Genomic DNA, 72,089 nt, shown 5'->3' with positions numbered 1-72,089 from the left:
TTGAGAATTTGTTTAATAAAAAGATCTTTTGATCTAATAGGGGTGGTGTAATGACCGCTTTAATAATTTAGATTAGTAAGGGCAATTAGCACCAATTTTTATTATTTTATTATTATATGTGAATTAATTTAATTGTGGACCCCAATATTTAGAAATAAATATTAGAGTTATAATTTCTCAATTCCGGAGATTTTATTAAACTCTAGGGGTATTATTTAGCTTATATGAGAAATATGTTATTTTTGTAATTTTTGCTCAGCGACAACGGAAAATGCGATGGATTACTAGATTGATCACATGGGTAAGTTTAGAACCTTATTTCATAGTGGGAAATATTTTAGAGAAAATAAAGTATCGGGATTGAGCGGGGTTATGGATTTTGACCATTTTATACCTAGCTTTAGAAATACCCAAGTTATAACTTAAAGGGCAAAATAGTAATTTTAAATATGGGATTGGGTGGCTGCCTAGGTGTGTGACACTTGGCATTTTAATTTTTCAGCCAAGCTTAGGTTGAGAAATTCCTTTTCTCATTTTTAGAAAAATAAGGAAAAGTCAAAAAATTAGAAGTTCAAGCTTTTCACTCTTTCTTGCTTTCGGCTGGGACAAACCAAGGAGATTTGCTGTTGATTATTGAGTTTCAGCAAGGATTTCAAAAGGGAAAATCAACCTAAGGTAAGTTTCAATGAAACCCTTCTTAGTTTTCAAGCTTTAAGTTAGGTTGAAATGGTGATTTTGAGATTGAAGGGCTGTTAGGTTTAGTTAGGTTTAGGGTTTGAATTTTAGGGTTTCTTTGAGTTAATTTTAGCACTTTGCAGCTGGTTTTGAGATTGAATGTAAGTTTTATGCAACTTTGAACATTGAGTTCAAAGCTTTGAGCTTTAATGGCAATTTGAGATTTGTTGGTTTGTTCTGTGAATTGGTGGCTGGATTATATTGTTTATGCATTGTTTAGGAGCTCTAGAAAGTTTCATTGCATTTGGAGAAGAATTGAGCAAGAAATGAAGGTTTTGGGAAACCTGGTGCAAACTGGCTAGCCAGTTTGTAGTGCCACAAAAACCGGCTAGCCGGTTTTGGCAGGGTTCCCAGGGCCTTTCATTTTCTCAATTTTTGCCATTTCGATGCCTCGGTTGGGTGTTTCCCCATTTCCAGAGTTAGAATAACCCATTAGGAGTATAGCAGAACCTAGGGTTTTGGTTTTGAGTTTCCCGGGATTAGGGTTTTAATCGTGTGACTTACCCGGTTTCAAAATGTGATTAGGGCATCCATCTAGAACGGGAATTCCGTTCAGGTTGGCCAGCACACTTGAATTCGGAAAACAGGTAAGAACTGAATATAATATGTGATGTGATTATCTGAATGTGTGTATATGTGTTTATATATGCATGCTTAAATTATGGTTTGCACTACCAACACTTGTATGAATATGTTACAAAGTGCATTGGTATAGTGATTATTGTTATTGTAAGTACGATACAGTGATACCAACATGGGCACGAGAAAGTGCTAAGGTGTGTGGTATATCACTCAGTGGTACTCAGGGTACGGAATAAACCCTACCAACACTCGTACAGTGAGGTACGATGTGTATGTGGTATAGTGGTTGTACCCTAGTGTTGAACGTTCATACTCATCTGTTAAGCTCTGTAAATAGGTGTATGGGCGCCTATTTACAGGTCGGAAATTATATGATATGTTATATGCATTTCTTACTGGGTCTTTCGACTCACAGTTCTGCTTCCATGTGTAGGTAAAGGAAAGGCTAAAGCTGAACAGGAATGAACCTGAGCTGAGATGGGATTGTACATGTCAAGCAGCGTGACCTGGAGTGTTCGGTCTCGGGACATCTGGGAGTTGTATTTTGAAAGTCGTTGTGCGACCAGTAAATTTGTGTATTTTGGAATGTATATATTTGAAAGTAAATTTTACAAAGTTTTAAAACGGGATCCCGGCATTTGTAAATATTTTATTATATTACAAAGTTTAATATTTAATGCAAAAGTTTTAATTTGACACGTTTTTCGAGAAACTTCTTTGATTAGCAAAGATTGCACAATAATTGAAAAAGCACTGTAGCGTGCCTTAGCATTAGGGCATTACAATTTTAGTATCAGAGTCGCCAGGTTTGTCTACCGAAGCTTGCCAAGACATGTACAATCTTTATCAGAGAAAGCTCGGTTCACGGTTCAGTAAGCCTGTACTTGCTTAGTACTTTAAATAAATGTGAATGTAAAAGCATGTTAGGAAGCATATTAGATTTTAATTAATTATTTTTTTTTAAAAAAAAAAAAGTGTGTTGCCTTTAAGTTATTAAGAGCGGTGTTAAGTTTTGATCGCTGTCTAACCTGCCTGGCTTATGGATTCGCAGGCTAAGTCCTATTAAATGGACGCCCCGCGAAATACAACAAGTCGGGGTGATATGGTTGAGACCGAAGGCGGTCAGAGGAATACCCAAAATCCTTGTGGTCGCGGCCGTGGCCGTGGCAGAGCTCAGGGTGGTCGCCCTGTAAATCCACCTCAAGCTCCTCCTGACTGGGAGCAAAGGTTTGCTGAAATGCAAGATAGAATCCGCCAACAAGATGAATTCAAAGATTGAGGCAGCAGGGTCCTCCTGCCGTGCCTCCTCAAGTGGTTCAGGCCGTTGCAGTTCCTACGGTGCCAGCAGAATAACCTGTTGTTGGCAACCGTATGGAGCCGTTGTATGAAAGATTCTGGAAGCAAGCACCTCCAGTGTTTCTGGGAGGTCCTGATGTGATGAAGGCTGAGCAGTGGCTTTCAGTGATCGAACGTATCCTCAATTTTATGGGAGTGGTTGGTAATGATCGGGTGACATGCGCCACTTTCCAGTTTCAGGAAGACGCTCTCGTGTGGTGGGAGTTGATAACCCTCACTCGGGACGTCACAGTAATGACCTGGGAAGAATTCAAGGAGTTGTTTAACTCTAAATACTACAACGAAGCAGTCCACGGTGCAAAACGGAAAGAGTTCACTGAATTGGTTCAAATTGAGGGAATGTCGGTTACTGAGTATAGGACAAAGTTTGACCGTCTGGCCAAGCTGGCAGCGGGAATTGTGCCAACTGATTTCAGTAAGAAAGAAAAATATTTGCCGGGTTTGAGTGCGAAGATTAGACATGATCTGGTTATTACTACTTCTGAGGCAACCACATATGCGGAGATGGTTGAAAAGGCTTTGAGAGCCGAGGGAGCGGTGAAATTTCTTCAGGAGCCCCGGGTGACTCCGAGTGTTGGTGGAACCCCCACTGTTCCTACTCCTGTTTATGGTAGGGATGGTGGTGACTCCACCACTGATCAGGGTTACTCTTACCCTGAGTGTCCATGATGCAAGAAACATCATCCGGGAGAGTGTAACCGGAAGACATGCTTCCTGTGTGGCATGGTGGGGCATTTCAAGAAAGATTGCCCCCAGGCAAAGAAAGAGGAGCCGAAGGCTGAGGTGAAACCGGTTCCTGCTCGAGTGTTTGCCATCACCCAAGCTGATGCTGCAGCCAGTTCTTTTGTTGTGACAGGTCAGCTTCCCGTCAACAACTTATTGTTTACAGTATTATTTGACTCGGGAGCTACACGCTCATATGTAGCTACAAGAGTAATTGATCTTTTGGGTAGGCCTTGTGATATTTTAGAAAGAGGATTTGGAACCCTAATGCCTAGCGGGGAATTGGTTATCTCTAATAGGCGCATTAGGTCTATGCCAATTAGGATCGAAGATAGGGAATTGAGCACTGACCTCATAGAATTGAAATTAACTGAGTTTGACATTATACTGGGAATGGATTTTCTATCCAAGTATTCAGCCATTATAGATTGTAGGCGGAAAATGGTGATTTTCCAGCCATAAGGTGAAGATCCATTTGCTTATGTTGGATCAGTTCAGGGGTCCCGGATCCCGGTTATTTCTGTATTAAGGGCTAGGGATTTACTATGCAATGGTTGTGTAGGATTTCTAGCGGTGGTCTTTGACTCCAGCAGACCTGAAACATTTGGGCCTGAAGCAGTCAGGGTGGTGAAAGATTTTCTTGACGTGTTTCCCAAGGAGTTGTCGGGATTACCGCCACAGCGAGAGATTGATTTTGTAATTGATCTGGCACCTGGAGTCGAACCTGTTTCTAAAGCTCCATATAGGATGGCTTCAGCAGAACTTAAGGAGCTTAAGTTGCAACTTCAGGGGATGCTTGACATTGGGTTTATCTGACCCAGTGTATCGCCCTGGGAAGCTCCGGTTCTGTTTGTGAAAAAGAAGGATGGTTCCCTCAGAATGTGTATCGATTATCGAGAACTAAACAAGCTAACGATTAAGAATAAGTACCCGTTGCCCAGAATCGACGATCTGTTCGATCAGCTTCAGGGAAAGACAGTGTTTTCGAAGATTGATCTATGATCTGGTTATCATCAACTTAGAATTCGAGAGGAGGACATACCGAAGACTGCTTTTAGAACCAGATATGGGCATTATGAGTTTCTGGTAATGTCATTCAGATTGACTAATGCTCCTGCGGCCTTTATGGATCTCATGAATAGGGTATTCAAGGATTTCCTCGATAACTGGGTTACAGTATTTATCGATGACATTCTTGTATACTCTCAGTCAGAAGAGGAGCACGAGCATCATCTTCGACTTAGGGATCATAAGTTGTATGCAAAGTTCAAAAAGTGCGAATTCTGGTTGTTTGAGGTGTCCTTTCTGGGTCATATTGTTGGAAAGAATGGAATTATGGTTGATCCAAACAAGGTAGAATCAGTGAGGAACTGGCCGAGGCCCAAGTCGGTGACGGAAGTTCGAAGTTTTCTCGGGTTAGCAAGGTATTATCGGCGTTTCGTCGAAGGATTTTCTAAGCTTTCTATGCCCCTAACCGAATTGACCAAGAAAAATCAGAGATTTTTGTGGTCAGATAAGTGTGAAACAAGCTTTCAGGAGTTGAAGCAACGTTTGATAACAGCTCCGGTGTTAGCTTTGCCATCAGATCAAGAGAAATTTGTGGTGTACTGTGATACATATACAGACCCTGTCTGGATGAAGCAACGTTTGATAACAGCTCCGGTGTTAGCTTTGCCATCAGATCAAGAGAAATTTGTGGTGTACTGTGATACATCCAGACAGGGTCTGGAATGTGTTCTGATGCAAGCTGACAAGGTCATAGCCTATGCCTCTCGTCAACTGAAAGAATATGAGCAGCGCTATCCAACTCATGACTTAGAGCTCGCTGCTGTGGTTTTTGCTTTAAAGATATGGCGACATTATCTTTACGGTGAAAAGTGTGAGATTTATACTGATCATAAAAGTCTCAAATACTTTTTCACCCAGAAAGATTTAAATATGAGACAGAGAAGGTGGTTGGAGTTGGTTAAAGACTACGATTGTGAAATACTGTATCACCCCGGGAAAGCCAATGTTGTGGCCGATGCTTTAAGCAGAAAAGGTCCCGGGCAGGTTTGTACCACGATTTTGATAGCCCCCCAACTAGCTTTTGAAATGGTTAGTGCAGGGATTGAGTTCGTAGTTGGGAAATTGAATAATTTGACCCTCCAATCTGATCTGTTGGAGAGAATCAGAAAGGCGCAACTGGAAGATCCCGAGCTAGTTAAGGTTCGAGATGAAGTAATGGCTGGTCGGCCTAGAGGCTTTTTCAGTCTCGAACAGTGGAATGTTGTTATACAAAGCTCGAGTTTGTGTTCCTAATGTTGATAAGCTTAAGAGAGAGATACTAGATGAAGCTCATACCACGCCTTATTCATTGCATCCGGGAACCACCAAAATGTATCAGAATTTGAAACCCTACTTCTGGTGGTATGGGATGAAAAGAGATGTGGTGGACTACGTGTCCGAATGTTTAACCTGCCAGCAGATTAAAGCTGAACATCAGAGGCCGGCAGGGTTACTGCAACCTTTAGTCCTTCCAGAATGGAAGTGGGAGGACATTGCAATGGATTTCGTAACTGGTTTGCCTAGAACTACGGGGTATGATTCAGTATGGGTCATCGTGGACAGATTCACAAAATCAGCTCACTTTCTACCAGTGAAAGTTACATATTCAGTGGATCAGTACGCTGAATTGTATGTGAAGGAGATAGTTCGTCTCCATGGAGCCCCTAAATCTATTGTGTCAGATAGGGATCCAAAGTTTACATCGAAGTTTTGGCTGAGTCTTCAGAAGGCTATGGGTACCAAGTTAAAGTTTAGCACAGCCTTTCACCCTCAGACTGATGGTCAGTCAGAGAGAACTATTCAGATTTTGGAAGACTTACTGCGAGCCTGTGTCATGGACTTTGAGGGTTCATGGAGTAAGTACTTGCCTTTAATTGAATTCTCCTACAACAATAGCTACCAGAGTACAATAGGGATGGCTCCCTATGAGATGTTATATGGTAGAAAATGTCGTTCTCCTATCCATTGGGACGAAACAGGAGAAAGGAAGTACTTGGGTCCAGAATTAGTGAAGAGGACCAATGAAGCTGTTGATAAGATCAAGGCTCGGATGCTGGCAGCTCAAAGCAGACAGAAAAGTTATGCTGATCCGAAGCGCTGAGATGTTACATTTCAGGTAGGGGAACATGTTTTCCTGCGGGTTTCACCAATGAAGGGTATTAGGCGCTTCGAGAAGAAGGGTAAGTTAAGCCCTAGGTTCATTGGGCCATTTCAGATACTCGAGAAGGTCGGGCAGGTAGCATATCGGCTAGCCTTACCACCAGCATTATCGGTTGTTCATGACGTATTTCACATTTCCATGTTAAGGAAATACGTGTCACACCCGACTCATGTCTTGAGTTATAAAGCCCTTGAACTGCAACCAGACTTAACCTATGAAGAACAACCTGTACAAATTTTGGATAGAAAGGAAAAAGATCTTCGGAACAAGACTATTGCACTGGTTAAGGTGCTCTAGAGGAATAGTAAGGTGGAAGAAGCCACCTGGAATTGGAGTCGGATATGAGGACTCAACATCCAGAGCTATTCAGGTTAGATTTCGAGGACGAAATCCTTTTAACAGGGGGATAATTGTAATGCCAGCTTTAATAATTTAGATTAGTAAGGGCAATTAGCACCAATTTTTATTATTTTATTATTATATGTGAATTAATTTAATTGTGGACCCCAATATTTAGAAATAAATATTAGAGTTATAATTTCTCAATTCCGGAGATTTTATTAAACTCTAGGGGTATTATTTAGCTTATATGAGAAATATGTTATTTTTGTAATTTTTGCTCGGCGACAACAGAAAATGTGATGGATGACTAGATTGATCACATGGGTAAGCTTAGAACCTTATTTCATAGTGGGAAATATTTTAGAGAAAATAAAGTATCGGGATTGAGCGGGGTTATGGATTTTGACAATTTTACCCCTAGCTTTAGAAATACCCAAGTTATAACTTAAAGGGCAAAATAGTAATTTTAAATATGGGATTGGGTGGCTGCCTAGGTGTGTGACACTTGGCATTTTAATTTTTCAGCCAAGCTTAGGTTGAGAAATACCTTTTCTCATTTTTAGAAAAATAAGGAAAAGTCAAAAAATCAGAAGTTCAAGCTTTTCTCTCTTTCTTGCTTTCGGCTGGGACAAACCAAGGAGGTTTGTTGTTGATTATTGAGTTTCAGCAAGGATTTCAAAAGGGAAAATCAACCTAAGGTAAGTTTCAATGAAACCCTTCTTAGTTTTCAAGCTTTAAGTTAGGTTGAAATGGTGATTTTGAGATTGAAGGGCTGTTAGGTTTAGTTAGGTTTAGGGTTTGAATTTTAGGGTTTCTTTGAGTTAATTTTAGCACTTTGCAGCTGGTTTTGAGATTGAATGTAAGTTTTATGCAACTTTGAACATTGAGTTCAAAGCTTTGAGCTTTAATGGCAATTTGAGATTTGTTGGTTTGTTCTGTGAATTGGTGGCTGGATTATATTGTTTATGCATTGTTTAGGAGCTCTAGAAAGTTTCATTGCATTTGGAGAAGAATTGAGCAAGAAATGAAGGTTTTGGGAAACCTGGTGCAAACTGGCTAGCCAGTTTGTAGTGCCACAAAAACCGGCTAGCCGGTTTTGGCAGGGTTCCCCGGGCCTTTCATTTTCTCAATTTTTGCCATTTCGATGCCTCGGTTGGGTGTTTCCCCATTTCCAGAGTTAGAATAACCCATTAGGAGTATAGCAGAACCTAGGGTTTTGGTTTTGAGTTTCCCGGGATTAGGGTTTTAATCGTGTGACTTACCCGGTTTCAAAATGTGATTAGGGCATCCATCTAGAACGGGAATTCCGTTCAGGTTGGCCAGCACACTTGAATTCGGAAAACAGGTAAGAACTGAATATAATATGTGATGTGATTATCTGAATGTGTGTATATGTGTTTATATATGCATGCTTAAATTATGGTTTGCACTACCAACACTTGTATGAATATGTTACAGAGTGCATTGGTATAGTGATTATTGCTATTGTAAGTACGATACAGTGATACCAACACAGGCACGAGAAAGTGCTAAGGTGTGTGGTATATCACTCAGTGGTACTCAGGGTACGGAATAAACCCTACCAACACGCGTACAGTGAGGTACGATGTGTATGTGGTATAGTGGTTGTACCCTAGTGTTGAACGTTCATACTCATCTGTTAAGCTCTGTAAATAGGTGTATGGGCGCCTATTTACAGGTCGGAAATTATATGATATGTTATATGCATTTCTAACTGGGTCTTTCGACTCACAGTTCTGCTTCCATGTGTAGGTAAAGGAAAGGCTAAAGTTGAACAGGAATGAACCTGAGCTGAGATGGGATTGTACATGTCAAGCAGCGCGACCTGGAGTGTTCGGTCTCGGGACATCTGGGAGTTTTATTTTGAAAGTCGCTGTGCGACGAGTAAATTTGTGTATTTTGGAATGTATACATTTGAAAGTAAATTTTACAAAGTTTGAAAACGGGATCCCGACATTTGTAAATATTTTATTATATTACAAAGTTTAATATTTAATGCAAAAGTTTTAATTTGACACGTTTTTCGAGAAACTTCTTTGATTAGCAAAGATTGCATAATAATAGAAAAAAGCACTGTAGCGTGCCTTAGCATTAGGGTGTTACAGGTGGAGAAAAGTTAAGAATGATATGCAGTTTAACGATCTTTTATATCTAATGAACTCTGGATTATATTCAACTCCACATACTCTCTATCACACTTAGGGAATCATGATCTTTACAACCTTTAGGGTTGGATCATAATCTCTATATACTTAGGGGTGGACTTTATTCCACAGTACTCTTTGTGACACATGATTTTAAACATGGAAATAATATAATAAATTAGCTATTATCAGAATAAATCCTTGATCTTGATTATATGTTCCAGTTTAGATTTACTGTTGTAATAAATAATGATACCAATAAAGTTCTTTGATAATGTATCACATTACCTTAATTGAGTGGGAGAATATTAAAATTCTTTACCCATCTTCATTTGGTTGAAACCTGTGATAGAAACTTAAGAACACCTCTGGTAAAACAAATCGAACCATTCACATGGATAGATATAACTTATCAGAATTATGAGAATAAGATAGAAGAATTCTTGCATAGTCTATTCGAATGACTTGAGTCAAGATTTCTAATCCTCATAACATTTTATGGTATCTTGATCTCTAGCAAGTATTTTACACTTCAAATACTAGACTGCTATGTTGATGACCTAGTCTTAAAGAAACTTACAATTTCAGACTAAGATAATAAGTCACAACGAGATATCCCTCAAAACAATAGTAAGAGGTTAAAGTTATTATTTAACCAGACATCTATTATTGAGTGGGAGCTATCTGAGATGCAATTAAATAAGGAACATTAAGGGATAGTCAAGAAAGATTTATGAAAGTGACCTACATGTTAGATATTAAGGAACTATACTTTAATATTCCTAATATCCACACCAACTCATTAAAGAATTTGAGATGGTGGTTACTCTGGGGGTGGAGGAATTATTGTAAAAACCCATCTATGATAATTCAAGCTCCATCAGAGAAGATATAACTTTGTAAATTCGAAATTACCAGAAAGTTATTTTACTGAAGAAAATTCTACACTGCATTATCTCAATTCCAAATTTTAAAATTTGAGAGATATGTCTTCTGTTTGTTCAGATGTACTTAATAAGCAGTAAGGATTTCAGTATCCCTTGATGAGTAAAGCATATAGTTAAGGATGTTTCATAACTTTTATTAACCTGGTTCAAGAAATATGGGTGGATTTAAATATACTACACTTGATCAGAGGATCAAGACGAAAGATTGATTGTAATGCACAACTTGTTTTATGTTAGTGCAAGTGGGAGTTTGTTGGGTTTTGTGTCCTAAATAAAACTCATTACAATCTGATTAGTTATCAATTTAGAATTTTGAAGTGATTTATGCTTACATGTAATCTACATGTTTATGGTTTAATATACATATTTAATATATGCACAAAATCAGTTAAGTCCAGAACATATATTCATTCACAATTACAGTATTGTCAATACAGTGGAATGTGATTGTGATTATATGATTCAAAAGATTAAGTCCCTGTTCATCAGTGTTTTGGATTTACACTGATGTGATAATCAACGATGAAGTATACTTACACTTGGAGTAAGTGTTATGTTCTTTCCAGGACATTGGTAAAGTATACTAGTTTCGAATGTATGGAGTATACATTGGACTGGACCGATATTGAACTTGGTCAAAGATATTATAAACTTACCGTTGTATCTTTCCAAGTCAATATCAGAAGTTGATCTTAGATTAAAAGAATCTAAATCCTGATATGCTTAGGCTCAATCTCAGGAGTGCTATTCATGTTCTTTGATTTATTAGTTAAGCCTACTTTTGGATCAGGGTGATACGTATATTTTGGGAACATGATAGCATAACTGAGTGGGAGTGCTGAACATAAATATGGAATCTATAACTTCTACTGGTGTATAGAAGTCAAGTGATGATTCCCTTCGAGCTTCGTTAAATAGAAGTAAATGGATGAGCTCTTGTTTCAGTGACTATATATATTAGATCACTTAAACATCATTTACAGGTGACTAAGTGTTTTAAGGGGCAAAATACATTGAGGGGTGGAAACGGTAAATTTATCCCATCTCGATGTAAATCATCTATATAGAGGATCTTTTAATCACATTAAGAATATAACAATGGTTAAATGAGATAGCATATCTATATCGTGGAACATATAATATGCTCTGTATAAGTCTGAGAGTGCAATTCCAAGTTCTAAGAGTGGATTCAACAAGGAATTAATAAGTTAGGGATTTACTTGGTAAATTCGGTTCAACTTATTGGAAGCTCAGCAATATAGATCTATGGTCCCCATTATAGTTGAGAACATACTGTTTGTAAGACTCTATAATTGATTTATGATTAATCAATTATAATTCTAAAAGTTAGACTATGTCTAATTTGTGAATTCTCACAGTTTAAGGGTGAAATTATAAATAAAAGGGTTTCTAGGTTTAATTATTAATTGAGAGACTTTGTATGTCTAATTAATAATTATTTTAAAGGACAATATTATTTAATAATCTATTTTAGTTATTAAATAATTAGTTTTGGCATTTAAATGGTTAGAATTGGAAAAATGGCATATTTGGAGAAATAGAAATAAAATTGAGGAAACTGCAAAATCCAAGTGAGGCCCAAGTTACACCTATGGCCGACGCCCTCTTTGTGTGTTTCCCAATTATTATTTTCAATTTTAATTGCCAAGTAATTGCTAACCAAAACCTATCAATAATAGGAAAATGGTGGATCACACTAAATAAGGCAGTTAATCAGTTACACAGTAAAAGAGGAAACTGTTTATTTGGAAAATTGAGCTCTCCCTTTTCCCTATGTATAGCAGCCCTTGTTCTCTTCTCTTGCATGCATCATAACTCACGAATTCAAGAGAGAAAAGAGAGAGAAATTTCGAAATTCCTAGTGAGAGAGAAGTGCCCACACACAGCATACAGTACCTCAATCATAGATTAGAAGACTGTGAAGGATCACATCCAACTGAAGGATATTCGGGCTCAGATCTTGATTATACTCTGCTACAGACAGGAATCAAGGGTTAGAGATCTGAGTGGAAGGAGACACTTAATTCCGCTGCCATCACTGTAAGGTTTCTTAACTTTTATGTGTTTTCAGTTATCGTTTTAGAAGTTCATATTTAGGTTGTTAAATCAACATACTTGTGAGTAGATCTAAGATCCTGGTAAAATTAATTCCAACAGATATAATGGTGTAAATGAGTATTATTATAAATTGATAATGCCAACTAGAATTTAACATGTCATAATCCTTTTTCTAAAGTGTTTATGGTTTGATTATTTAATTAATTAACATATTCTTATGCACAATTAATTTGAAGAATACCAATTTAAGCACAGTTCTTTCAAGTCATATAAGAAAAATAGCATATTCATATGTTATTTACAAATCACACTTTTCTAGGGTAATATTCATGCATTATTCAAGTAATTCCACTAATCTTATTTTTTCTAAAACCAAGATTAACTTGTAACTTACTAATGGTGATCAAACAAAAGTAAGCAATTACACAATAAATACTCTTGAATGCACAAAACCAATTCACTAAACATAGTAACAAGAAAACCAAATCACAATTTTTAGTCACCAAAATAACTTTAGCGAAAAAAAAAAAGAAAAGAAAAGAAATTAACTCAATTTTACCCCAAATCAAACCAAACCTTCTAGAACACCTAATTAAGCCACAATAAGCATAATTCAAGCAATAAAAATAGTTATAGACCCTAGAATCCAAGACCTCCACTAAAGACCTAAGTTTGAGTTTAAAAACTCAAACATTGGTCTTTCTCAACCATAGTAACTAAAATTAGTTTTAAACATCATAATTAACTGAGATTTAACTCTAGGAAACATTTTTAAACCCTTTTTAACCAAACAACATCTGAAACTTAGAAAATTGCATGCTAACCTAAGCTAAAAATTAGAAAATTCAAATAGAAAGAAGGGAAACTGGCTTACCTTGGATCCTTACGAATTCCTAATAGAAACCCTCTAAACTTGGCTGGAAATTGAAGAAGAAAAACTGATTTTCTTGGTTCCAAGAGGTGGCCGAACCAATAGAGAGAAAGAAAGACTAGATTTTGATTTTCTATTTATTATTGATAACATAATGAGATATAGTAATGATTCAGCTTAGAATAATTAGATAACCATAGGATTTACTATATTATCCTCTTTCTTCACCAAGAAGAAAACTAAAAATCTAGGGGTAAAATAGTCCTAAACTATAATTCCAAACATTCTCGACATTCTAAATGTCTATCTATTTTGCTCGCTAAAACCAAGATCCTATACCTTTTCTAAGTGACTCTATAGACTAATCGTCGCATTCCACTATTACCGGGCATAAAAATATGAAAAACATAAAATTCATATACATCATGATTAATACACATAGAATTCAAATATATCCCCATAATCATAAAAATAATAATTAAAAGTCTATTTCTAAAATTAAGCTCTAATTATCTACTAATTCTCATATTAAAGTTAAGCAGCCATTACAATTATTCCCAAGTTAAAAGGATTTCATCCCCGAAATATAACCTAAATAATTCCAGATATTGAGCCCTCATATGAGACTCCAACTCCTAGGTGGCTTCCTCCACCTTAATATTTTTCCAGAGTACCTAGACCAATGCTATGGTCTTATTCCGAAGGACTTTATCTTTTCTATCAAGGATTTACACTGGTTGCTCCTCATATGACAAATCTGGTTGGAGATCTAGGTTTTCATAACTCAACACATGAGCAGGATCCGAGACGTACTTCCATAACATAGAAACATGAATACATTATGAACTGCTGATAGTGCTGGAGGCAAGGGTAAACGATATGAAAACAATCCAACCTTCTTAAGAATCTCAAAAGGCCCTATAAATCTAGGGCATAACTTGCCCTTTTTCTAGAAACATTTAATTCTCTTCACTGTAGACATTCGTAGGAATACATGATCTCCTACCTAAAATTTGTTGGGTTTTATGCCCTAAATAAAACTCTTTACAATCTGATTAGTTATCAATATAAGAAATTAGAAGTGATTGATGTTTGCATGAATTTTACATGCTAATGGTTTAATATGTTTAATATGTTTATTACATTCATACACACAAAATCAGTTAAATCCAGATCATATGTTTATTCACAATTACAGTATCGTCAACACAGTGGAATGTGATTGTGATCAGATGAATCAAAAGTTTTGGTCCCTGTTTCATCAGTGTTATTGGATTTACACTAATGTGATAATCAGCGATGATGTGTACTTACACTTGGAGTAAGTGTTATGTTCTTTCCAGGACATTAGTAAAGTATACTAGTTTCGAATGTATGGAGTATACATTGGACTGGACCGATATTGCAACTAAGTTAAGATATTACAAACTTACCGTTATACATATCTTTCCAAGTCAATATCAGTAGTTGATCTTAAGATTAAAAGAATCTAAATCCTGATATGCTTAGGCTCAACTCAGGAGTGCTATTCATGTTCTTAGATTTATTAGTTAAGCCTACTTTCGGGTCAGGGTGATACGTATATTTCGAGAACATGATAGTATGATTGAGTGGGAGTGCTGAACATAAATATGGAATCTATAGCTTCTACTGGTGTATAGAAGTCAAGTGATGATTCCCTTCGAGCTTAGAAAATAGAAGTAAATGGATGAGCTCTTGTTTAACTGACTAATTATTAGATCACTAAACACCATTTACAGGTAGTTAAGTGTTTTAAGGGGCAAAATACATTGAGGGGTGAGAACGGTAAAGAAATCCCATCTCGATGTAGATCATCTATATAGAGGATCTTTAAATCACAATAAGATTATAACAATGGTTAAATGAGATAGTATATTGATATCGTGAAACATACAATATGCTCTATATAAGTCTGAGAGTGCAATTCTAAGTTCTAAGAGTGGATTCAACGAAGAATTAATAAGTAGGAATTTACTTGGTAAATTTGGTTCACTTATTGGAAGCTCAGCATATAGATCCATGGTCCCCATTCTAGTTGAGAATATTCTGCTTGTAAGACTCATTAATTGATTCGTGATTGGTCAATTATAATTCTAAAGTTAGACTATGTCCAATTTTATGAATTTTCACTAAGCAGGGGTGAAATTGTAAAGAAAAGAGTTTCTAGGTTTATTTATTTATTAATGGACTTTATATGTCTAATTAATAATTAAATTAAATGACAATATTATTTAATAATCTATTTTAGTTATTAAATAATTAGTTTTGGCATTTAAAAGGTTAGAATTGGAAAATTGGCGTTTTTGAGAAAATAGAGATAAAATTTGATAAAACTGCAAAATCAAGTGAGGCCCATTAAACACCATATGGCCGGCCACTTAGATGAGTTTTTCAAATTAATATTTTCATTATTTTAATGCCAAATAATTCTAAACCTAGACCTAGTAGTTGCCTATAAATAGAAAGTGATGGCTCAGTCAAAATACAAGTTTTCAACAAGCCTTTCTGACAGAAATTTCTCTCTTCAGAAAAACTGAGCCTTCCCCACTTTCTATACTTAGGTCGAAATCCCTCTCTCTTTTCTCCTTCATCAATTTCGTGACCCTAGTGAAAGAGTAAGTGCCCACACACAGCAAGCAGTAACTCAATCATAGATTGGAAGACTGTGAAGGATCAAACTTGAAGAAGAAGGACATTCGGGCTCAGATCTTGATTATACTCTGCTACAGAAAGGAATCAAGGGTTAGAGATCTGAGTGGAAGGAGACATTAATTCCGCTGCATCAATGTAAGGTTTTCTTAACTTTATATGTGTTTAATTTATCGTTTTAGAAAGTTCATATTTAGGGTGTTTAAACAACATACTTGTGAGTAGATCTAAGATCCTGGTAAAATAATTTCCAACAACTGGCCTCAGAGCCATGGTAATTGATTTACTTACATGAAATTTGGACTTCAAAACGATTGTTTGTATGTTCTTTGGATGGTATCATGTTGTATTGAGTGTTATTTGATGATTGATTGATGTTTGTGAAATTTTCGTGAAAAATAATTGCGATTTCATCTCTGGAATTATTTTTATTGGATAGTATGGAAAAAATTAAGCAAGTTAGCCTTTTACAGAACTCAATTTGGATTTTATTTGAATTAGTTATGAATTTTTGAAGATTTGAAAAAATCGGGGCTCTACGGATATTTTCCTGCGATCGCAAATCTGTCCGTACAGATTCGAATTTTTTCGTTTTTCTTCGATTTTTCATGCTTTTTCATGGAATTAACTTCCGATTTTTTGTATGGTTTTGTATATATACTATTACTATTCCTAATTCAATTCTAATTATCATTTTGAATTAATTTAATATTTTTTAAATTTAATTCAAGATATTAGTGTAATTTGAATTTGAATAGAATTAGTATCTATCTTCTTGCTTAAAAAATCTATCTTATTTTTAAATTTGATTATATCTTATTTTTTTTAAAAAAATTTAAGGTCAGATTTTATAAGATATTTATAAAATCTTTTAAGATATTGTTAATTATATCTTATCTTTTAAGATTTTTTTTTAAAATTAAATCTTTTTAGATATTTTGACCTTATTTAAATTTAAAATAAGATATTTATAATCATGTAATTTTAAATAGATGTAAGATATTTTGCTAACTTTTAAATTTTGTTATTTTATTTATTTAAATTAAATTTAAAATCTGAAAAGATATTTCAATTATCTTTTCTAATTTTTATTTAATTTTTATTTTTAAAATAACATTTAATTTTTAAAAGTAGTTAGCAAATTTTTGAAATGATATTTAGGTTGGTTGAAACCTAATTTTTCAAAATAGTAGGTTTAATTTTTTTTTTAAAAAAATAATCTCGAAATTTAAATTTTTTTTATTTTCAAAATAAATATTTATTTTTTTATTTATTTATTTTTCCGAAAATTAAATTAATATTTTTTTTATTTAATTACTTATTTTTCGAAATTATTTATTTAAAATTAAATAAATCCTACTTCCAACTATCCAGCTAACCTTGTTGCAGGAATATGTGGTTTTAGCTTGTGTGTAAGTTTTCAAAACTTATTATTACTTGATTGCAAATAGCCATGGTTACTTTTTGCCAGATCTAGTGATCTGATGGCTCCATTGGTCAAGTTAATAATTTGTAACAGGTAAATTTTACAATCTTCTTTCATCTGTGTATGACCTAGCAACATGATAGGATCCATCCAAAGTGTGCCTGTGTGAGCCTATATGTTTATTTTGTTTTAATATAGATGCATATAGGTTGTTGCTAAATAAAATGTCACACCATGATAGATTTTATTTAGGTCCATCTAGTTATTGGACCTATTCAATTAATAACAGTTATTCATTTTAAGGTTAAATTCCTCTCTTTTGGGCCTTGTGTGAGAGTTGGGAGCCATAGAAGTGGGTACGACATACTGAACCCAACACCCCCTCACATGAACTACCCCAATTGTGAAGGCCCATTTGCCTGATTTGAATAACTGTACTAGGTTAATTATATTAGTTTGACCTAATAAAATTGAATTAGCAACATAATTAACTTTTAAAATATATGAAAATTTATTTTTCATTTTAATATTTTAAAGTTAATTTTAAGAAAAACACTTTTAGTTTAGATATTAATTCTAGACAAACTATTTGTATTTTTCTTGTATTTAATTAAATATAGAATTTTAACTAACTAAGATTCTTTCTGGAGCTTATTTAATTAAATATTCCTATTTAAGTTATAAATTAGTTGTATCAACTGATTTTTCTTATCTAACTTAAATTTGAATATTTGATTTAAATTTTAAATCAAGTTGAGGAATCCTAGGCATTAGTTATTAAAGATTCTTAAGATATTTTTTAATATCTTTTCAAATATTAACTTAAAATGGAATATTTTAGATATTTTTTGGTTAATATCTTTTCAAATATTAACTTTAAAAAGATATCTTCAAATTAAGTGGTTACAACTTAATTTTTGATATTTAATTAAATCTAAATTTAAAATTATTTAAGTTTTAGATTTTTTCTATCTAACTTAAATTAGATATTTTTCAAATTTTGAAAAGATACTTAGTCAAATAAGATATTTTCTAGATAGTAATTTCTAGACTACTTATTATTTCTAATATTTAAATAGGAAAATATTATACTTTGTGAAATTAATTATTTAAATAATTAATTTTTGTACAATTTTATTAAGTATATTTTTCCTAGTATTAAATAGAAATTAATAATTAAGCCTTCTCTACACTTAATTATTATTTCTTGAATTTAATACATTTAATTAACTTGAAGAATCTAAATATCTAAGTTGATTTTCATCATGATACTTAAATATTTATTGATTTTTCATGACACTTAATTAAATAGAAAATTATTTTTAGGTTGAAATTTAATTTTTCAACTTAAATTTAAATAATTTTCAAAATATATATATATTTCTTTATTTTATTAATCAATTTCGAAACTTGCATTTTAATTATGCAATATTTTCGAATTTTTCTTGAAAAATAGATTGAGTTGTAAATTAATTATTTATTTTAATTAATTCTTGGACCAACTCACGTCAATGATTTTTCCATTTAATTGATTAATTTAAAATAAATGAATTTAAAATATATATATATTATTAGAAATTGAATTAACTAGTCAAAAGAATATCTAGATAGGTGATATTTTTTGCTTGAAGTATTTCTTTTCTATTTTTATTATTTTCGAAAATTGTGTTTTTATATACTTTAAATTTTCGAACCCAATAAATATATTCTCAAAGGAAATTTTTAAGTTGCTAATTATTTTATTTAATTCAACTTAAATTAATTTCCTTAATATTTATATTTAAGATTATTACTAAGATGGAAATAATTAATTTTATTTCAATCACCATCTAAGTATAATTTTATAAATATTATATTAAATTCTTATTTTTGAATTTTAATTCTTAATTTTAGAATTTAATGAGATTTATTTATTAGAATAATAAAGAAAATACATTTTAAATAATGAGCTTTATTATTATTAAGATATCCGATCTCCATTGTGGGTTTTACACCGCGTTTGTTTTAGTGAGTAATCCTCCCTAATGGAGGAACGTTCATTAGCAATTTCGCACTGTTTAATCTCGCTTGATAAGTGGTTTGTAAGTGTTTTATATGGTATAGATCACCCTAATGGTGGCGACCATATTTGACTTGCAAATTGCGAAACAATGGTAGAAGCTCATAAGATAGAATAGCCTTGACTCTCGCCTAAACGGGACAACGCTGGATTCCAATCTTGATCGAATAAAAGGTTGCTAGAATGTTTAACATTTTAGATGAGCTGACAACTCTATTCAATGGATGGTAGCTTTGACTCTCGCCTAAACGGGACACTGATATCATTTTGTTGAAAACCTTGGAAATTATTTAGGATTGAATTTTTAAGTATTTTCTCATATCATTCCTACTTGCTATGTGCTTATAATTTCTGAATTGATTTTGTGTGTTAAACCATTATTTAATTTCTATTTTTTGATTTCTATTATTTTGTAGTATCCTGTATTGTCAAAATGAATCCCATGTTATCACTGTTGACTGAAAACAAGCTGAATAGATCTAACTTTAATAAATGGAATGAGAACATTAATATTGCTCTCATAGGAGAAAGTGCCTTGTTTGTTTTAACTAAGCCGTCACCTGAAGTGCCTGGGGATAATGCATCCAAAGCTGTGAAAGAAAAGTATGAGCGTTGGCAGAAAGCAAATGACAAAGCTCTATACTTTATGCTTTCTAGCATGGTTGACACCCTCAAAACTCAGTTTTCTAAAACTGAGAAGGCTGCTGAAGTAATGACGAAGTGAAATGAGCTATTCGGTAAGGCATCACTTCAGTCACGCTTTGACGCGACTAAGAAGTACATTAATGCACGGATGGAACCTCATCAAAATGTGTGTGACCATGTTCTCCTCATGTCCAGTTATTTCCAAGAAGCCCAGGATCATGGTGCTGAAATGGACAGTGCTACTCAAGTTAGTCTTATCTTGAATAGCCTGACTCCAGCATTTCTACCATACACATCAAATTATGTCATGAATAAGAAGGAAATTGACTTTCATGAATTAGTCAATGACCTTCAAACTTATGAAAATTTGATTGGAGGACCCAAGAAGAAAGGGAGTAAACCTCACAATCCTGGGAATGGTAATGGACGATAAAACCTGAAGCAAATGTTGCCTCTACTTCAAAGCCCAAATCGAAGAAGAAGTGGAAGAACACCAAGAAGCGAACAAAAGCCATGAAAAAGGCTGCTCCTTCTGGTGATGCTACACTTAAAGGAAAGTGTTTCCACTGCAATGAGAAAGGTCATTGGAAACCCCAGTGTCCTAAACTTCTTGCAAAGAAACAAGGTATTTCCATTTATAAACTTTAAGAGTTTTAGTGAATTATTATCCAATTGGATTTATGATTCTGGACTAACTTTGTTTATTTGTTTTCTTCTTCTTATAGGCCAAGCTACTTGAACTCAATTGAGTTGGATCAGAAAGCTGGACCAAGGGTGAAATCGTCCAGATGAAGATGAAGCTCTTCAATTTTTTGAATTAATTGTTTTAGTTTAAAGACAATTTGGATTTCAAATTTTAGTTAGGGATATTTATCCCTGTTTCTCTCATATTGTTGCAATTTTTTTTATTAATAAAGTTTTTTTTCGAAATTCCCTATTGCAATTAATGAGATTGAGCTTCATTTAAATTATCTTCATCAATTATTACCACATTATATTTGTATGATTGTATGTGTAAGTGTTTTTATTATTGATGCAAATTCTATAATATTTACAACTCTTCATAGAGTTATATTATATAAACACTAGAAATTATTTCTATGTTTATCAATAATTGTTAATTCTCATACAATTATTAAGAATTTGTTTAATAAAAGGATCTTATGATCTGATAGGGGTGGAGAAAAGTTAAGAAAACTATGCAGTTCAATGATCTTTTATATCTAATAAACTCTGGATAGTATTCAACTCCACATAAACTCTATCACACTAAGAGAATCATGATCTTTACAACCTTTAGGGGTGGAGTATATTCCGCAATTCCCTATGAAACACATATCTTGTTTAAACATAGAAGTAATATAATGAGTCAGCTATTGTCAATATAAATTCTTGATCTTGAGTGTATGTTCCATTTCGTTTTTACTGTTGTAAGTAAAAGTTTGATACCTTTGAAAGTTCTTTGTTAAAGTTTCACACTACCTTAATTGAGTGGGAGAATTTTAAAGTTCTATACCCATCTTCATTAGGTTGATAATTGTGATAGGTACTTAAGAACACTACTGAAAAGCAAATCTAACCATTCACATGGATAGGAATAGCTTATCAGAATTATGAGAATAAGATAAAGAACTCTAGTTCAGTCCATTCGAATGACTTGAACCAAGAATTCTTAATTCTCATAAAATTTGATGGTATCTTAATCTTGATTACTTCATCTCTGGCATGTATTTTTCACTTCAAATACTAGTCTGTTATGTTGATGACTTAGTCTTGACTTAAAGTTTCAGACTAATACAAAAGTCACAACTAGGTAACTCTCTAAACAATCAGAGGTTAAAAGTATTATTTAACCAGACATCTGCTATTGAGTGGGAGCTATCTGAGATGTAATCAAATAGGGAACATTAGAAGATATTCAAGAAGGATTTATGAAAGTGATCTATATGTTAGATATTAAGGAACTGTGTATCAGTTGTCTTTGTATCTCACCATCTAATTTCGAAATTCAATAAGATGGTACTTACTTTGGGGGTGGAGGAATTATTGAATAATCCAAGCTCTACCAGAGAAGAATTATAACTTGGTCTATTCGAAAATACCAGAAAGTTATATCACTGAAGAAAAGTCTACACTGTATTATCTCAATTACATATTTTAAAATATGAGAGATATGTCTTCTGTTAATTCAGATGTACTTTTAACAGTAAAAGATTTCAGTATCCCTTGATGAGTAAAGCATATAGTAAAGGATGTTTCATAAGAGTTTTTATGAACTAGTTTCCAGAAGTTTGGGTGGATTCAAATATACTACACTTGATCTGAAGATCAAGACATCAGATTGACCTATTTGCACAGTTTGTTTTATATTAGTGCAAGTGGGAGTTTGTTGGGTTTTATGCCCTAAATAAAACTCTTTACAATCTGATTAGTTATCAATATAAGAAATTAGAAGTGATTGATGTTTGCATGAATTTTACATGCTAATGGTTTAATATGTTTAATATGTTTATTACATTCATACACACAAAATCAGTTAAATCCGGATCATATGTTTATTCACAATTACAGTATCGTCAACACAGTGGAATGTGATTGTGATCATATGAATCAAAAGTTTTGGTCCCTGTTTCATCAGTGTTATTGGATTTACACTAATGTGATAATCAGCGATGATGTGTACTTACACTTGGAGTAAGTGTTATGTTCTTTCCAGGACATTAGTAAAGTATACTAGTTTCGAATGTATGGAGTATACATTGGACTGGACCGATATTGCAACTAAGTTAAGATATTAGAAACTTACCGTTATACATATCTTTCCAAGTCAATATCAGTAGTTGATCTTAAGATTAACAGAATCTAAATCCTGATATGCTTAGGCTCAACTCAGGAGTGCTATTCATGTTCTTAGATTTATTAGTTAAGCCTACTTTCGGGTCAGGGTGATACGTATATTTTGAGAACATGATAGTATGATTGAGTGGGAGTGCTGAACATAAATATGGAATCTATAGCTTCTACTGGTGTATAGAAGTCAAGTGATGATTCCCTTCGAGCTTAACAAATAGAAGTAAATGGATGAGCTCTTGTTTAACTGACTAATTATTAGATCACTAAACACCATTTACAGGTAGCTAAGTGTTTTAAGGGGCAAAATACATTGAGGGGTGAGAACGGTAAAGAAATCCCATCTCGATGTAGATCATCTATATAGAGGATCTTTAAATCACAATAATCTTATAACAATGGTTAAATGAGATAGTATATTGATATCGTGAAACATACAATATGCTCTATATAAGTCTGAGAGTGCAATTCTAAGTTCTAAGAGTGGATTCAACGAAGAATTAATAAGTAGGAATTTACTTGGTAAATTTGGTTCACTTATTGGAAGCTCAGCATATAGATCCGTGGTCCCCATTCTAGTTGAGAACATTCTGCTTGTAAGACTCATTAATTGATTCGTGATTGGTCAATTATAATTCTAAAGTTAGACTATGTCTAATTTTATGAATTTTCACTAAGCAGGGGTGAAATTGTAAAGAAAAGAGTTTCTAGGTTTATTTATTTATTAATGGACTTTATATGTCTAATTAATAATTAAATTAAATGACAATATTATTTAATAATCTATTTTAGTTATTAAATAATTAGTTTTGGCATTTAAAAGGTTAGAATTGGAAAATTGGCATTTTTGAGAAAATAGAGATAAAATTTGATAAAACTGCAAAATCAAGTGAGGCCCATTAAACACCATATGGCCGGCCACTTAGATGAGTTTTTCAAATTAATATTTTCATTATTTTAATGCCAAATAATTCTAAACCTAGACCTAGTAGTTGCCTATAAATAGAAAGTGATGGCTCAGTCAAAATACAAGTTTTCAACAAGCCTTTCTGACAGAAATTTCTCTCTTCAGAAAAACTGAGCCTTCCCCACTTTCTATACTTAGGCCGAAATCCCTCTCTCTTTTCTCCTTCATCAATTTCGTGACCCTAGTGAAAGAGTAAGTGCCCACACACAGCAAGCAGTAACTCAATCATAGATTGGAAGACTGTGAAGGATCAAACTTGAAGAAGAAGGACATTCGGGCTCAGATCTTGATTATACTCTGCTACAGAAAGGAATCAAGGGTTAGAGATCTGAGTGGAAGGAGACATTAATTCCGCTGCATCAATGTAAGGTTTTCTTAACTTTATATGTGTTTAATTTATCGTTTTAGAAAGTTCATATTTAGGGTGTTTAAACAACATACTTGTGAGTAGATTTAAGATCCTGGTAAAATAATTTCCAACAAAATTCTACATTTCTACATTTCGGATCTGCATAACTCTTTTGCCTACTCTGAGAGGCGAGCATCCTAGCCTTGATCTTTTCTATTGCCTCGTTGGTCCGTCAAACTGATTCCAAACCCAAGTACTTCCTTTCTCCAGTTTTATCGTAGTGAATTGGAGATCTACACTTCCTGCCATACAACATCTCATAGGGAGCCATATGTATAGTACTTTGATAGCTATTATTGTATGAAAACTCCATCAATGGCAAATACTTACTCCAAGAACCTTCAAAATCCATCACACAAGCTCGTTATATATCTTCCAATATTTGGATTATCCTCTTAGACTGACCATCTGTCTGGGGATGGAAAGCTGTGCTGAACTTCAGCTTCGTACCCATGGCTCAGAGGAGACTTGCCTAAAACTTGAAAGTAAACTTCAGATCCCTATTTGATACAATGGACTTTGGAGACCCATGTAATCTTACTATTTCCTTTACATACTATTCTGCATACTGATTTACTGTGTATGCTATTTCCATGAGTAGAAAGTGTGCTGACTTGATAAATCGATCCACAATTACCTATATGGAATCAAACATACCCATGGGTCTAGGTAATCCAACCACGAAATACATGGTGACATCCTCCCATTTCCATTTAGGAAGAATCAAAGGTTGCTGTTGACAGTAAGAATTCGTCAACAATACAACGTGGATTAAAATTGGTGTTTGGAGATCTTGATTGAAAAATGCATGAAATAAAAATCTTTCAATATTTTTTCTCACCAAAAATCTTAGTGTTTTATTCACCAAAATAGTCCTCATACAATGAATTGAAGGGCCCTATTTTAACATTTTACAACTTCACCAAATCTTAAAATCATGAAATTCTAAGTCATTTTCACACCTAATAGCGTGATTTCCTAAGTGGTCTGATGTACCTGATCGCGTGGTTTCCTTGCTTAGGCTGTGTGTGTCAAGAGGTCAGACACGAAGAGCGGGTACGGGCAAGCACACATGTGGCGGCAGGCGTGGGCGCACAGGTGAACATAGGCACGCGGGTGGGCGCAGGCTCACGGGCAGGCACACAGGTGGCGGCAGGCGTGGGCGCGCAGGCGAGCGCAGGCACGCGGGCGAGTGCCAGCTCACGGGCCGATGCGGGCGTTGCGGATGGGTGCAGGCACGGGCGCTGCAGGCGAGCGCGGGTGCTGCAGGCAGGCGCGGGTGGGCACGAGCACTATAGGTAGACGCGGGCAAGCGCTGCGGGCGGGCGCGGGCGGTGCGCTAGTGGCTCTAAATATTACGCTTCGTAATCTTTAGGGGTCAACACTTGCCCCCTAGTCTATAAGAATTCTTTCAAGTGTTCTTGTAGACTAAGTGCGATGAGGTTCTCTTTACGACTTAATTTTTCTTCTCTTCTCTTTTTTGTTACCCTTCGTAAGGAGCATAGGCTCTATGATTTATCTCGACCCCTTTTAAGGTTTGCACTTACCGCAATGAGGGAGTGTGAGCTCGCCGCGCTTCCTCAACCTCTTATGGGTTACTTGCTGGGCATAAGGGTGCTTATAATTCCTTAGGTCGCGGTCGACTCTTTTTTTATATATATAAATTTAAGGCCATGTTGGGGGAGCTTGCAACCTTTTAGACAATGCTCAACCCCTTACATTGTATCACCGATACTTATAGCATATTTTAGGTGCTAGAAAATCGGTACTGCTTTTAGAGAGGCGTCCCTCTCAGAGTCGTATTCAATTCTTATTTTTCTTGTAATATTTTAAGGGAGATGATGGTTCTGTGAATTGGCTCGACCTTTTGGTTTTGATATCTCTAAGGGAGATGATGGTTCTGTGAACCGACTTGACCTTTTATTTTTACTATTCTACGTTGGTAGAAGTTCTGAAGGTCAGAAAGGTGGTGATGTGAATTTAGTTGAGAAAACATGCACATGCGGTATGTTCTAATTATTGAAAAATTCCTTGTGCCCATGCATGTGCTGCGGTGATTACTCAGATTGTCAGCTTGTACGCTCTGTCCTCCCCTATTACACAAAAGAGACGTGGAAGAATACTTACGATGTAACAATTAATCTTGTTAGTGAGGAAGATGATTTGGTGCTTCCGGAACACATGCAGAATATGAGAGTCAAGGTACTAGTGGAGAAGAAACTCGTAGGTTATCCAAGGAAGAGCAATGCAGGAAGAATCGGAGTAACCAATATCCATCTAACAGTCAAAAAGTTGTGGAACATCACCATTGTTCAAACTGTGGCAGCTTAGGTCACAACCAAGCTTCATGCAAGGCTAGGTTTTTAGCATTATTTTATTATTTTAATTGCATGCATTAGTAGTATGGTTTAGGAATTCTATTTTGTAGTTTTTTTTAATTTCTAGGCATGTTTTGACGATATTTTTGCAACAATCGATGACGTTACCGATATAGCAACAATAAGAATGAAAAAATTTGTAGGTTTTTTATTATTAGGGAAACATTTAGCGATATGTGCCAATGTTAATATTAAAATATAACTATTTTATGATGTTATCGACATATAGCGACATTACACGATGATTTTCGCGACATATAGAAACATAAATAGTTTTCTATTTTCGCAAAGTCTTTTGAGAACTTAGTGATATAACACAACATATGGCAATAATGTTGGCGATATTAGCAAGAAATAGTATATCAACATATTGCGACATCTAGCGATTGTTTTTATGACATAAGAAAACATAATGTTTTTTGTTTTATCAAAGCCTTTTGAGAACTTTGCAATTTAACGCGACATATAGAGATAACATTAGCGATATTAGCAACAATATATTAATTGTTTCCAAATTTCTTGTTGATTATAGCGATATAAAAAGTGACACTTAACAATATTTAGCAATGTAAGTTCGTGACATATAATTACAGAGTCTAAAAAATTACAGCAAAAACTACCCCTAAATTTAAAATAGGTCCACACACCACCTTTTGCGAAATATCCTTATGTTACCATCATTAATTTTCTTCAGTGATCGGTTCATCATGAGGTGTTCAATGTACTCAATGGCGCACATTCCACAATTACCACTGTAAAATAAAAAATAAAAGATTTAGAGACTTCAAAAAATTAATGATTAGTAGAGGAAATATACTATATTAATGAATATTACTTTCATTTACTTTGGGGAACTACCTCAATTGGCATGCGTTTAGCATACATTAGTCTTAGTTGACTACTATCCCCTAGTACTACATTGAGAATGTAATTATTGAGATTGAAATAACCAGTTGACTTCAGCATATGTGGGAACAGTAGCGTCCAAGGTAGCATATGGGCTTTAAAAGCGTCTTCGCTGGTACACGAGATATCATTATTGTAAACCCGAATCTGCCACTCCTCATTGTCTACCTCAACAACCACCCAATGTTTTTGTTTAGCAAAGTGCAGGACAAAATATAAGAAGGCTTGGTCCTTCCAACATGGTAAGTAACGACCATCCATACCCTTGTGGTACTCTGTCACTACTTTTGGCCATTAGAAGGTGCTTCCGTCATCTTGGTGAGCCTCCCAAATTCGCGCGAGGAATTTGTGTTAGTGTTGTGTCAAAAATCACACCATGTTGAAGGTACGATTCTGAAAAATAAAAGCGTCTCCTCCTCAGTATGTGTGATATGGCATCGGACCCACGTATCCCCATGACACTCGGACCATCGAACCCCATGGTCTGACCATCAGACCCATTGTTTTTTTTTTTTGGTTTTCGGTTGAGGCTCACGGGTTGAGAGAGAGGAAGAGAGAGGGGGGTTGGGTCCGAGAGAGGGGGGCTGGGTCCTTCGTCAGATGTGGTGGGTGGTCCTCGGTGGTCGTCGAAGGTGGTGAAGGTGAGCCGTGCGTTTGGGCGAGAGAGAGAGAGAGAGAGAGAGAGAGAGAGAGAGAGAGAGAGAGAGAGAGAGAGAGAGAGAGAGAGAGAGAGAGAGAGAGAGAGAGAGAGAGAGAATTTTGGTTCAAATGTGAGGGGTATTATGGAGATAAAGGAAATGTAGTCATATATGGCCTATGGTATAACATTTAGGTTTAAGAAAAAAATATTAGGGTTTATTATGTATAGAATTTCAAATTTCCTGATACAAATTGCATCAGCATGAAAATCACTACAACTAAAAAAAACAAAACATTAGTTCCATTCTAATTCACTTCAACTAAGCCATATATGGGGAAGGAAAAAAAAATATTGACATATTGTACATTACTTACAAAAATTCACCATTTCTCGTGAATCATTTCAAGTATAACCAACCCAAAAAATGTCAATCAAAGAATAGGGATTTTTTTTCTTTTTTTGAACTTTTAAAAAAGCCAGAGAACAGAATCAACATTTCACAAAACTTTGGTAGTAACCGACTATTTAACCTAACTACACGCCTTAAACTTTAGTCTTTGATTCTGGCTTTCTGATGACTCTGAAAAATGATAAAAAGGCTCGAACTTGTAATCCATTTCAGGATATACCAAAACTTGCATATCATGCAGCTATTTCTGTATATATGTTTTTCCTTTCTCATTTTCTTCCACTTTATCTGAACCTCCTTTCCCACCCTGCTCTCTTGCACCCCCACCAACACTCTCCCTCCGTCGGCCACATTTACTCTTAAAGGTGAAGTAAAATTCTTAGTACAGTTTTTTCACATGAGATATAGAAATAAATAAATAAAAATCAGTATTCGTCAACATGCCTTCGTCTTGTCCTCACCATCCATTATCAAATGTTGTCATGAAATTCACATCAATGGCAGGTAAGCCCCACCATGCCCTCTTTTCAGAACAAGAGGTCCAGCATTTTCAGGGACCTTATCCAATAACTTGTTGCATGTATTAATTACATCACCAAACCCAGTTGCCATTTGAGCTAGGCTATGCCGCAACTTCAAATCCCTAGTCCTCCTTAATAAGCATCTGAACGATCTCCCCAAGTATTTCGCCCAGTCTCCTGGCACTCCCCCAGTAAGCCAAACTGAAAACTGGGATTGGTCTCCTCGAGCAGCTAACTCGGCTCTATAAAACTTCGCCAGATCAGTTAGCATTGCAGACTGGAGCGGTAGAACAGCCACAAACTCGGCCACAAATTCAAGTAGTTCTGGCTTAAACATCTGATTCCAAAGTACCAAAGCCCACTCACTTGGCTGGTTAAGCCCATAGGCTTCAGCAACTATTAGTGCCTCTTGAAAACGGGACTGCTCAACTAAGACTCTCCTGGCATTTGTCTCTGACAGGTAAAGCCATTGAATGTCAGGCATCCGGATTTGGAGCGACAGAAGGGAAGCCTGAGCACAAGCTCTACGTGCTTTGTTGCCAGCATCAAGGGAGGAGTGAACTTCAGCAGCTTCAATGAAATAGCGCATAGCATCTAATAGGTCTTCATTCTGGTCATTGTCTTTACGACCAAACCACTGCCCAGAGGACTGATCTGCTCGAGATTCTAAAAGAGCAGCTGTTTCATGTTTCATGTCAAAGTGGTTGTAGACCTGCAAAGAAAGAACATGCACTCAAAATAAAAATAAAAAATAGTAATAAATCAATCAACTTTTATGAAACATGCATGTAACAAAAATATTTGTTCTCCTCTTGGTAAAACAAGTGATACTAGGGAAAGAATTAAAGAGCTGATTTTTTTTCTCCCGTGAACTAACTAAATCTATTTATAACCTGGATATGATAATTAAGACTAGAATATATAATACAACTAATCCAATTCATAGTCAAGCAATGGTTATTTGTTGGACATTCTCTTGAAAAATACAGTACATGAATTTGTTTATCATGACAGAAAAGAACCATGAATGAAAAACAAACCATCGCAAATGCATCAACATCATTAGGATTAAAATGCTTCAGTGATGTAAGAACAGCCATGCGAAACCCCCTGACGGCGCTAGTGTTTGTGTCTGTGGCAGCAGAATACTTTTGAAGAAGAAGATCCAGTTGACCATTTTCTATAAGAATGCCTAGTATAAAATTCAGGGCATGGAAGTTTCCCACCCCTGTAATGAGGCGAGCCAGACATGAAAAATCACCCTCCAAGACATAAGCATCCACCCTGGTTGCTGCAAGGGCTACAAGAACATCAACTCCATCAAGGCAAGCTGATGATTTGTAGAAGTGGTGGGACAAAATAAGAAGCTCAACCTGCAAATATCATATTATAGCAGTCAAATAACATTTCTCTCACAAGTCACCATTATTGACCATAACTTATTTTCAAATTTTCATTTTTCTCTTCCCCTAGTAGATAATTCTTTTCCTTAATTTCATTAGTGCCTTTTGCAATCCAATTGCGAGACATGAACTGAAAAATAAGAACAAATCACGCGTAGAAGAAAATGACCCTTCACAAGCCTAGACAAGACAAATATAAGCATACAGTATACCATAATGGTAAAAAGATGAAGACCCAAAGAGATACAAACACAAAACAGTAGACATAAAGCAAAGAAGTTTGTAATATAGAAACGAAGGAAAATGTATTTAGAAAGAAAATCATAGGTTCTTTGAGGGATCTAGCAACCTCCCAAGGGTTAAAAGCACTACCTCAAAACTTTCTCCTCCCTCTTATCAGCCACTTGTCTACATATAACCATTTAGACCACCCAATCCCTATGCTAACAATCTCTCCCATCCCCATAGAATACCAAATGTCCAGTCAATTTCAAATAACCCACCTAACAAACTCCAATTGATAGTCTTAGCCTACATGATGATTGGGACCAAACATAATATATTCAACTCAAACATTGTCTTTACTCCTATTATTTTGAGCCTCATCTATTGAAAATATAGGTTGCTTATAGTTGTAACATGGGTGCTATAGAAAAATATTTTTCTTTCAGGCCTCTAGCAAAAAGTAAATATTATGTTGTAATCTTCTCACAGTTTAGGACTAAGACAGCTTTTACAAAAGTCTTCATCATCATTTAGTAATGCTTCCACATAAATGGTAAACAGGATTACTTATATGAACTTATACCTCACATGCATGCGGTATCTCTTGTCCAGTAATTACCATACGCATCAATGCATGACCAATTTCAGGTTCAGATGGGCAAAGCTCTGCCCACTTCAAGAAATCTGAAAATCTCCATAATAAGGGAGCAGGTCCTTCCTCCTTTTGAGAATCCATATATCCCCCACGATGTGCCGCCAGTAAGCCCTACAAAATAAAAAAAGCAACCCAAGGAAAGCAGATTTAAATATATTTCCAAGTTTCTGTGTTGATAGGCTAGAGAAATTTTAAATTTAACAGTCCCCTAAAAACAGATGAAAAGAATATCACATTCATTGCTGACTACAATTATATTGGTAATCTAAAATACGGGTCTAATCTGGTTGCATAATTAATAAACGAAACCCAAACTGTGATAACAACACTTGCAAAGTCTGCATGAAAAAGAAAAGAAAAGACTAATATATATATGTATATTATATATGAAAGAAACCTTTAGAAAGGACTCTGCAAGAATTTGAGCAATATTAGCTGCTGGCATGGAATGAGTTTTCACAAGAAGATTTGCTTCCTCAAATGATTCTTGGGCTTTAAGTGAAAGCAGCTGTAGTAATTCAATTGGCTGTTTTTCAAATGCTTCAGCGAAAAAAAGGCCCAAGACATTTGCAGCTTTCACAACTGCTATTATTCTTTTACACAGGCCACGACCTCTACCTTCAATGAAGATGGCTGCTAAGCTCTCTAAGACCTAGGCATGCACATAACAAAGATACAATATGAGGATATCAAGTTGATCCATCAAATAAGAAAATAAGTACAGAAAATGGTAAAAGAGTAAGAAGGAATATTTAAACAAAGGCACAACATAATACTTACTCCTACTTCACATCACAATATAAGAAAACTAGATAGAGTGAAATGGACAATAACCTGCACCGGTTCAATCTGATGTTGATCAGTCAGTATGTTATATGAATGCATAACTAAACGTATTTCCTCATCCAACATTGATATGGATACAAGTTCACTTGGAGTTGAAAGAGCAGCAAGCTTCAATGCAGCATCTACAAGTATGAATTCAGAAGGTACTTGTGCTGGAGATAGCTTATGTTGGAGTTGCTTAGAAGCTGATATTTGTCCAAACTCTAACAGTGAAAGAACAGCCCTCTCCAATTCTGCAGTTCCAACTTTTTCCTCCCATCTAGAAAAAGACATACCTGTTCTGACATTCTCATCCTGCAATGGAATTTCATTTTTACAGTAGATTGAACAGGGAACTTCGTCAGATTCGACACTTCTGTCTACTGTATCAACTAATGGCCGTCTAGATGTCACAAATCCCTTTGCTCTTCTCTTTGTCTTAGTAGTTCCACCTACTGTAGAAAACAAATTAGCATCTGACGGGTTTTTGTAATTCCCCTGGTAATTGTCCCTTATGTCATGTTTGTCTGTACTTCTACTTTTGCTTGTATTAATATGATTATCCATTTTTATTATTATATTTGCTGTTCGGTCAATGATACTGGAGCAAATTTTATTAATTGGGTCACGAATGGAATTGGTCAAATTGAGTTCTCCTTCGCTCTTCACTTGTGCTTCGGATTCTACGGCCAAGAGCCAAACTTTAGTCTCAATTTCCCGCAGAAGATTCAATGGGTAAACTCTGGCAAATGCATCACACGGGTCAGAAAATATTTTCTTTTAAACCAGATGTCAAGGGCAATTTAATTAAGTAGTAAACTTACGGGCTTGACAGGGTTATCATCCCACTTAACCATTGTAATGAAAGCAATAACAGTTCGTGAAGCTCTCTTGCTGGGAGATCCTTTTCCACAGCTTCTGCATGTTTAAGAAAAAATAATCCTGCCTGGAAAATTTGATGGCAAATTATCTTAGAATTAGAATGAACATGATGTTAAACTAACTTCTAAAAGGTTAATCTCAGAAAGTAGTTAAGATTGGTTTTTATATTTTATCTTTTTCCTTTTGTGTATAGATCACGAGAAAAGTATGAACGACATAGATTGGACAAAGGGAATAGTTTAATTAAAAGATAGTCCAGAGGTGAAAATACTAGATAATTTAGAGAACGCAATTGTTGCGCTTACACTCAAGAACATCTACTTTGACTGTCGTTGTCCTAAGAATCTTATTATCTTAGTTACAAGGGACTACACTAATGATTGTTACATTCTAACTGGGCTCTAGCCAAGTGCCAATATCAAGTTAGTTTACCTGTAAAGCAGGGAAAGAATATCTTATGAACAGTGTCTGACAATGGCCCCATAAAGCAACCCGCTCTTCTGGAACATCCCAAAGAAATTCCTTCCATTCGGCTACCATAGATTCAGCCTATGAGATAGGTAGTTTATTAAAACCTTAGATAATATCTCTTATTAGCAGATAAGAAAGTTAAGAGAATGTGAAATACAACAAGGAATTTAGTAGTACCTGAGTTTCAGTGACATGATGAACAGCAGATTTCCATGGTCCACCACTGGCCTCCAACTGCTTGGCCCAGTTACGCGCTTGGTCCCAAAGACCATTCTTTTCTAATGCTGTGAGAAGTGATGCATCATCTAAAGTTTCATTTCCAAGTTGTAAAAGCTCATCTTTGCGTAGTGAAGGCTCAGCTAAATTAATTTTCCAATAAAGTTGCCGGTAATGCGTAGCTGATGATCCTCCATCACCGAAGTCAGTCACAGCAAGAAGTTTTAGCAAACATCTTTTTTCATATGGGGATGGACAAGTTAAAAGCATAGCATCTGCAGCTTTAACAGCCATGGAGCTTATCCATGATATTCCAATCTGGTCTTCTCTTCCCATATTACTCTGCAACTGTGCTGGTTCCTCTTTAATCCGGGCAGAAAAGGAACCCAAATGTGCTGATGCTTCAGATAGGCGCATTTGTGAAAATGCCTGAAGAAAAAAAAAATACACAAGATATTTGAATTTCTAGGTAGAATGGAATTCAATCTATTACTTCTAAAATCAACACAAACTAAACTGCACAATTTCAGAGAATAACAAGTAATAAAATCCACAAGCATTTATTAGGGAAACAGAACACATTATAAAATATGGATGCAAGGCATCAACAGTGTAAAATGTAGTATAATAGTTTGACCCTCTTTGAAGAATATTACTAACCATGTAGGTACTGACACGACACTTTTACAAATATGTAAAATCTTCACAAAAAAATACAATAAATAACTAAAAATAAGAAAAGACAGACCAAAAAAAAGTCCTAAAAGGTCAAAAGCCCCATAGCACAAAAATTTGAGTTCTCAACTTCTTATTGATAACATCAACGGCATAAAATATTGTATAAAATAATCCAAATGTACGAGGACGCATGCTGTTGAGATTGGTTTAATATGCATGTCAAAAGATCAAGCATAAAGTGATGTTGGACTTTTATAAAGTCTCACATTATGGGAATGTGAAATGTTATAGGGAATAAGAAATTGTGATTCTGGGCCCAAAGTGTTCTTATAAGTATATAAGGGTACCCGGAAATTTTGGGAGCCATCGGAGATGGCTAAGTGTGATTTCTCAACTTAAACAGCAGGTTTAAAAGAAATTGAGTAATTTTACTAATACTCAATGCCATATAATAACATTAAAGCAGAATTGTATGTTAGCTCACAAACCTGAAGAGCACGTATGAAAGGTAAGAAAGAACAGGAAGGTAGGAACATTTCAAATGCCCTTAACAAAGGCAAGAATAAGTGTTGTTCACAAAGAACTGCAACCATCTTGGAGAGAGAAACATGTCCTTCATCAGTGTCATGAAGTTCTATTTTTCTTTCTTCTTCAACCATGAAATCTCCGGCAGCAAATGCTTTTACACCCGTGGGACTAGTTGAAATATCAGTAGAAGATGACTGATCTCTTGGCATGGAGCCCATAATGCACCTACGTTTTGGATTCCGACGGTTGTAATGAATTGTAAGCACTCTGCCTCCTGCTGGAAGAGAATTAGTAGCTTCAACTGCAGCTGCAACGCTATCCGCAATTTGGGAAGCAATATCGTTTACCTTAATGGAAGACGTTTCCCTGTAACAATACAAATGGAGTGAGTTCCAAACTTTCAACTTCACAAAAAATAAATATACAAATTATACAGTTGTAGATGAGAAAATGTAAACATTTATAAAGCAAAAATATCATCTGCAAATGCAATCAAGAAATCTATTGGTATTGCTTAAAACCTTGCAGCAGTTATTTCCAGCCACACTGTCAAGCAGGACAAGGGAGAAACATCTGAAAAGCATGATGCAATCATTGCCAAAATTGACCAGGACAAATCCTTTGCTTTCTTCAGGAGGGCTTCCCCAGGATTTTTCTGCTTCTCACATTCTGCTAAAATTCTAAACAACTCAACAGGGAAACAAATTTGTTCATCTGAAAAGAAAGTTTCAGTCCTTTTCTCTGTATTGTCTGCATAAGATGTGCTAGCTTTTCTTCTTGACTGCATCCCCTTCAAAACTGTTAATATGTGAGTTCTAAGCCGTGGATCACTAAACTCCTTTGATGCCTGAAAAATAGAAGCATAAGAAGATATTTAATAAATATTTAACAGCACAGTTCTTACATTGTTCTGAATTATAATCGTCTAACGTGCAATAAAATCTGAACATGGCTTACCACATTAATTACTGCATCAAAAGGATATCCACCAGTCTGAGCTTCAGATAAAAATCCAACCTAAAAGAAGAGAATGACATGATAAGATCTCAAGGTGATAATTCAATATAACATTAGAAAATGCATGCACCAAAATTGGAGATGTACCCAATCATTGTCTCTTGCTAGTACAGCAAGATACTTTGTGCTCAAGGGAAGTTGATGCATCTGACAGAATACTGTAACTAAATTCCAGTGCTGACTGGCAGCTTTTTGTTGAGATCTCAACTCAATTCCATCACCATTGCCACTCAAAAGCCAAGATCCACATGTCTTTCCATCCACCATCAAAGGGAGACTGACCTTTTCTAAATGATGCAGAACATGAATGAGAGCTCGCGAGGATTGTTTACCACTAACTAAACTCGCAGGTTTTTTTGGCTTTGTTACACTTCCCTGATGCAGATAATCATCTGCCAGAGCACGAGCAAGAGATTCAACCATATCACCTTCTCGGGAAACAGTATTAGGTGAAAGTTTCCTTTGATTATCATTACTTCCATTAGACTTGTAGTAAGATGATATCCGTCTTAAGGCTGCAATATCCATACGGAGCATACTTGCAGATAAGCCACAGAGCTCTAGAAGAAAAGAACATGAAGCCACCAAGATGGAATCCTCAAAATGCATAATAGCAAGTGGCACAACCTGTGAATTCAAGGGCCAAAAGAGATTCTCAAAATAGATTTGGTACTACAAGGATCATATACATAACACATGTACTTTTCTTTTCATTTTACACCTCTCATATGAGGGTTTCATAATTAATAAATCAAACAAAAAACATTGAAATGAAAAGCATATCAATCCTTACAGATGAAAGAAGAGAGATTTCAGTTTCTGTTAGCGGTGCAAGAAGTCTTTGCAAATCTGATTGGATATTTGTTTGTCCTTGTGTCAAATTACCAGATTGTCCTTCTGATTTTAAATTTTGAATTCTAACAGAAAGAAGACGGTTAAAAGAAGATAAAGCTCGGCCTCGATGCAAGTGGTGCTCAAGCCCAAGTCCAGTTTCCTGAAGTCCATGGAAGCAACTAAGATCAGAAGCAGTGTTTAGGTCAAACAGAAGAATCAAGATCATATGCAAGTAAATTGTGAACATTCTAAATGCATGTTTATATCTGTATTTTTTATTTTAAAAGATATAGCATCAACCTATTTCCACCCAAAACAGATTATCCTAGCATATAAATTACTTAATTCTTCTTTCCGGGTGAAAGCCAATGGCAAACTAGTAACAGGATAGACCTGGGGATGCAGTTTATATCATAAATCTCAACAGAAAAATGGACTAACAAAGTCAGGGCCACTGACAAAAGAAAAGTACACACAAATGCAACAATATGGAAAAAAGTTTAGCTAACTGAACAAAAAAGAAAGCGATACACTATTGATCCAATTCAGTTCTTGAAAGAATTAGAGAATAGGTATTTTATTGATATCAAAGAGAAAATTACAAACAGGCAATAAAGACTCCTAACTATATAGGCTAGACTTACAAAGACTCCTAACTAGCCAACCAATAGCAATATAGTATTAGACACACTTAAATAATCATCTCAGCCACTAAGGACTTGATAACTCAGCCTCTAAAATACTTATCAATTATATCATTGATACTTATATCAAGGCATAACAGAAAGCTGCCTATATGCTTATGTTGTTTAATTATCCATGCACCCATATCCCACCAGTTCATCATGAAGTAGCAAAATCTTTTACCATCAACAAACAGGCAAAATATTAATCAAGCAGGAAACTCCGTTTAAAAGCACACAGTAAGTGAAGTAGCACCGAAATCAACAGAAGTTAGCTCACTAAGGTTGTTCATGAAACTATAAAATGTTAACTATAAGTGCATAAGTTTTAAGCATTAAAATTGAAACTTGAAAAAAAAAAACAAAAAACTTGGTGAACAATAAGAAATATATAGGTCATATATTTTCGTTAAAAATGAAATATAATCCGACCTCAAGGGTAGGATCACAGAGTTCCTGTTCAACATGCTTTTGGATAGTTGCTTCCCATGAGATTGGATTGATCTCAGCATTCTCATCAATATTTACAAAAAAATCAATCTCCCTGTGCCGCAAAGTTTCTCCAAGTGGTAAGCCAGACATTGATTGCCATCCGAGCGGACCCTATATCCAAGCAGACAAATTTACTATGGCAATCAACACAAATAAAACATGAACGATTATTCTACTACTTTAAAGTATGTTTTTCATAAACGACTCACTTAGCGTGCATATGACAAACACAAGTTACAATTTTTTTTTATATATATATATAATTGTGTATGTAAAATGCATGTGCACACACATAAATATCATAATTCCATGTAGCAAGAAGAAAAAGAGCCACAACAGAAAACCTGAACATAAAGCTGAACTAATCTTCGCACGGCCTTAGGAAGCCAGCAAGGGAGCATTTGGAGAAGTGAAGTGTCTTTTGCAGAAGAGAAGAATACGCTGTCGCGCCAACTTAAGTAGTCTGATAAAGCTGAATCATCGTGTTGTACATATTAAGCAACAGTAAAAGAATTTAAGAAAAAGCAAACTGAAAACCCTAATAAGACTAAGACACACTCATAAAAATTAAAAAGCTAGGACAAAAAAGCTAACCATTCTTTCCTCTAGAACCCACAAAACTAGAAGTTGAATCTTGTCCATAACATGCTGACACAAGTGCACGCCACAATGTGGGGAAATTTTGCAAGGTGGGCTTTAGGTTCTCTAATGTGCACTGGAATGAGGAGTTACTATGCCTTTTTACTCCACCACTACTCAAACAATTCTGAATAGGGACAGGGGCATACATAAGTGTTGCCAAAGCTGCCAGTTCTCCCCCTCCTTCGGCAATATCATCTACAGTACAAATTACTTCCTCCACCTCAAGAAGATCAGTAGAAGGAACTAAGCCACGTGACATTACTGAACGAGCATTAGAAAATGATGCATCATACTCACACCCCTTGACTCTAGACAACATCAACCATTTTGCCCATTCACAATCTCCCTGTGTAAAAACATATACAAGAAGGAAAAAAAAAGTCATATATACCAGCAACTTGTATACAGCAGCAAACAGGCCTTTGGGCTTGGAAGACCATGTTAAAACACCTTGTATAAGCTAAAATCAAACTCAATGTGCCTCCCAAATTTCCTATTAACTAATATAATTAAGCAAATTTTAAAGGCAGCTCCAGCATACACTTGTCTGGGCATAAACTAACACAGCACATTTTCTATTTTGGTGTGAAAAGTACTTTGGACAAGAAGGTTGGTGTCATATTTTGGGGAAGAGTTAAAGAGATTGATTACACTATCATTCATCACTAGGATGTAACTGCAAACAAAACGTAATCAAATATACCCTTACCATATAAAATCAACATAGAAGCATAAGCAAGAGAGAGCAGATAAGAAGAAAAAAAAACTTGAAGAACAAGATTTAAGAACTTACAGCAGCATCCAGTAGCAAAGAAAGTGAACCAGTATCTAGAACCAGCATGTGCTTGTCAAGGTAAAGGTCCAAAAGGTGTGGCAAGTTGCACTGGACACAGTAACGTATAACTACTTTATGAAGAGCCTGAACTGTATCAAAACCAAATGCTCCACCATCTGTGGACAAATTTGAATTTGATGAACTCTCCACTGACTCAGCATTTTTAAGGATTTCATTTTGACTTGTGACAAAGCCAGCACGAGCCAAAATAGGAACTATTTCTGCAGTGCCTTCCCAGAATTCCTTTAAAAATATTAGTTTCTTTGCAAGCTTCTCCTCCATTAGCATCTTTAGCCAAGTAGAGCCCATAATATTATCTGGAAACTTCAAAAGTTTTACATTTGGAATATATATACACACAGCATCCAATTCTTCAAGAGCAGAGAAGTAATCACGATGCAAAGAAGATTCCATAGCACATCCAACAGTTGAAGTAGGCTGGGGACTGTCCAAGCTGACTTGGAGGCTTCCATCTTCTAAACTTAGTTCAGGAATCAGGTCCAGAAGTTTAGAGACTCTCTCCCAATCACCATGGCTCATGTAGTAATCAAGTTGTGATTCCCACAGTACATCAACATCTATAACCAAAGACTGATCCAAAACTATCTGTACAGGAAGAGATTTATGAGACCATGGACATCTTAATCAACCTTTGTTTAAAGTGTGAACCACAATGTAGAATAACATGGAAAAAGACCTTAAAAGAAAATGTAATAGACCTAAATTAGATGAGTTAAGGAAGGAGAAAAATGAATCCAGTCACATATAATCATTCCAAGCATGGGAAGGGTCAGGGATAAGAAAATCTCAATCGTAGTAAGTTCGATTAGAGCAATTCCTAATGATTCATTTCTACTATACATCTGATATATTAAATACTGGAAATACATGTCAACAATGGCTGCAGAAATTGTGCTAAATTTATGGTGGAAGCTTTCATCAAAGTTCAAATTATATTGGGTTATTCCGAGAACATGTTCTGACTTTGACATTCAGCCAGGTTTAGTCAAAAATGGAAATACGAAGTTACTCTGGAATTCTACATTGTAGGCTGATTGTAAGTAAGAGACATGAAAGATTTTTTTTTCCTTTCCAAATGTCCATCTTTAAGTTAAAGTTTGGGAAATACATTGGAATTCTACAATTGATATTATTTTGTTTTACATTGCCGGTTTGGTTTTAATTAGGTTTTTCTTTTTTGGAGGAACTATTTCCTTGTCACGAAAAAATAATAAATATACTTACACGATCAATCGTTCTCTGGTCCCAGACATTACACCAAACAGCAGCTGCTGCCCAGTATCCCCCCAGAACATTTTCATCTTCAACTACAGGAACAGAAGGGTTTTCATTGACATTTGTCCATGAACCCAAAACAACCCCATCAATTTCACCACACTCGATGGTAAAATTGTTGAATACATCAGAATGCAAAAGCTTCAAATTATTCCTTGGCAAATGTGAGCTTGCTGGAACCCTCATGTATTCTTTCTGCCGTCCATTGAATGCATTCCAGAAGCAGCTGCTAGGATATAGCCTCTTTTGCAAGAGGGGAAAAAAGTCAATCCACAATTCCAAAATCAACTTACATGCTTAAACTAATATCATATAGCACAGGATTGCAGCATGTATTTCACATCATTGCACATATACTTTTATATGAGATGATGAGATTTAAATTCAAAGGTGCCAATCATTATTTAGCATTGAAAAAATACATATAAAACTTACCTCAATGAGAGATATTCTATCCATAATCTTCCACTCGTATGGTCCCAGGTAACCATATCTTTTCATCTCGTCAAAGATTTGTGCTCGAAGAGATCTCCTTACTGTGCCAAACAATAACTCCTTGAGGCTTGTTTCAACATCCTCTCCAAGCCTTTGCAAAGTGGCCACAGCAAGTCCAGTTTCACCCTGTTTTTAATGTAAAAATATGATTAATAATGCACAATCTTATTTGTGGACTTAAACATTGACCAAGTTACCTTCAAAAATAGGTCATATGCAATGGCTCTTCCAATATCACGAACTTCATTAAAAGTATCATAAGGCTCTTTGTCTGAAATTAATTCTCTTGAATGATACAGATGAAGTTGAAGAACCGCTAAGGGCAGACGTCCAGATAGTAAAGCATCATTGACCACGGTTCTAAGGTCCAAATTATCTATCTTCCAACGTGCAATCATTTCCTTGGGATTTTCCAAAGAAAGAATTTTATTTTGAAGGAGCCCTTCTTGAGATACAATTGCAGACACCTCATGCGAATTCCCTGGGTCCACATGAGCTTTAAGATCCATATGAGTCAAAGCAAGATTCTCAGCATAATTAGATCCCACAGCAGATACATGAAAAGAATTATCATTTTGATTTACTGTCTCCAAAGATAGGGTGTTTGAAGAAAGAATTGAAAGTTTGGACTCGTCCAATGATAAATCTGCAGGCGCGAGTCCTGATTCATCCCCACCATTTACCTGTAATAAAGTAATGAGAAATACTAACATTCATCTGATAAGATGCTAATATAATAAGAGAATCACAGGTCATACCAATCCTTGGCCAGGCCTCTTCATTTTTGAACTAAGCCGAGACTGTAGATTTCTTATTATTTCCAAAAAATGAGCCATCTCACGAAGCCTTCTGGAAGTTCCAACTTCATTCTGAGATTTATCATGTAGGAGAGGTGGAAGATGATGTACTTCCGTCAACTCAAAACCATGTGATAAATATGCATTATTTTCATGATGTAGTAATCCGTATGTGCGAATCATTTTGGTAGTGAAGCGACTAGCCAAGGTAAGAAGCCTATGATAAAAAATCAGACAAAGTGAGTCCAAACCAGAAGTTTTGACTATGAACAAAATAAAATAGTAGTAGCCATTTTCCCTCCTTTTTCCCATGAAAAGCACAATAGTATTGTATCTATCATATTTCACATTAAGAGAAAACAAAGAATTTATGAGTGATATATATATATATATATATATAGAGAGAGAGAGAGAGAGAGAGAGAGAGAGAAACAAAACACTGATCGAGCAAATGAATCAAACAAATTAACATAATCTATTGATTTTTTGAAATACACAAAAAGTGCTACAGATCCAATAATAATAAGTGAAAAGTGAATAATAATAATCCTAGCAATTTGTTTGAGTACAAAAGAAAATAAAACAGAACTTTTGTTTTTTTAGGAAAAAAAAAATGTATTTCATGCAATGTTTAGGCTTTACCAAGCTCGCTATTTACAATCACAAGACATTCAATACATTCATACTAATAATTCCAGCATCAAGAAATCGCAATCACTTGTCCTGGACACCGAGCAATAAAAACAACAAATACAGTTCTCATAACAGGTAATTGCAATGAATCAACTACCTGTTCTAAAAATACCTGCATGACCAAATATTGTTAAATATAGCTTACTGCATCAATTTACATAACTCAGCAAATGATTTTGAGGTCATATAACCAAAAGGATCATCTCTCTAACCCTAAACGCCAGGAAATAAATGAAAAGCTAATCACAATACAAAATATAAATGGCAAGAGACAACAATCTATTTTACCTACTGATATCAATCTCTCCATTTATATTTCACTTGAAATTAATTAAAATCTTCTTTTAACCTTCTCTCTTTAAAATATTTAAGCTTTGCAAGTCACTCAAAGGAGCAAAGAAAAAGCTAGACGTAAGAAGAAAAGTAATAGAAACCATCAAAACCTGCATCCATTTTATAACTGATATGATTATATATGATCTATAGCTGAATGTAATTACATCATTAACAGCATAGACTCTCTTCATACTGCACAATGTACTTAAACTCCGTAGCAAAAGAACTGTATTTCTTTTTTTGCTCCATAATGAAAACTCACATTGAACAAAAGTTCTAAGAAACATAAATATAAAGAGAGAGATAAGCGAAGACAAAATTGGCAGAGGGATTCACCTTGATGCCGCAGAAACATCATTATCATTGCCACTTTTACGAAGCATCAAATAAACTGCAGCAAACAGCAACCGCATAATACCTTCTTCTGCTAAGTTGACTCCCACAAGCATATCTAAACATCTGGTCAATCAACCCAAAAGAAAAATGGTATTTCTTAGTGGAAACTTTACATAAAACCACTTACATACCACAACACTAAAAACACGATTGAATTTTTAATGTGTACACTGCTTAGTCGATAGATATTAGGATGGGAAGTTAATTTAAATTCAAGGATGACAGAAGGTTAATCCAATTGACCAATCAAGGAGTTTTCAGTTTTATTAAATTCTTGGGAATTACAAAACAACTTGAAGAATATTTTTTTTAATGTATAAATATATATATATATATATAAATAAGAGACAACGACCTTTGTATTATAGGAATAACTACAGCAAAATGAGATCAGCTGACACACAGCACCACAGATGAACTCACAAAACTAAAAGATATCAGAGAATGATGTTACTTAGAACATTCCCAATGGTGATGCTGTGCCAAAGTATAGCTCACTTTGTAAAAAAAAAACTTGCTCCAATGATGTGCCAAAAGTTTTTGGCACATGCTAAAGTAAAGCTTATTTTTTTTATTTAATATAATGCCAATTTAATTTTTTTAAGTATCTACATTAAATGTAAAATGAAGAAAAATGATCAATGACAATAAAAAAGTATTACTTTTATTATTTTTTAAATGAATACTTAATGAGCATTAATGGTGGATTATATCAAATTTTGGAGCACAGATGCGAAAATTAGGCATTACATTATATTACAACGTATTAACTAGAGGAAACATCTACATAGCATCATCCCAAATTCATCTTTCAAGCACAGATTTGCAAGAATAAATTACAGAGTTGTCACCAAACTACTCTATATCCAAACAGAGATTTCTTCCCACTAGCAAATACATCAACTCAATCAAATATAAAACCTCTATATTGGTTGGATTTCGAATAAAATGAAAGTTTCATGCCCATTACTCCCTTCCCCATTCACTCTATCTTCCAAAAAAATATGTACAAGCTCTAGTGAATCCCACATCCTCCTAAAATCTCAAATTTCTACCATTTGCAACCTTGATTTTAGCAATTCGTAGATGATCTTCATAAAAAGAAGTAATGTCTTTTCCAAGACATCTAAATGTCATTCTTTCTTCTAGTTCCATACTTATATAAATTTGCACATAGAGTACACCTTTCAAAAGAAAACCTCCACAACCTTTCTACTTAACAATTGCAATTCTTCCTCCTCCTCTATATAAAATACTTTCTTGATCTAGTCTTCCTGATAAAATCATAAGATTTTGACCAAACCAGTGCAAGTCTTCCTCCTCCTGATAAAACACTTTCTTGATCGAGTCTTTCGACCAAATTTCAAACATTGGCTCCTAGAACCCAATCTTTCAAGGACCATCCCTTAAAAGCATATCTAGGTATTTTGGTAGCAAGGACCCCACTTAATACCCAAATGGACAAGCTCAATTAACAAGTCAATTGTCATCCAAATAAATACATAGCAACTTATTGGGTTCAACTTTTGAAATCCTTGTAAGAAAAACCTCTCACCAAACCCCATTTCAGCACTTGAAAATCAAGAAGAGCTATTTTCCCCTAAAAAATGAGCGTTGGGTGGTTTCTTGCTCTAGGAATATTAAACATGCATCTTACTCAGAAGAAGGCCTTTTCAGGCTCTCTTCCCAGCTTGTGCCTGCTTTGAACCTGCAAGTTACAGAATTTAATGGAGTGTTGATGCCAAGGCAATGACAAGTTAAGAATCTTGAATGCATCAACAATGTTGAATTAGTATCTTCCTCTTTCACCCATTTACATTTCTAACCCTGAGTGGTTCATGGACTTCAAGGCTATATACCATTTTACCTCGAATCTCTCATCTCGAAGGTGCCTTTGCACACCATGGCAATGAACATGTTGCAATTGGTGACGGTAAATCACCACCTTTAGCCTAGAGCTCATATTTTTATTACAAATTCATCCCCTAAACATTATCTAATGTCTTACCCACACCTTCTATCTTCCACAATCTTATTATTATTTCTAGACTTTTTCATGGTAATAATGCTTATGTTGAATTCTTTGCATTGGGCAACTATCATTGCCATGGGGTTCAATTCTCCATTTTTGCCAAAGGCTACCACCAAACCAATGGCTTGGACTATTTTGAAGATTTCGGCCCAGTGTGAAGGAGGATGATAAGCACCAAGGCTAATATTCATATTTTTATTATGTTATTCTTTACGTAAGGATGTATAGGTCTAATTAATGTTGACCACTTGTCCATTCCTTTTCTTGGTTGTACATATCAGACACCTAGCGTATTGTACTTATTTAAGGAATACAAAATACAAATTCCTTTATCTTCTCTCTTGGGTTAAATCACGTTTTGTAATTTTCTTTAATCTACTTAGAGATTTCAATAATATATTGTAAATCGTAGTCTTGTTACCTTTGCTTTTTTGGTTTTCCACCACCTTCTGCAGCCCTAAATCCACATTTGTTTTTTTTTTTAATGAAATGGAGAACCCTTGTCCCCTCTCCACAAACTCACATACCCAACAACTTCACCTCGCCTCAAGTGGCTCGACATTTTATGAATTTGTGCCATATGGAACTATTTTCCAAACGAAACCCCCACAACTCATTCATAAGAAAAGCTCTACTTGTACGCTCTAACTCACCAATACCCAATGCTCCTTATAATTTAGGTCTACAAATCAACTCCAAAGCCACCAAATGCTCATTCCCTAAAAAATCCCGTCCTTGCCAGAAGAAATTACAAATCATTTTTTCAAACAAGTTTATGACAGACTTAGGAGCTCTAAAAAATGAGAGGTAATAACTTGGTAGCGTTGATAGGACGATTAAGAACTGGTTGCTTTGTTAATTTTTAATACCAAAGTATATGTCTATTTTTCTAATTTACAAAGAAAACTCTCATCTTGGGTCTAAGCGAGAATTTCAAGCTATCAAGAAAACAACAATTATTGGATAACCACTTATGCTATAAGTTTAAGCTACCAAGAAGCAAACCAACCTTAACAAATTCTTTTTGGGAAGGCATTAATTCATTACTTTGTCATTTAAGAATCTGAGATCAAATCAAAGAGTATCTAGTTCCTGATCAGTTCACATACTAAGAGAAAATTTAGAAAGATACTTAGTATTTTTCTTGGAGCTATAAACAAATATATAAGCAAAAACAAAAATGCATCTATAATTAGTAGCAAAAGGGTACTTACTGCTCTATGTCATCAAATTTCAAGTAGTCCAAAGCCAACTGCAATCGACGTATTCGAGGTATTTTCAAATCCCACCCTGTAAGCGAGATTGATGATATGTCAAGATTGTGCTAAACTCTTTAGATATACCTTGATATGAGCAATACACACAATAACATAGGAAACATAAACGAACAAACCCAACACTGAGAATTTCAGTCTTCACATAATTTATATATATAATATATATACGTTATAAAAGTGTAAATGTGGTGAACTCAAGGCATCTTTCTCTAATACCATGTTAGGTTACTATTTTATTTGAGAATCTCTTCAAATATAATAAGAAAGCAAAAGGAGAACCACAACACTGACATAAGATGACAATTTCCTAAACTCTACTTATAGATAATTTGTATCCCTTCATTATGTTCATGCTTAAAAATCAAATCAACTTTGTAGCATCAGGCATGAATCAATTATCACTAAGTGCTTTAATCATCCTCGTTGTTGCATCCACTAAGTTTAAATGTGCCAACAACTATCTAATAGCATATTTATCCCAATCATGATTGAAATTCAAATTAAGTAAATGAATTCATAATCACATGGATTAAGTTTCACATGATAGAAGGATTTACTTTGTCTTCCAAATAATTACTATATGAAATAATAACGGGGTGACAACAAATTAAAACAAACTCCTCCAGCGTGAAACAAGAGAAGAAAAGTATTTTAGTATCGGAGACTTCTTTAAATTTATTGTCAATAATGATTCATATTCTCCCGTAGGCCATTACATTTTTCCTATTTTTGAAAAAGGGACAAAGGTCATAAGGAATGACATGAGCCACACTTATGGCAAAGGAAACTGTGGTAACTCAATCTTGTACATTTTTTCATAAAAAAATGAGACTTATTTTATTGGCAATCCACCACAACAAACCACATCCATAACACACAGCACAGATGTGTTTACTAGACGTCAATTGTTACACAACTATTGAAATTACTTCATTTATATTTTCCAGCAGCCTAGAACCACATCATGCATGCTTCCAAATCCTTAATCTACTCCCATTTTTTACCTTAAATCTCACACAACCTAATTTCGGGTGCCAAAATGAAGGTCATGTGGCCAGACCTGCATCCCACCCATTGCTATGACACACCCAAACATGCTATCAAATGATAATGCCATAAGGTATTTGGCTCAAGAGGAAAACTCCATAACCATTTAAACTAGATATTTATTCTTACTAATCAAATATCCTATATAATCCTCCTTGTTCATGAATTTGGGTACAGGAACCACAAACATCCAACAGCTTGTAGAAGACAGCCTACCCATAAACAAAATTAGGGTGCTATCATCTTTGAAAAGCACAAAAATAATATAAAATAAAATAAAGAAGTCATTCCCTAATACAAAAACAAAAATGTTGAAATAATATATGTGTGTGTGCGCTAGGCCAGCATTCTAGTTCTAAAGTAGAGAATGAACACTGATCTACAAGCAAACACCACAATTATTACTATGAAAACTAATATGATTGTGTGCCTAAATAATAATATTATTACATGCTAGATAGTATAGCCACAAGTTATTCTCACCATTTTCAATACATAAGCGATCTGCCTCTTCAACACTGTCATATAAGAGAACCCTATCAAGAACTTCAATAGTCCAGGATGAGCATGGGTGTCTAAAGTTTCTAATTTCCATATTGTCCTTTTCTTTATATACACTGCCTGAGTTGATACTCCCCTGCCTGTATCCTATGAATTCAATAGGAAGGAAACTTGATGAAACTGAAATAGAGGGCAGAACCACTGAAAGACCATTTTCTGTCACAAGGTAAAAGCAACCCTGGAAAGTGCAACCAACTGCATCTCCAGTAAAAGATTCTTTTCTTCCATTCTGGAGATGCATTTCACATTCCATAAGCAAGCCACTATCATCACAAATTGCTGACTCTGTAAAAAGATTGAAATGAACAATTTGAGAACCATTTTGATCTTTCGTGTTGTGCTTTCTAATCAGACGAGTTATTCCGAAAGGAGAAAAACAAATTGAATCATCCTTATTAACTCTATTAGTGGGAAGAAATATTCTGCGCATACGACGGGACTTCCCTACAGCATCATGAAGGGTCTGATTGGTACTCCCATAAGCTGTAAAGAAACCACTAAAGCATTTTGTGTATTGCTGCATTCCTTCCCCATTAAGGTTCCAATGCTGTATTTCGTGAAGTGCATGATTTCTGGAATAACTTAAGAAAGAATGATATCTGCTCCACATAGATGAAAAACAAGGTTGGTGAGAACCAGAAAACTTAGAATATGATCTTTGGCAGCATATACAGGAACCACCAACCTCCCACCCAGCCAAAATTCCAAGTCCAAAATGTTGACAATGTGGAAAAAATTTCTCATCTCTATCCACAATATACTGATCAGCACATATCACATAAACTACACCACATTCATCAGCTGCTGCTAACATAAAGGTATGTGAAGCATGAATCAACCTATTAAATACTCTCTTGCCAGGAACCTTTTCAACTTCGATATTTTTCCTAACTATGCCTACAGACATTTTGGTTTGCTCACACAATTCCATATTAGGTTCAAGTTCACAAGTCTGTAATATATTTATATGCACAACATACTCACCTGACATTGCAGAATAAAAAACGACAAAGCCAGAAGAAGTGAGAGCAACAAGAAGATTATTAAAAAAACAAAAATCTGTCCACTCAACCAGTGGGCCTATATTTTGATTTTCCTCCAGCTTCACTAGCGAAACCCACTGGATCGCCCATTTGTCCAACATTGCAACAAGGACTAAGTTTTTGTATAGGTTTTTAGCACTTTCATCCCTCTTATCAGTAGATACAGGATCCACCAATGTCAAAGCAAATCCAACATAGTGTGAATTGCTGGAGAATACTCTGAAGCATTTGTACATACTGCTTTTCCCAACACTAAAAGAACTAGACAAAACATCTGGCTCAAAACTAGGACCAGATGGAGATGAATTTAATTTTGTAGACCCATCACCACCTGAATCACGTACCTTTTCCTTCAGGCACTCCTTTAACAAAGAGTTACTATGAGGTACGAAGTCCTTAAAAGGAAAACCACTATTAAAAATGTGAAATGAAACAACTTTGGCTGAGGGAGGAAATGATGACTTATCAGGAAATCTGGTCCATCTTTGACCATCAGATTCAAAATCTTCAACATTAGCAAGAAAGGATTGCAACCATAACTTCGATTCAATACCTCTTGACCTCTCATCTCCTTGTGGACTTTCACTATTTCCATTGGTTGTATTTACATCCTCAACGTTCCTATTGGTCTCATGAAATGAACTAAAAGGTTCATCTACCTTTTCATTTGAAGTTGGCGTAACAGAAGGCCCCCATTCCACCCACTCACCTTGTTCAAACTTGCCCTGTGATGCAGTTTCAGAACTTCTGGATATTGTAGTGTTTGTATTGTTTTCACAAAAAGCATGAACTGTCACACCATGGCTACCAGATACAAACAAAAGCTCTCTAAATAAAGCATCCTTGTGCTGATTATATGTATCCCCACAAACACCCCAGGCAACAGAGTACACATCACCTAAATAAGCAGACCTTCCAGATAATGATTCACATTCAAAAGAGTAACCGCTATCAAAATCCACTACAGATCCAGAAGGACATGGCATATCATCTCTTCTTGGATCTAAAGCTGAACCTGGATAGTAAACATTTTCACTACAACTATTCTTCACTTCATTAGTCACACCACAATCTTCTGCAAACACAAATGGGTATTTTATAAACAAGTTAATATGTTAGATGGTGGGGTGGTCAAAGGCACCGGCAAGCAAAGTAAAAAAGGTAAAACTTTAATACACAATCCTATAAAAAGAACATTGGCAGTGTCAATAAAAGTTACAGGGGATAAATAAACCTAATTAACCTGTAAAGAGAGGCAGTAGCAAAGCTTCATTCTGCCTTGAAAACAACAATAACTGCTGCCTTGTGGGAGAAATAAAAGCTTCACAAAACTCTGACAAGTTTAGTTTAGGATAAGATGAGTCCCATTTATGCAACTGCAGAATAGCAAGCTCCTCACCACTCGAAGAGGGATTCATTGTGATACTTCAAGTGAACAAGAAAGCAAACGAGAAAATCGAATGGTAAAGTAATTGTGCCACCGTAGGCTTTTCTGCATCAAGAAAGAAAGAATGCAGCGAAGGATGACAAATTAAAAAGAATAGTGACCGAAAACTCTACTTTCTCATATATGATATGCAATAAACATGAAACGATAATTATAGAGACCAACTGGAACAATTCTTAAGCATCCACTGAATAAAAAATAAAAAGACAGTGTAAACAAATAAAAGTACAAAATCCCCAACTAGAAAAGATCAATCACGCAAATGTTGCAACAATATCCATCTCAGGTTTAGTAACTTCTCATTTAAATGAAAAGCTTGATAAAGTTGTATAGAATTTCAACAGTTCAACTCCATTACTGAAACAAATTTTATCCAAAGGTGTTGTTTAGTCATCCAAGGCTGGAAGATGACTATAAACTTATTATCCTTCAATTCCACTCAGTTACTCTCTCGTTAATTAAACTACTTCCACTTCCTTTTTTGTTCGACTCAATTTTCTCGGTAAACAAACAATCTGCATGATGCCATACGATAAGTTTGGACCACTCGAAATTCGTAAAAAAAAAAAAAACCGTCGAAGCATCACTTAGTATTTTCAAAATTGCATAAACCAAAATTCAGATTGAAATTTGAAACGACTGACCAAGACTAACAATCGACAATCATCGAGTAAATAAAAACAAAGATTCGTTCGCGAAATTAAGGTCCAATCCAATAAGCGATGAATGAAAATATACTAAACGCTTCGAAATAGAACCAGAAGAAACCTGTAGGAACAGCTCAATCGAGGAAGACCGCCACCACCATTTTCGGTGAATCAGGACCCGATTGGATTGTCTAATTTTACTAATTTTTCAGGCACTATTCTCTCGGCCGTAGTTTTTTTTTTTTATTATTTTTTTTTTTCCCTCTTGAACTCTAATTTATCAGTTCCCGATCGAGGGCAGTGCAGTCGCGAGGTTTCAAAAGATCCGAAGCGGAGAACAGGAGGAGGAGAGCAGGGGCTTTCTGGTAAAATCGAATCTTTTTTCTTTTCTTTTTAAATTATGTCTATCTAGTAAGTTTCTTTTTTTTTTTTTAATCTAGTACGTTTTTTTTTTTCGGAATTTAGTCAGTTCTTTTACCAAATAACTAACGATACATTCAGAACTCAATAGCAAAAATATCTCAAAATAGACATTATTGGTTTAACGTATATTTTTCTTCTTTTTAATAAAAATTAATATATAGTAGGTTCATTTTGTAGGTAATTTTTGACAAGTTAGCGTAGCATACTCACAATCGAGTATTTTAGTTCGAATCAAGTTTGAGTCCAGAATTTATGAACTTTGTGGTTAGAGCAATAATATAAAATATATATATAACTAGGTTAGGTGACTGCACCTTGCGCGCGTTATAATAATTGATTTAAAATAAAATAGTTTAATTATTATAATTTAATTTTAAAGTATTTTATATTGTTAGTGTAAAAAAGTATGCCTTATATAGTTGTTGTTAATTTTATGAAGAAATATTATGATAAAATATAATTTAAAATAATATTTTGAAAGACTTCTTTGTAAACAATATTTTTTATGAAGGTTCTATCTTCCATCTCATCATCATCGTTTAGTATGATCAATCTTTCTCTTGTAGTGACTCAAGAGACAGCAACATATAATTGATCATGGGTAATACTTGCTTAGGGAGATATAATCAACATGTTTAAGAGATTGTACTTGACTTTATATATTGTCATAGCAAAACATGGTGCTAAAGAAAGTTGTCGTCTATTAAGCTTTAATGACCATTTCAATTTGTTGGGAGACATGATAATTCTTGGGATTGTGACGTTTTCACCGATATTTGTTCCAGAAATAATGTAAGCTCTAATGGACCATTTCCTAAGATGTATAACAATCAATCTTGTGTTATTGCATAAGCCTTCTGTTTGATTTAGATTTCTAAGGAGCATTACTGGAACACCTTCCTTAAGTCGAATGTCGTGATTTGGTATTGCATTAAATTTCAAACTATGCAAAAATTCAGGTGGATACAAAAGATCATCATCACTTGTCCTTATATTTGCTTTGCATATAGTGTCTGAGCTATAATATATTCTCTCTTCATCTGGTATAATATTCATAATCATTTCATTCAATCCATGGACCATTTCATTTATTGGTGTTAATATTGCTCTTTCTTTCAAATATGCAGGATCATTGTAGTTTTGTAAAAGCGATGGGTAGATAGCTTCAACTATGAATTTCACTGGATCTTGAGATAAATTTTTGCATATATCAGAAGGAAGTTTAATTAATTCTCTGTCAATGTCATCATATAATGAACCATCTCCTATCTGTAACAACTATTTATCAAAAGTAGCTATTTTATCAGCCTCATATCCACTTAAACTTCCATTATATAACCTCATATTTTGATTGAGCTCATATATTTTAAAAAATAACCACAAGTAAGATGAGTTGAGAGAAGCACCAACGATGTCAGCTCTTGTACCTTTTGAAACAACTGGTAATATATGTCTAAAATCACCACCGCATACTATTGTAAGTTACCCAAAAGATTTTTTAGAGCAACTTTCAAACCTTGTTCTTGGAATATCTCTTAAGGTCTTATCTAAAGCTTCAAAACAAAATTTATTTGCCATAGGTGTTTCATCCCAAATGATCAATGAAGTTTTCATAAGAAGTTTAGCTAATAGGGTACCTTGACGAATTTCACAAGTTGACTCTGCTGTAACATCCAAAGAAATATGAAATCTTGAATGAGTTGTCTTACCATTAGGCAATAACAAAGCAGATATTCTTGAAGTTGCTACATGCAAGACTATTTTGGATTGAGATCTAAGCTTTGCAATAATTGTATTCCATAAAAATGTTTTACCAGTGCCACCATGTCCATTGATAAAAAATAAATTTCCTTGTTCATTTTCTACAGAATGCATTATTGCTTCATAAGCTGACTTTTGGCAAGGATTTAGAGAAGCAAATGATTTCTCATGCAATATATTTAATTATTCTCTGTCATAATCAAGTTCTTTGTTGATTAGTCTATTACCTAATATCCTATTAACGAAGAATTAGGAAGTGGCATTCCATCTATGGCTTTCAAACTTTTTCCCATCTTCAACATAATCATTTCAATTTTGTATAGAGTGTATGATTCAACTTGTTGTTTAGTTAATTGAAGATCTTTGTTTCTAAATCTTTTCCTTTGCAATGAAGTTATATCTTTTGACAATGTAGTATAGTTAGATTTTCAAACTTGTAACGCATCTGAAACTTGGCAATGAATGAGTATTGTGACAAAAAGGTGTCTTAATTCCTTTCCTGTTGCCCATAGTGCAGCTTCAGTCAAGCAGTCAATCCATTTCTTATCATCATCTAATAATCCTAAAGCATAGCACACGGGTTTAAAAGTAGGATATTTGATCCCATTTAATGTTCTAATATTTTCGTACGAAGTGCATCCTTTGACAAAATTAAGCAACATTCTCATATGGAAGCGTTCGCCAGTTGAAGGATGTGCGAAGTAAATTCTTCCAATAGTCGCACTATTTTTTCTCCTGGTCCATATTTTTTTTTTTGAATTCCAAACCCAATATGAAGGAAAAGCAGAGTAAGTTATTTCTCGAGCATCATCATTTTTACTTTTTGTCTCCAACCATTCACTGAACTTTGTTTGTCTTATTCCAAGTTTGGAAAGAACATCATCAACATAATCTTTTTCTCCGAATAAAACTGTATGCTCTCCAGGCAAATGGAATGGAATTTTCAACTGATGGTTCTCTATAATGTATGTCAAATTGAAAGATTCTTCAGCAAGCTTCAGTTGCTTATATATACCTATAGTCTAAATATGTTTTGATTTCATCTATTTCTTCAAAAGTATCAATAAATTCTATTCTTATAGTTGCTCTATCAGAACCTTTATGAACATATTTGAATAGATATTTGATTGATCTAGAGTAATTATAAATCACGATATTGATATGCGCATCAAACTTGACAATCAAATTTTTATTATAAGGGACGACATATATCCATTATCTAAAATGACACCTTTCTTTTCAATGTGTATATCTTTATTTCTTCTTTTGTAGACTGGAAAGCCATCTGCGTCTGTTGTCGTCCGATCATTAAATTTTGTTAGGAAATGTTTTGTGCACCTACCTTGCATCATACATTGAGAGTTTGAATTGAGTTTTCCACAAGGTCTATGAATCATAAATTTGTTAACGGTATTATAACCATCATGATCAATATTTGAGTGTGGGATTTCTGCACTTATTATTTTGTCTATATGTTCTGCTGAAGGATTTTTTAATGTCGAATGCAAGAAAAGTAGTATGTGTGCATGAGGCTATCCTCTTTTTTTTGGAACTCAATTGTGTATATACCTGCAATAACATTGAGAAAATGTTAAAAGTTACATTTAGAATTGTTGGAAAAACTGTGAAAGAATTTTCATAAAACATCATTTTAAAATAAGTTAATTTTGTTGTAAATTCAATAATATGAGAACTTACATGCGATTATTTTTCCAAAAGGTTGTTCATTTTTCTAATCATGCATTAGATGGTTCAACTTTATTTCAAAAACTCTGCATATGATATCAACCCTATTCTAATCGTCTTTTTGACCAATTAAATTAATCATGTCATTTATTTCTAGCCTCTTTGGGTTGCAAGTGAAAGTAAGAAATAAATCAGGATATCCAACCCATTTACAAATGGTCATAGCATCTTGATAATTTTGTACTCTATATCGGGGTCCCCAAGTGTGTGACGAAGGCAAAACAATTGTTTTTCCCAATTTTGAGCAATTTGAATCACCTCAATGAGCAACATCCATTAAACTAAAGTAAAGGTTGTTAACTCAAACTTTTAGGTCTCCTTATTTTGATTATTAACAAATATTTGATTATTATTTGTTACTAATAATTTGTTGATTTTGTAGCAAATTTAAAAGAGAAAATAAATTTTCAAGACAAATTGGTATTTTTACGAAACTTCAAAAAGTGACCCAAAATGGATTCAACAAGCATATCAAGAGCAAAAGATTCATCAAGGGATCAACAACTCAAGACCCTAAGAGGTCTTCAAAAGCCCAAAGTCAAAAGTCAACCCAAAAGTCAAAGTCAATGTCAAAGTCAACTCTTAGGAAAAGTTAACATGGGATCAAAAACATGAAAATCAAGCTAGGAGGCTCATCTACATCAAGACTACTCAAAATCAAATGGTATAAATTTACTTCAGTCTTGTTAAAGTGATTTACATAGCACACTAAGTTTTATAAATTCAAATTTTTGCACATTCACTAACTTGTGCAACAATTTAACTAAGAGAACAAAATTGAAATTTTTGAAATCGGATAATCGAGTAGAGAGTTATGGTCGTTTTAGTGCAAAAAATTGGACTTTTTCAACTGCCTGGATTTAGGTTAACCAGTTTCAAAGAGGCTAACCGATTCTGAACTGGTTTTCCCAGTGGGAGTCTCATTTTTCGTGTCCAACGGTTATAAACAGCTATTTTTCATCCCAACACTATATAAACTCGATTTTCACTCAAATAATCAAGTTGGTTGATCATTTATGTCATACACCTAACCTATCTAAGTGAGATTAATGAGCTTCCAAGTTTAAAATCCAACAAACACTTTTCACACACTTTGAGCCAAAATTTGTGTTTATTCATCCTAAGTGTGCTTGGTTATCACTCTAGATTTCCATTGTATTATCATATTTCTAGAGTGATTTTACTTGTAATTTCAAACACATTTTCATACTGTGATTGAGATGAGGTAAGCACCGGTATTGTAAACAACCCAATTATAGTGAGATTGACACTTCAACAATCTGAGAAAGAGGTTAATAGTTCTCAATGGTGCAAAACTATTGTAAGAGGTTTGGAAACACCTTGGTGAAAATTTTCCAGTTGTAAAGGTTAGTCAAGCCCGTTAACTTGGCTCTGATACCAATTGTTAGCCCAAGATATGTTTTCAAGAGGGGGTGAAAACTAATTTTGGTAAATTGAAACTTTTAACACAAAATTAAGTAATTAACCACTTAATCAAATAAGAGCAAGTAATATGGCAAGCAATATATTATAACAAATAATCAAACTTGTAAAGTAAAGAGTTTAAGGGTTAGAAATTGCAAACTCTCAATTTTTACAAGGTTCTGTAGAACTCAGCCACCTACGTCCTTGGTCTTCAAAGCTATGGACCTAGCTTTGAGTTCATCATTAAAACCATGAGTGAAGTGTTTAAACCTTCCCTAAAAAGGGCATTACCCTATGGTTATCTCCTTTGCTACTTATTCCCACTTCTAGGAATCCCAATAGAAGATGAAACTGATGTTTATGAACCCAAGGATTCCGACACTCTTGGTGAGATCACATTCAAATCCATGCGCTACAAATTCAATGAAAAGGAAAAGAAGTGGATTCCCACCAAACCAACATCACATGCCCATGAGGAAGCACACTTGGTCCCAAGTGAAGGTGAAAGGGAAGAGCAAGAAGTCCAAGCTCAAAGTGAAGAGGAAGCCGAAGAGGAAGTGCCTCCAATACCCCAAGCTCTTCATTTCAACCTTGAAGAAGCTTTTTCTAACCTTACCACCTCCATGACTTCTAATTTTAACAACTTGAGAGGTGAAATGAACAACCAATTTTCTACTCTTAAACATGAGATGACTGTTGGGATTTTATGCCCTAAATAAAACCCATTTCAATCTATTCTGATTTGTTATCAATAAAAGATTAGAAGTCATTTATGTTTACATGTAGTTTTCATGTTTATGGTTTAATATATACAAAATCTGTTAAGTCCAGAACGTATAATTATTCACAATCACAGTGATGTTAACACAGTGGAATGTAATTGTGATTATATGCTTCAAAAGACAATGTCCCTGATTCATCAGTGCACTGGATTTACACTGATGTGATAATCAGCGATGAAGTGTACTTACACATTGGATAAGTGTTATGTTCTTTCCAGAACATTGGCAAAGTATGCTAGTTTCGAATGTATGGAGTATACATTGGACTGGGACCGATATTGATCTTAGTAAAGATATTATAATCTTACCGTTGTATCTTTCTAAGTCAATATCACTGGTTGATCTTAGATCAAAAGATTTTAATCCTAACATGCTTAGGTTCAATCTCAGGAGTACTATTCATGTTCTTTGATTTGTTAGTTATGCCTACTTTTTGATCAAGGTGATACGTACATTTTGGGAACATGATAGTGCAATTAAGTGGGAGCGCTAAACATAGATATGGAATCTATAGCTTCTATCTGGACATAGAAATGGTGATTTCCTTTGAGCTTGGCTTAATAGAGATAAATGGAAGAGCTCTTATTTCAGCGATTATATTAGCTCACTGAAATATCATTTATAGGAAGCTAAGTGTTTTAAGGATAAAATACATTGAGGGGTGAAACGGTAAATTTATCCCCACTCGGTGCAAATCATCTATAGAGGATCTTTGATTGTTAAGATTAGAACGATGGTTAAATGTTTATAGTGTATCTATATCGTGGAACATATAGAGCGTTCTATGTGACTGAGAGTGCAATTCCAAGTTCTATGGTGGATGCAATAAGGAATTAATAAGTTAGGGAATTTACTTGGTAAATTCTAATTCTGCTTATTGGAAGCTCGGTTGTATAGGCCCATGGTCCCCATACTAGTTGAGATCATACTGCTTGTAAGACTCAGTTAATTGATTTTAATTAATTATTTATAATTCTAAAATTAGACTATGTCTAGTTTATGAATTTTCACTAAGCAAGGGCTTAAATGTGAAGAAAAGAGATTCTAGGATTTATTTATTAATTAAGAGGCTTTATTAAGTCTAATTAATAAATATATTAAATGACAATTTTATTTGATAATTAATTTTAATTATTAAATAAATAGTTTTGGCATTCAAGTGGTTAAAATTTGAAAAATGGTATTTTTGAGAAAATAAGAAAAATTGTTGAAAAATGGCAAAATTCCAAAGTGGGGCCCACATATCCATGGGCGACCACTTGTAGGGTATTTTCCATTTGATTTTTTTAATATTTTAATGCATAATTAATTCTAACCTAAACCTAGGTGGTTGCCTATAAATAGATAGTGATGGCTCACACTAAAAGATGATGAAAATTCACCTTCAGTCAAAATTTTCGTGAGCCTTCACTCCTTCTATTTTCGAACCACCTTCTTCTCCTTCTCTCTTCATACTTTCATACCTTGAGTGATAGAGTAAGTGCCCACACACATCAAGTGGTAACTCAATCATAGTGTGTAAGGCTGTGAAGAATCCAGAATCAAGAGAATGACATTCGAGCTCAGATCTTGGTGATACTCTGCTACAGACAGAATACAAGGGTTAGAGATCTGAGTGGAAGGAGCCATTAATATTCCGCTGCACCCACTGTAAGGTTTCTCAAACTTTATATGTGTTTAAATTACATTGTTTTAGAGATTCATATATAGGATGTTAAATAATATACATGGTAGTAAATGTAAATCCTGGTAAAACATAATCCAACAATGACAACCATAAGGAGTGATATTGCCACATTGAGAGGAGACATGGAGCAAGGGTTTGACAATATGTAAGAGAAAATGATACAATGGAGGGCATACATGGATCGTTTTCGACTTCCACCACATTAGTTTTCTTGCATTTTTTTATTATCTTTTTTTTTTTTTTTTACATTTTTACTCATGTTTCTTTTTTTTTTTTTTGTGCAAAGGCTTAGTGCCTTCTGACTTTATGTGTTGGATGTTATCTTTTTTTTTTTTGGATGTTATTTTCTTTAGTTATGTTGGATGTATTTTTTTTTTTTATTTTGTTGGATGTTATTTTCTTTAGTTATGTTGGATGTTATTTTTTTATTTTGTTGGATGTTATTTTTCTTAGTTTTGTTGGATGTTATGAGTTTGATTTTTTTTTTTTTTATGCATGGTATGTGTTACTTCATTTTTCTCTTTATTTTGTGAATTTCTTACCACCCTTTTTGATGAATCGAAAGAGGGAGAAATCCATATGATTATTTTTGGCACAAACTCATTTTTTTTGGATATCTAATTTTTTAATCTTAAGTATAAAATTGAAGGGGAGTTTACAAAATCATGCAAGGTAAAATTTTACTTTTCTTTTCTAGCACACATTAAGGGGGAGCTAATCCAATATACATTGTTTAAATTTTTCTTTTCCCTTTTCAAAATAATCAAATATTTGATATCATCAAAGAGGGGGAGATTGTTAACTCAAACTTTTAGGTCTCCTTATTTTGATGATTAACAAATATTTGGTTATTATTTGTTACTGATAATTTGTTGGTTTTGTAGCAAATTTAAAAGAGAAAATAAATTTTCAAGACAAATTGGTATTTTACCAAACTTCATAAAGTGATCCAAAATGGATTCAACAGTCATATCAAGAGCAAAAGATTCATCAAGATATCAACAACTCAAGACTCTATTCAAAAGAAGTCTTCAAAAGCCCAAAGTCAAAAGTTAACTCGAAAGTCAAAGTCAAAGTTAAGGTCAAAGTCAACTCTCAGAAAAAGTCAACATGGGATCAAAAACATGCAAATCAAGCTAGGAGGCTCATCTACATCAAGACTACTCTAAATCAAATGGTATAAATTTATTTTAGTCTTGTTAAAGTGATTTGCATAGCACACTAGGTTTTATAAATTCAAATTTTGGCCCATTCACTAACTTGTGCAACAAGTTTTCTCACCCGATAGTTCAAATTTTTTTTTATTGGATTTCTAAATCACATTTCATTTAACTAAGAGAATCAAATTAGAATTTTTGAAATCGGATAATCGAGTAGAGAGCTATGCCCATTTTAGTGTGAAAAATTAGACTTTTTCCCACTCTCTGGATTTAGGTTAACCGGTTTTAAAGAGGTTAACCGGTTCACCAAAAATCGGTTGAACTGGTTTTCCCAGTGGGAGTCTCGTTTTTCGTGTCCAACGACTATTTTTGTAACGCCCTAATGCTAAGGCACGCTACAGTGCTTTTTAAATTATTGTGCAATCTTTGCTAATCAAAGAAATTTCTCGAAAAACGTGTCAAATTAAAACTTTTGCATTAAATACTAAACTTTGTAATTTAATAAAATATTTTCAAGTGCCGGGATCCCGATTTTTAAACTTTACAAAATTTACTTTTCAAGCATACATTCCAAAATACACAGAGTTACAGGTCGCACATCGACTTTCAAATTACAACTCCCAGATGTCCCGAGACCGAACACTCCGAATTCGCGGCAGCGGCATGTACAATCTCACCCGAGCTCAGGTTCACTCCTGTTCAACCTTTGCCTTTCCTTTACCTACACATGGAAGCAGAAACTGTGAGTCAACAGACTCAGTAAGAAATGCATGTAATATATCATATAATTTCCGACCTGTAAATAGGCGCCCATACACCTATTTACAGAGCTTAACAGATGAGTATGAACGTTCTAACTGGGACACGACCATGTACCATGTACCACATACACTCATTATACCTTCGTATTAGTGTAGGTAAGGTATGACCGCACCTTGAGTACTATCTAGTGTTGTACCTCAGACACCTTGTACCTTCCCGTACAAGTGCTGGTAACACTATGATGTACTTTCAAACATCACACACCTTACCAATGCACTTCGTACCACAACCGTACAAGTGTTGGTAGTGTATGAATCACAACAAATAAGCATGTATACATATTAACACATACATACATTCAGATAATCACATCATACATTATACACGCTCTTACTGTTTTACGAATTCAAGTGTGTTGGCGAACACGAACGGAATTCTCGTGCTAGATGGATGCCCTAATCACATATTGAAACCCGGGTAAGTCACATGATTAAAACCCTAATCCCGGAAACCCAAAACCAAAACCACTAGGTTCCGTTATACTCTAAAGGGGTTATTCTAACTGCGGAAATGGGGAAACACCCAACCAGAGGCAGAAATGGCAAAAATTGAGAAAATGAAAGGCCGGAACCACCTGCCAAAAGCCAGAGGATTTTGTGTGCTAGCAAACTGGCCATTGGCAGTTTGCACCAGTATTCCCCAAGCTTTTCATTTGTTGCTCAATTCTTCACCAATTGCCATGAAACCTTCCAGAGCTCCTATTCAATGTACAAACAATATAATCCAGCCAGTAATTCACAGAATAAAACAATAAATGTCAACTTGCCATTAAAGCTTAAAGCTTGAACTCAAAGCTTAGAATTTGCACAAAACTTACAACCAACCTCAAAACCAGCTGCTAGGATTGTAAAACAACTCAAACTAATCATAAAATCCGAACTCCAAATAACCCTAACCCTAACAGCTCCTAAAACTCAAAATCAACACTTGAAACTAAATAAAACTTGAGAAAAACCATAACTAAAGAGCAACTAGGGTTTACCTTGATTAATTCCTCCTTCAATCTCTGCTGAAAACACAAAATCCAGCAATGGATTCACCCTTGGTTGGCTGGTACGAAAAGAGAGAAGAGAAGGAAAGGGTTTTCTCTTTTTTTTTTTTAACTTTTTTCTTATTTTCTCTAAATGGCATAAAGACTAGGAAAATTCCTTTTTCCTTTGCTGAATATTACTTGGCTAGGTGTCAATTAATTAGAAAGCCACCTAATCCCCCCCATAAAAGACTAAAATGCCCTTTACATCAAACTTAGGTATTTTCAAAAGCTAGGGGTAAAATGGTCAAATCCCATACCCCGCTCAAACCCGATAATTTATTTTCTCTAACATATTTCCCTCTATGAAATAAGGTTCTAAACTTACCCATGTGATCAATCTAGCCATCCATCGCATTTTCCGTTGTCGCCGAACAAAAATTACAAAAATAACATATTACACATATAAGCTAGATAATACCCCTAGAGTTTAATAAAATCTCCGGAATTGAGAAATTATAACTCTAATATTTATTTCTAAATATTGGGGTCCACAATTAAATTAATTTACAAATAATAATAAAATAATTAAAATTAGTGCTAATTGCCTTTACTAATCCATATACTAGAGCGGTCATTACAATTTTTCACCTCAACACTATATAAACTCGATTTTCACTCAAAAAATCAAGTTGGCTGAGCATCTATGTCATACACCTAACCTATCTAAGTGAGATTAATGAGCTTCCAGGTTTAAAATCCAATAAACACTTTTCATACACTTTGAGCCAAAATTTGTGTTTATTCATCTTGGGTGTGCTTGCTGTGATAATCGACTAAATATATATATTTAAAATTTTAATAGTGGTTGTATGACAATAATTATTGGAAGTAGATGATTACCTTAAGGAATGAGTAATTTGGTAGTTAGTGCTTTGAGGTGTGAGATTAACTCTAAGGCCTATTGTGTTGTTGGGTCCAAGTAAGTTATATGAAAACCGTTGGTGCCAATTCTTTTTATTATAGGCATAAGTCTGATGTATGAAATAAGGTGATTACATGATAAGATTATTTAATTATTAGCCCATTATAAGTTTAAGCTTAATTATTTTATTATAATTATGTAAGTAAGCTAGTAAGGGTTAGAATATTCTTTGAGTTTGATTGTGTACTTCAGCCGTTGAGATATAGCAAGAAAGTATCACAAGAAATTTAAATTATAATAGAGAAAGATCTTATAGTTGTTAATATAAAAATATATGTAAGTAGTTAACATAATTATAATTTAATTTTCTCTAAGTGTTTAGAGAAAAGAAATAGAGTACAAGTAAAGGGATAAGCTATTAAATGCATGCAAATTTTGAGATAATCTTATGATACTAAGATGATTTAAATTTATTTAGTTAGTTTGGTTTATGGTACACATGTAGAATATGGATTAAGGATGAGAATTTGTGTAGTTATATGATATATATAATGGATGTTGCATTGATTTTGTGTGTGTGTGACGTGTTAATAGGTTTTAAAAGTAGAAGTTTAGGTAGCATTTGAAATTTAAATAAACATAGAAAAGAGATTTTTATTATTATTATCATTAGTTAAATATTTAATAAATGTTTGTTCCACTTTTTGAGGATTTAGGTGTAGCCAAACCTAGGGTCTGTTTGAGTGATATGAATTGGCGTAGCATATATGTGTATATTATATACATGAATTCATAGGATAAAGGGAGGAGCAGTGTGTCAATTTAATTATATCAATAATCTTGACTGAATGTATGCTTTGGTGACTTTCGTAAAAGAGAGAGGGAGAACCATGAAGTCTTGGTGTTTATCTAAATAAGTTTATGATCACACATTCTACTGGGGTTATTAATAAGGTTCGGCAAGGTAATATTCAAGAGACGACTACGAAAAAATACTCTACTATCTATACTCCTTCGCCATAAGTTTTCGAAGGATCAAAGTTGCAATCATACTCTTTTTCGAGATTTATTAAGAGACTAGTGACGGGATAACAAGCCTTAATTAGCAGCGGGTAAGGAAATTAGGTAGTTTTTTTTATGTTGAATTGTATAATTTAAATTATTTGTGTATTAAAATATTATTTGTGATGTATTATTATGAATGTGTATATGGTAATAAGAATGTGTGGTATTGACACAATATAAGTTTGTGAATCAATGTACATTATGGTGTGTATGGTTGTATATTATGGTTGTCATGATTCGTATGTATGGTATGTTGTATACTAACGTCTTAAGTACAAATGAGGGGCCATGGTGGGGTATGATACGGGGGTAAGGCCGTTGAATGTAGAGATACCCTACCCTGCATTTGTCTGATTTGTGTGTGACATTGTTATAGTGAGGTATGACACAACGATGTTGCTGTTGAATGTAGAGATACCTTTCTCTATAACAATGGTAGGGCTAAGTGTGCCCAGGTTACCGTAAGGCCATGTTAGGCCCAGGTTATGTATGTAATGGCTATGATATGCCTATGTTATGGTAATGACATATTTTATAGTATTGATATGATTATGCGCTGTGAGTATGATATTGGAGTTATGAGCTCAATTTATGTATGTTATGAATAGTTAGCGTGGACATATATGATAAAGGTCTCCATGTGTGAAATTACTTAGTAATGGTTATAAGTTAAGGTATATGATATTGTTACAACTTAATTAGTATATTAATGATATATGTTACTGTGTGGTATTGTATGGTATTTCCTTACTGGCTATTAGCTCACCCCCTTACTTTCCCCCTACAGGCAATAGACAGGGAACATTGAATGTAAGTTTGATGAGCTGGGTCAGTTCTGGTATGTATACTGCGAGGGGCTATGGACGAGCAGACGGTCTAGAACGCCAGTGGAGCCTTGGTTTGGTTTTTTTTTATAGTAAAGTATTCTGAGCTCAGGGGGATGTTGTAAATTTATTTTAAAAGTGCACTCAACTACTTATTTTATTTTTAATATGAATGATCATTCGTCTTTTACATATTTATAGTAAAACCCACTGTGTATTTCTAAACCGCTTTGAGTCTTTTCAATTTATGCATCAAAGTTAGTATTATGTAAAATAAGGCAAAATATCAGGGTGTGATAGTTGGTATCAGAGTTGATCGTCCGTTAGCCCGAAGGATACTCACAGTACACATACAGAAGACTGAAAAAGATTCCTCTCACTATAATGTAAGTGTTTCTTTTAGTATGCTTGGTATTGCCATTAATAGTTGTATATGTGATATGCAGATCTTTGATAAAATATGCCTCCTAGAATAAGAGCGTCGCGTGAAGTGGTACTTAGAGAAATCAAGAGCATCTTATCGCTTAAGATCGACCATGTTTTGGGCAAGGAAGATAAAATACATAGAGCTCTAAGGGAGATTATCGCTATCAATTGAGAGATTAATAAAATTGTAAGAAAACAGGGAGCCTTGATTTGGTCACAAGAGAAATATTTAGTATTAAGGGTGGCATTGTCTCACGTCCCCAAATTACTTTATCATATCGATAAAATTTGGCATAATGCCACAAAGAATGTTGAGGAGACAACTAGGTACACAATATTGATAAGGAGTTAGCAACGAAATTCCATAGGTGGCGTTTGGTAACACTTTTTTAATCAGTTTTCTGTTTTTAAAAGTAGAAAAGTGAAATTTTTTTTCAAAAACATGTTCTATAAAACTGTTTTTACTTTTCAATTTTATAATTAGAAATCAAAATTTTAAAAACAAAAAAAATCACTTTCAATATTTTTTTAAACAGTTTTTTTTCTTAATCAATCTTTTGGATTACGACCAGACCCGGACCCAAATCCCCTCCCCACGGCCCTGACGCTGAACCCGGCTTTTGACTTGAGCCCGAATCTGACCCCGAACCTAGACCCGACTTAAATAAAATCAAAAAATAAATATAAAAATAAACTTTATAGAACACACTTTTGTTTTCTGTTTTTAAAATTGAAAAACAAAAGTGGTTACAGAACGCATTTTTGTTTTTCAAAAATAAATTTTTTAAAAACAAAAATTTTACTTTCATTTTGTGATGAAAAAATTAAAAAACAAAAGTGTTACCAAACGGCACCATAGTTTCTCATTTGAGAAGGCTTATACTATAGAAGTTAATGGTGTGGAGGAACCATGTATCAAGACCGTACGGTACAAACTTAGTGATAAGAGTAAGAAAGATATTATTGATTCCATTGACCCTACAACTGAATGGGACTGTAAAGAAACAAAAAGGTCTGACTATTTTGAGGTGACAGAAAATATGCTAGTGGTGGAATTAAAGAGCCCACCAGAAATTGAAGTAGAAGAGATAGTAGAAACGATGGAACTCCTTTCAGACTCAAAATATGAAGAAAGAGAAGGTAGAAAATTTAGATGAATCAGAGTATTCCCCATCGTTGGATAATGAGGAGAAAATGCAGAACTGTCTCCAACAACAAATGATAACAAGTCAAATGGAGATATACCAAATTATCATTTCGAGGTAGAGATTGAGGAATCAGAGTAAAAAAAATAAAAATTTATTGGCATACCACCCATCGTCAGGATAAGAAGTCTCAGTCGAACCAGCACCAATTCAAGAGGATGTGGGAATGATAACATATTCAAGAGAAGGACTTGAAGAGTCAGTAGTTGAGTCATGCGTGTAGGACAATTAGCTATTGATTTTTTTTTTTTAGCTATTTAGTTTGTTTCTTTACTTTTCACATTTCAATTTTATTAGTAAGAAGGAAAGGAATTTAACCCTTTTCTCAAAAATTTAGAATTTATGTTATTAAGAATTCATAAGACTTTTTTCTGATGAAAAAAAATGTATTAGTTTTGTGTGACAACATTAAGTTTAGATATGTGCATGGAATCTTCTCTTCCTAGAATTAAACTCTTTTGTCTTCATTAAATCAATCTTTTCAATGTTTAGGCTTAGATTGTGAGAGATCACAATTGCAACTAAAAGATCAATTAGAATCAATGTGAAAGGAAAGACCAATAGAGGTGGGGGCTAAAGATGTATGTTCCGCTGACCCACATATGGTTGATTTTCCAGAAAACTCAATAGTAGTTAAGGCTAATGATCTAATAGAGGCATTGAAAGGAATGCGAGCATGACTGAGACGATTTGTTGAAGAGTTTTCACAGGCTTAGCGCCATAGATCACCAACACTAGTAGTGCAACTTAAGGCACATATTAAAATGTACCAATAGCTAACTAAATACTGATGCATAAGATTGTACTCGTCTATAAATGGTTAAAGAGGCAGTCCCCACACCTAGTTATGAAAGGAAGTCGAACCTATATGAAGTAGGTAAGGGCTTAGGATAGTTGATGTTATACTAGACTGGGACAGGGCATTTCACAAAATTCGCTTATTAAGAAGGATGAAAGAATAGATCTTTAAGGAAAAATACTATCCTGATGGATGTTTTATAAGCTACACACTCCTAAGGTAGATGGAAAGTATGTATGTGAAGACTTTAGAGATGAATCTGTCATAGAAATGCGTGCCAAATAGAATCCAAGATAAGAAGTTAGAAAGAGATCTGCTAAAATTGCTGGGGGTAATAGCTTATGAAGGTATCTTGAATACCAAGAGATAAGCAAAGAATTAACAAATCATAGATTACCAAAGGAGAAGTTGAAAGCTTCAAACTCAAGGTCATCTGCTTTATGAAGGAGACAATGAAGTATTTGTGCACGGTTTCGAAAATTTCTTTTTAAAGAATGAAGACAAAGAAAGGTTTAGGCACGACTAACAATATGCTTACAACAACGATGAGAGACCATAAGAGGGCAACCACTCGGAATGGATCACTACTACACAAATAAGAGATTGTGGATGCAGCTTTGTGGTGGGGTATAGCTCAATGAGAAAAGTTAGGAAAGCCTCACTCAGAGACAGGAGAAAAGTGAGACACAATTAGGACCAAAGTAACATATATTGAAGAGTTTTATGGCATGGCAGGACTATACAAGTTCGTGATAAGTGTTGGGATTAGAAAATGCCCATGCAACATAAGAGAATTCAAGGCACAACGTAAGCAAAGGATACTACAATCCAATTATGACTTACATTATGTACAATAGTATAAGTATGTTGGAGTATCATCGTAAGGAGAAACTAAGGGGAAAATCCACATAGTCCAGCCCTGATGAAAAGAGATGGTGTTTCTGGGCCTTATAGTGCCCGAGAAAAGGATGACAATGGATTTGTCAAAAGCTAAAATTGTTAAGAGCAAAGAATTTGGAAAAATATTTGATGTCTTTCTCAATCTAAAAAGCTAGTAACAGAAATTTTTGGAAGGACTCTCTCAAGCCGACAGTAACCAACTTATTAGACACAAGTAAGTTTCGTCCAATTGAAAGTGGAGAAATTAGAAGAAAAGAACAAGATAGGTATTGATAATTTGATTGCGCTTGGATATAAAATAAAATGCTTAAAGGAAGTATTGACTTGTGCTTAAAGGTAGTGTGGGAAGTAAGAGTCAAATACCCCTGACTAAGGAATTATAAATAGTGAGTCTTTAGTAGTAAATCAAATACAAGTAGGGGTATAGGAGAAATAATAGTGATGGACAGAGTAAGGTCTGTTCGGCATGGTTTGCCAATTATATATAGTATCTTTATTCCAATAACTTGGTTGATTAGTACGTTTTAAGATTGGTATAGTTGACCTATTGTTAAAAGTCAACAGAAATTGAGCTACGATAACCCATGGTAAGGTTGAACTTATTTTAAAAGGAACATTAGTGCACTTTCTATGTTTTAATACATATATGGTATAGTCTTAAGTAGATAATCAGCACTGGAATATAAGTTTGTTACAAAGATTTGGAGGTATTGGCAGGGCAATTTAGAAAGCGAGAATTTTTACAAATTAAAGAGGCTTTCAATTATATTTCAACTAGGGAATGGTACCGCTCTTCGAGCGATTTTAATAATAATTAAAAATTACATATATTAAAATAATTTTATATTTTATAGTGAAGTTTATATATTTTATGATTGAAATTCATGATTAATTTTACAGCGTGTACAATTTAAATTATTATAAAAATAAATTAGTAAGTATTTTCTTTCTCCTAATTTTAAAAAAAAAAAATCTCTAAACTATTACTGATGTTAAATATTCTCGATACTGAGTTGTGATCTTTCTCTTACTTTTCATCTTATATGGTTAATATAAAACTGATTTGGCACATTAAATCCTAGCGTGTTTTAGTAATATCAATGCAATGTGTATGAAATAAATAAGTATTTTGCTGTCTCTATTTAAAAAAAAAAATAAGAATTGTACTCTCTAAATTTATTAACGTTTAAAATTATTTAAATAATCAGATTAATAAAAACTCAATTATTTTTAAGTGCATATATATATAGTTACAGCTAAAAAAAATGTGTATACATGCATTATATCTTACTAAATAAATTAATTATAATTTTTATATTTTAAAGCTATTATACATAATTTAAGATAGTTAAAAATTATGAATTTATTATTATATATTGAATTGTATATTCTGAGTTAATAGAAAAGTATAGAATATGTGAAGATTAAAAAAATCAACCCATCTATATTACATAAAAATTTTGTTGATGATTAATATTTTTATAAGTTATATTTAGATTATTGATTTTATTTTTTATTAGTGTTAATATTATGTATTGTAGATGAAGATGTTTATAAGTTATCAATTTTTAAGAGAAGTTTTTTATCTATTAATTATGATATAGAGATTAAAAGCATAACTCACCAAAAATTATAAAAAATTCAAAATTTTATTAAAAAAAAAAAAGAAAGAAAAAATACAAAGTAAAAAAAGAAAAAGATGTCACATGTTTTTGCTTGGGTTTTTTTTATTATATATAAATAATTTCACTTTTTTGTCGTTTTGTAATAATAAAAGTATTATGAATACATATTTAGTTTTATATTTATTTAGTTAATGATAATCTTTTAAATACACATATAATCTCGATGAATAATTCATACATTATGTAATTTTTCATTCACTCATATTTTTTACAATATTTTTATAAAACGTCTAAATTATAAATGATTAAATTTATGTTTATGAAAGAAATTATATGTTTTGACCAATTATTATTTTGGACTATATATATTTTACAATTGATTTTTCTTATAATAATTCTGTATTGGTCAATATATTTGATAGGAATATATTTTTCTTTTTTAAAAATTTCTTCAAACTCTTAAATTGTATATAAATTGTTAAAAAATACATAAAAAAAACTCATTATAATTCGATTACTTTACGATTTAGCACTATTTTTTTTTTTAAATAAGACTCTAACTGTCAAGCATTATTATTGCATGCTTCTTTTAAAGCGTATAATAATATTTATATGTATAGGACAATCTCATATACGTGTATTTATATTATGTCAAATACAAGAAAAATATTTACATATTTTAAGAAATTCACATTAAAATTAATTATTAATAATAATGTGATTTGTTTTCCACAATATTTCAGTTTAATTGTTATAATATATAAAATTATAATACATAACATTATTCTATGAATCTAGAGTGACAAAAAAAAAAATTTGGGACGTGAATTACTTTTTTCTTTTTGTTTTATGTTACCTATAATATTTATTTTTTCAAAATTTTAGATTTATATATAAATATAGATAAAGATACTGTTAGTTTCTTATATTGCTATAAAATAATAAATGTGGTAGATAAAACACTTTAATTAAATATATTATTGTTAGTAATCTAATTCTCTCATTTATATTAGAAATCTTTAATTATATAACTGCTATTAAGATTACTATTAATATGATTAAAATTTTCGTAATAATACATAATAAAATTAAATTAATCCCACTATAAATAATGAAGAGTCTCAATTATATATTAGATTTATCTCTTCAACTAACAAATTAATAATTATTATTAGTTTATATTAAATAGAAAAAAATATAAAAAAAAATCCACAAAATTAAAACATTACAATACTATAAAAATAGAATCACCTCTTTTTATTTGAAGATTATATAGATATAGATAGATAAATAAATATAGATATAAAGTATATACGGACACTTTTATAAAATTTATTTTTTTATTAATAATTGAAAAAATATAATATATATATAATTAATAATAATTTTAAGTTGAAATAGTTGTTTTAATGGTGAGAACTAAATGGTCATGACTATATATCATATACAAAAACTATATAACTTCTCATACACAAACTACATAATTTCATAAACGCATCATTATTATTTTCAATAATTAATATATAGAAATATATTACTAATTATTATTAAAAAATAGAATAAACATTTGTGTAATAAATTATTATTATTTTCATATATGTATTCTAATTTTAACATCATTTATAATATATAGTAGATAATAACTATTTGCATTGTCATCTAAAAAAGGTAATAAAAAAATACACTATTAACTTATATAAATTAATATTTTTAACATACATGATTGATATCTAATTATAATAAAATTTAAAAAAATTTACAGGATAAATATTGTGTTCTCCCACATAGGCACACACACATATATATATTTATATATATGTCAAGGGTTCTAATACATTATGATCAATCATATTGTGAGGGCAATATTAATCAAGTGCATATACACTATATTAATCAAGTGCATATACACTATATTAAAAGATTAAAAGATTTCTCACTTGTATTAAAAGGCATGTTGATCACTTGTGAACATATTTTGATTTTTTTTTTTTGTGTTGTATAAGTCCTACAATCCCTAAATTTCATAAAATTTTCACGAAAAATATTAATAAAAAAAACTTTATAAACGCGTTAATATGAAATTTAGAATTGTAGCAAGCAAAGCTTAATTATTACTTTTTTATTCCAATCTTAATTCTCTAAAAAAAAATATTTTACATAAAGTTCATGATAAAATTGAATCGTAACAATAAAAATTAAAATA

General features: G+C 33.9%; 2 protein-coding genes across 2 annotated transcripts; both read right to left on the bottom strand.

Moving 5' to 3' along the window:
* Positions 1-28,256: 28,256 nt before the first annotated feature.
* Positions 28,257-51,787, bottom strand: LOC115714063 (uncharacterized). The gene is made up of 26 exons (XM_030642596.2): positions 51,463-51,787; positions 50,491-50,739; positions 48,127-50,322; positions 46,534-46,609; positions 43,228-43,350; positions 41,824-42,079; positions 41,263-41,748; positions 41,006-41,191; positions 40,520-40,813; positions 39,233-39,880; positions 38,392-38,785; positions 38,142-38,269; positions 37,738-37,908; positions 36,582-36,782; positions 35,876-36,415; positions 35,729-35,788; positions 35,293-35,618; positions 34,732-35,137; positions 33,527-33,994; positions 33,311-33,427; positions 32,821-32,942; positions 32,006-32,738; positions 31,569-31,823; positions 31,100-31,282; positions 29,929-30,261; positions 28,257-29,600 (listed from the first exon to the last, which is right to left on the bottom strand). The coding sequence occupies exons 2-26, from the start codon at positions 50,663-50,665 to the stop codon at positions 28,857-28,859; spliced, it is 9,621 nt and encodes a 3,206-aa protein (XP_030498456.1). The 5' UTR covers positions 50,666-50,739; positions 51,463-51,787; the 3' UTR covers positions 28,257-28,856.
* Positions 51,788-52,376: 589 nt separating this feature from the next.
* LOC115713441 (uncharacterized) lies at positions 52,377-53,639 on the bottom strand. The gene is made up of 2 exons (XM_030641924.1): positions 53,340-53,639; positions 52,377-53,033 (listed from the first exon to the last, which is right to left on the bottom strand). The coding sequence occupies exons 1-2, from the start codon at positions 53,637-53,639 to the stop codon at positions 52,377-52,379; spliced, it is 957 nt and encodes a 318-aa protein (XP_030497784.1).
* Between the last annotated feature and the right edge of the window lie 18,450 nt (positions 53,640-72,089).

This window comes from Cannabis sativa, chromosome 4 (assembly GCF_029168945.1).
Source record: "Cannabis sativa cultivar Pink pepper isolate KNU-18-1 chromosome 4, ASM2916894v1, whole genome shotgun sequence".
In the NCBI taxonomy this organism is placed as follows: domain Eukaryota; kingdom Viridiplantae; phylum Streptophyta; class Magnoliopsida; order Rosales; family Cannabaceae; genus Cannabis; species Cannabis sativa.
The sequence above is the reverse complement of the archived record's forward strand: the minus strand, read 5'-3'. Positions and strand labels throughout refer to the sequence as shown.

Coding starts and splice junctions, on each gene's coding strand:
- LOC115714063 (XM_030642596.2), bottom strand. CDS start 50,665: ATGAATCCCTCTTCGAGTGGTGAGGAGCTTGCTATTCTGCAGTTGCAT. Junction 36,783..37,737: donor TCTGTGATCCTACCCTTGAG/GTCGGATTATAT, acceptor CATGGACTTCAG/GAAACTGGACTTGGGCTTGA. Junction 35,138..35,292: donor CTGGAAATAACTGCTGCAAG/GTTTTAAGCAAT, acceptor GTATTGTTACAG/GGAAACGTCTTCCATTAAGG.
- LOC115713441 (XM_030641924.1), bottom strand. CDS start 53,639: ATGCATTCTGTAGAAAATGAACAAGGAAATTTATTTTTTATCAATGGA. Junction 53,034..53,339: donor TTTGGGATGAAACACCTATG/GCAAATAAATTT, acceptor TAGTTGTTACAG/ATAGGAGATGGTTCATTATA.